Source organism: Bidens hawaiensis, unplaced genomic scaffold (genome assembly GCF_021521415.1).
Source record: "Bidens hawaiensis isolate Kalapana, Puna unplaced genomic scaffold, B.hawaiensis_p1.1 tig00034686_1, whole genome shotgun sequence".
Taxonomy (NCBI): Eukaryota; Viridiplantae; Streptophyta; class Magnoliopsida; order Asterales; family Asteraceae; genus Bidens; species Bidens hawaiensis.
In genome coordinates this window covers 63,557-129,858 of record NW_027496018.1, presented here as the reverse complement: position 1 = coordinate 129,858, position 66,302 = coordinate 63,557, and the positions used below count along the sequence as shown (strand labels likewise).

The window sequence follows — 66,302 nt, the reverse complement described above, 5'->3', positions numbered from 1 at the left end:
AGTCAAATAGAGGAGCAACATAAAAGGGAGAGAAAAGAAAATCAAATAAACAAGTACGCACTCAGATAGGTCAAATATGGACGGTTATAGTCTTGTCTAATCCAATCCCGATTTGATGTATTGGTTTGTTAAACTAAAGTGTGTTTTATACGTGTAAATCATACCATTTTTTAGGAAATTTTTAGTTGGACGAAACATTACACTTAACTACAATGACAATGACTAGACCAAAGGTAATACAACAAAATACAAATGGCATAAGCGAATGCATGTGATTTTAGTTTGATAGGGTCATGTGACCATGCAGTTCTTTTATATATTTTATATGTAATCAGTGGCGGATCTTGAGTATCTAGTATGAATTGGCCGAAATTCACAAGAGTCAAAAAAAAAATTTCCCCCTAATTTTATGTTTCAGGTCGGCAATTCAGTTGGGTCGGGTCAGACAATAAAACCTATATTCAATCATTCAACTCAAATGCCAATTCAATAATTTAAATTTAAATTCAATAATTCAAATTACCCTACTTACACAAAAGAAATCAATATTTTAAACACACAAAAACAAGATAAAAGGAGAAGAATGAGAGGACCTGTAAAAGAATCACAACTCAGCCCGACGATCTTTGAGCTCTTTGAACTCATCAATTACGGATATTGAATCAAAACTTCAGCAAGTTCTTTTTCGATGTAAATCACCAAGTTATTCGCGAGATAATCATCGGACATCTTATTGCGAAGACGATTCTTGAATATTTTCATTGTTGAAAATCCCCTCTGTTGTTGCGGTAGAAACCGGAAGTGTCAAGATTAGCCGAACCACTATGTCAAGCAAATAATATTCATCACGTAATTGAGTTTCCACAAGACTTTTGCATAGATCAACAATAGATATGCACCACTCAGCTTGGGATTATTTGGCATATCAAAATTAAAAGAATTCAATTGAACTCGTAATTGAATTCTTTCTTGCTCCGTGAAATATTCAGGACAGTACTTCTCAACAAGAAGACAAATCTGATCAACATCAATCAGTTTTGGGTTTTTTTTACAAACTAAAGTAGAACTAAGATTTAACAATTCCATCGTTTGATCATTGAATCTAGCATTCAACTCATGCAATTGTTTGTCCATCGTGGCTTTAAAAAGATCTACTCGGTAGTAATGTTCAAAATTAACTTGATTATCCTTTTTACGAGGCCGATAACGAGTAGAAGTATATGGAGCATTCATTTCTGGGATATCTACTTGATGTTTGTTACAAAAAAAAGTAACATTTGTAAGACAAGAATCCCACTTGTTGTTTCTGAAATCATTTAGATCGTCTTTTGTGGCTTTAACCAACTCGATGGCTCACTTTATGATGAAACTTTTTGACGTTTATTCTTCTCATCTAGATTTTCATCAACCTTTCTTTTAAAAAAAGAGTCAATCTTTTTCGACTTTACCATGATTTAACCTAACACATAACCAACCATAACAAATATTTAACAAATTAACCTGACATAGTAACAACAAATATTTAACCTATAAATTGAAAAAAAAAAGTAAATAAAAAAACAAATTATAAAATGCTTTTGGGATTTGGGAACCTACAAGGCTACAGGATCTTTCAAACTCCTTTCTATTAGGCTGAGGGGTGTGGGGGGCGCGAGTGGGGGCGCCAGCCAATAATATTGTGACGTGTGGCAGAGAGAGAAACTTGATAAGATGGGTGTTGGTTGTGGTGCTCGCGCCCCGGGACATGGTGTGGAGGGGCGCGAGAGGGGGCGCGAGCGGTTTTTTTTTTATTTTTTTATAAATGTATTAAAAAAACGTATTATTAAAAAAACTCATAAATTATTTAAAAAAACACACATTAATTAAAAAAACACATTAATATCTAACTGTAAATAAATCGTCGTAACTGTAATCTGAATCTAGGTTTGGGTACCAATTTCCAGCCATGTTTTTAAAAAAATGTTTGGAAGATGGGGTGATTTTGGGTTTTTTTGAGGTTGTGGTAAGTATTTTATGTGATTTTGGGTGTGGTATGTGATATTGGGTTGATATTGGTTTATATAGAGAAAAAAAAAATTTTTTTTAATAAACTTAAAGAGCCAACGGCTCAATTTATAAAGCCCCAACGGTCATGCACGCATTCCGAAGCCCACTTTACGCCCATTCCCAGCCGCTACTGGCCTTGCGCCTGCCTCTTTTTCCGCGCTCGCGCCCCTCTCGCGCCTCGGTGGTGTGGTTCTCGCGCCCCGGGCTCACGCGCCCCCTCTAGCGCTCCACACCCCTCAGCCTTACAATCTACAAATCGTCTGGCTCCTCACTCTCAATCCTCAGCTCATGTCAAAAGCCAAAGTTGCAAATTGCACTCTATCAAGCAAATCGTCTGCTCCTCAGCTCATCGATACTTCAATTATCAAGGTTAGGTTATAGATTTAATTCATTAATTGGGCTTGGCTAATTTCCTGTAACTGGGTTTATTTTCTAACCTTTCTTGACTGGCCTGGACTCAAATAATATGGATGGGCTAGACTCAAATAACATGGCTGTGCCGGACTTAATTTTTAGGGATTTTCTCGGTAAAAATACACTACTAAACGAAAAAGATGGTGGGGCCGCGGCCCGGTTAGGCCCGATGAAAGAACCGCCCCTGTATGTAATAAACAATACCGGAAGGTGAATGATATATAAGTTTTAGAGTGATTACGTCATCCATAAGTATATTGTTTACGTGATAGAAAATAGATATATTGGTTTTTATTAATTCTAACAATCGTCTTTTGGTCACTACCGGTCCCAACTAACGAATTGGTTACTGACGGTCTCAACTTTTAACGTATGTGTTCCTAACTGTCCGCGACTAACAGAATCCTAACGTCGTTAGTTTCAGGTCGCCGGAAAATGGTGTTTGGTCGGAAAACTCAAATTTTTTCACGAAAACTCAACAATTTCGTCCCAAACATCTTCGTAACTTTGTATCGGACCTTTAGGAACCTTTTTCTAGTAAAAGCCCCAACTATTGAGGTTGCCGGAAACCTTAGAACCATCGTCGAAATCGGTTGATGTTGCTTAAGTGGTGGTAGTTGGTTGGCGGTGAGTCAATTGGTGATGGTTGCGGTGTTCAAGTGGTTTTTCCGGCAACAAATTTGACTTTTCCGGCAAAAAAACGTTTTTCCGACTACCTGAAACTAATGGCGTTAGGATTCTGTTAGCCACAGACCGTTAGGAATACATGCGTTAAAAGTTGGGACCGTCAGTAGCCAATTCATTAGTTAGAACCGACAGTAACCAAAAGACAATAGTTGAGATTAATAAAAACCAATATACCTAAAAAATATGATTGAATTATAACCATGTTGCGTACCTCTATTAATACTTAAATAATTATGTTATTTTTTTCACGGTTGGATAGGCCTATAGAAAAGAAAATAAAAGATTTTTACATGGAGACTAGCAGGGATACCTGCCTCCACCACACGGCGGAATATCTGGTGTGGCGTCTATCCAACAAGTGCAAGCCAACCACTATTATTGTGCATAGTAAAACTTATGTAACTAGATACAAATTAAGGTACAAAGGGGTGTCTGTATGATTTCCAACTTAAATAGTAGCGACTCGACTAAAATAATAAAATTTACAAAGGTTCTTAAAAAATAAGAGAAAACTAAAACAAATTAACATTCAATGTAATATGTCCGTTACTACATGTATGAGTCACTATAACTTATTATAACCTAATCTGACTTCTTATATCTCTATTGAAAGCATATTAGAAAAAAAAAAAAAAAACTATACGTGTATTAATAGCCGAACTTATCATATAGTAGATAAATAAAAACAAATAAAATTTATATAATTATGGATTAATAAATAAAAATTTATATCATTAAATACGAATTGAATGTAGTGACAAGTAAAAAACGCATGACAAAATGCAATTTACACATTAGTATGCATAAAATATTTGTACCAAACACATAAAAGCCTTTGTAAATTGTAAGACGTCTCAGGGTATGTTTGGCATAACTAGCTGGTGGCTGTTAGCTGGAAGCTGGTAGCTGGTACTTGTAGCTGGTAGCTGTAGTTTTTTAGATATATTTAGGTGTTTGGCAAAGTAACTGGAGCTTTTTAAATATGTATTTAGGTATTTTGCAGAGTAGTTGGACTTTTAATAAAACTAACTGGGTGCGAGCGCGGTGCGGCGGAGTGCACACGCAACCTGACATCAACCGCATAATTAGTGTCGGTACGTGATTCACTTGATATTAGTGGATGCATAACCCGAATGCAGATGTGCACTTCGTGCAAAGGCAGTAAGCGTGTAATCGGTGGCGAAAATCAAGAAACAAAGTTAAAATATACAGTAATTTCAAATTATTAATTTTTTAAACCATCCTCTTTTGATCTGAAACCCTTTCCGACCCAACACCGTTTTAATCTGAAACATGTTTTGACCTGGCCCCTTTCGACTCAAAACTGTACCGACATGAACGGAAGTAAATTAACCATTTTTTATCGACTCGTTCCGACCCTAATTTGGTCTTACACATGACCTGAGCTCGTCTAACTCGACTTGTTGCCAATCATAACCGGAAAAGAAGTATATCAATATTATACTCAAATTAAAGAGTACAAAATGCTCTTTTTTATGATGTAATGTGTTTAAAAAAATATTACCGTGTGAAAAAATTATGGACTTTTAAAAGAGTCGTGGGGTAGTTAGTTTTGAATAAGGGTAAAATATGTAACTATTATATAAATTAACAAAAGTTTATAAAAGTTCAAGTACCAAAATTGTAAATTCAATTATAAAAGCTTTTAGCTTTTTCTCAAATGCTAGTAGTAGTAGCGTTTTGAAAAAGAGTTTTTTCTCTTAATATAAAAGCTTCAAACCCATTGAACCAAACAATGCTTTTTATTGGGTAAGAGATTTTTCTTAAAAGCTTGAAGCCTCTAAAAACTCATTGCCAAACATACTCTTAATGTTGATGTGAAATATCATCTTGTCCTAAAGATGTGGTTTATACATAATAGCATAGATGTAGATAATTATTAGAGTTGTTTAAAAAAAGGTTGGCTTTTTTAAATCTAATTTAGGTTGTAAGCTTCATGATCAATAAACATGTTAGCTAAATGATGGTATTCGTCTCAACCCACAGATTTGCAGGTTGACTCGTTTAACTTATTTGTTTACTTTTTTTTTTTATCTATTTAAATGTAATTAACTTAAACTATTTGGACACTTTCTTAGTCAAAATTTAGTGGTTTAAAAAGTAACTTGCCATAGTTTACACAGAACTACTTAAAAAGTAAAGAGTATTAAAATTTTGAAGAATTAATATGAAATAAAGAAAAATATAGTTTAACAGGTAATATTCGTACCAACTTGTGAATGAACGTGTCATGTTGGAATTCATGTCTATTGACATGATTTCTAGGTTCGTGTTGGGTTTAATCTGTCAACCTGTAAACATAACTTATTCAACAGATTTAGTTAAAAACTAACATTTCTCACACTCCAGTTATGATGTTGACCGATTAAATAATCTCGATTAGGACTGTTTTATAATAACAAACTAACAAAGTTACTCATGAACGTTTTGCAAATTCGGAATATATTATATTTTAATTTAATACAGTCTGATATTCACGAAGATTTTCTATGACTGAAACTTATATTTTAAGCATAATATTTTTAGAAAAATTAACTATAGTGTAGGATGAGATATGATACGATTGCCACTTATATTCACGATGTTAATGATGTGGGGCCAACCATGTGTCCCCAAACATCCTGTAAGTTTCCCATTTTCAAAGAATGACACGTGGATATCTTTTTCCTTTTTCTTGTATAAATGTTTTCAAATCTTATTATTAAATTATTGTCATAGGTTTTTTTAAAGGGGTGTTTGTGATTCCTTATTTTAATTTTACCTCCTTATAACTATTTATTAAGTTAATAAGTTACACTTTTGTAACTTATGTAACTTTTACTCTTACAATATAAGCAATCTCAAACACCCCCTAAGTTTGATAAATAGGCAAATACATTGTAAAATATTTTAAAACTTGGCCTCAACCAATTTAATCAATTGGTTTTTGGTTAGTCAGTTTGGTTTATTCCGTTAGTTTTTTTTTTTTTTGGTTTTTGATTCGGTTTAAGTTAATAGTCAAAATCAAACTTGGGCTAGAAATATTGCTTAAAAATATATAACATTTAAGCATAAATACATGAAATGAAACAAGAAATGATGGTATGAAACATGAAATAGAGGTAACAAAACTAGAAATATGTAAAAATCTGGATGGTTCAGTCCGGTTCAACTAATTAAGTTAGTCGAGAGTAAAAAAATAATCGATAACAGTTTTTCGGTTAATTTCAGTTTTGTTTTGTCGGTTTTCAATTCGGTTAATGGTTCAGTTATTGCTCAATTTGAAAGAGTCAAGACATAAGTTGGAACTATTTGCAAACTTAGTGAAACAAGACAATTTGCTAATGATGAAGATTTTACTACTATCGAAGATCAAGTTTTTATTGACGAGCAACTTGATAGCTATAAAATGACTTTGCAACCATTAAAGAAATATGCACGCAATATCATAGAATTTCAAGTCAAAGATAGTGAGAAGATCATATTAGTTGTTTATATCCTTAACTAGTGTTTAGCTTAAATATTGAGCTATAAACTCAAAAGTAATCAAAACCTAATAATAAGATTTCTATCCTGTTATCCATCGATATTTGATCAAATTTATTAATTGATTAAACAATTTGCTACTTCGAACAGATCAACTTTATTTTTTATCAATTAATCAAACATGTCTTTAGTTAAGCAACTGATCCAAAGTGCATAAGCCTTGGTATATTTTTTGTTAAATAATATGTTAAGATTTTTATTTTAAGCTTGTATAAAGAAGAACAAGGAGAGTTGGGAGCACGAAGAGAATGAAGGGCTATGACCGGCGACTGATGTTGACTTTAACAACAATAGGTGACCAGTCAAAGGCTTAAGATTATGGAGGGTTGACCAACGGCTTTAAGAAGCCAGGACTAGGAGGGAAGAAGTTGACTAAATGTGTGTAAATACATTACAATATTCATATTCAGTTTTTTTACCATATATTCAAATATATCATATCATATAATTTACATTAAAAATCACTACAGTTTATTTCTTCTTTTCAATTAAATAATACATTTCATTATCATTTTTATTTTCTTCATTCACAACCACTTTCAGAAAAAATTAAAATATTATACGATGTGAACAGTGAAACCCCAAATTTAACTTCTCTCATTTACTTACAACCACTTATAACTATACCACAAAAATCTTAATATACGTACAAAGGTTACTAGAATATTACCATAATTCTTTCAACGAAAATATAACCAGAAAGTAATTATAAACTCAACATAAAAATATAAAACCAAACTTCAAAATTAATGGTTAGTAAGTATCCTGTTTGACTCAGCAGGCTTTGAAGTTAAGTGATTATCCATTGAACTTATTTACTTATCAGTATGAACAAAAGTAAGCGACTGATTCAAAAAATCATTAGTCTAAGATATAAAAATAATATGAATGGATAAATATAGTTTGATTGAAACTGTTTTTCAAATTAATATGAAATGAAACTAAAAATAATACAATTACTAATATGTGTAAGAGAGCACGAAAAAAAAAAACTGAGATTAAAAATGTAAGAAACTCAAGGGTTTTATAATTATAATGAAATTAAATCTTTGACCTCTATGTCTTAAGTTAAACATTTTCAACTTAATATTTGACCTTGTTATAAAACAAAATTAATTTAAATCATACCTTGAGACTAGAAGTTATAGAATCAATTTTGGTTCAATTTCAAATGGTTATAAAATCAATCTCAGTTCGATTCTAGATGATTATAAATCAGTTTTAGTTCAGTTCTAAATGGTTATAAAATCAGTCTCGGACCAATGGGATGGTGGTCTATTAAGACTTTAAACACTTGGGTTTGAAAGAAGAAGGTCTTAGATTCAAATCTCACATAATATAAGAATTAAAAGAGTTTGCTATTCAAAATAAATAGCCTAGGTTCAGTTCCAAATGTTATAAAATCATTTAGTTTACTAACCATTTCGATTAAAGAAATTACAAGTTTAGTTCTTGTTGTTAATTTGGATGGCCGTTAAAATTCGGTTATATGATGTAAAATCATCTTTTTGCCCTTTTAACTAAAAAACAAAATGAGAAATAACAAGTTAAAAAAAAAGCCATTAAATCTTTGTTTTGAAAAATACCCTCAATCTGTGACGGTCGATTATCATCTCTAATCGATCCTTCATTGAATATGATCCTTGAATAGATGGCTCCATGAAAAACAGCCACCATCTTTAAAGATTTAAAGGTCCACCAACATTAAAGATTGCTGGCCTATTGGATCATTACATATCTTTTATTTTTAATAAAATGGATAGGCCCGAATAGTCAGTACTTTAAAAAATTGATTTTAAATAATACCAACTATACCATAATAACAAATAGTAAGTTCTAACTTAGCGCTAGGGTGGTGATGGTGTCAATTAAAAGTGTATTTGTTTACAATGGTCCGCGACTAGTGCGGAACCAAACGGCGATAGCTGCAGGTAAATGGAAAAACGTTTTTGGCCGGAAAAATCACATTTTTTTGCCAGAAAAATCACTATTTTCGACCGAAACCTCTTTGTAATCTCATAGATAGGACCTTTATAAATATTTTTCTAGTAAAAGCCTTAGTTATTAAGGTCACAAGAACCCTAAAACTACCGTCGAAGTCAATTGGTGGTGCTCAAGTAATGGTGACAATTGGTTGGTGGTGGTGGCGTTCAAGTTTAGTTTTTCAACCAAAAATGTGTGTTTTTTCGGCCAAAAACTTTCAGGTGATCTACAATTAACAGCGTTAAGATTCTGCTAGTCGTGGACCGATGTGAACAAATACACATTTAGTTGGGACCGCCACCAGTCAAATGTTTAATTGAGACTGTTATTTATCAATATAGCATAGTTGAGATTATTTAAAAGTTAAAACCAATTTTCTTTATTTTAAATCAAACAATACACTTTGGTTCCTTTATTTTAGCGTAGCATACAATCATCATCTTCACTTTTCATTATGACATCTTTAGGTTGAAATAGGGACGAGCTCGCGATTGTATCGATACCAACTAGTACCGATCTTGAAAATCCCAAATATTTAGTACCAGTACCGAAATATTCGGTTCTGTACTGATATTTCGTACAATATTCGAGAAACAATCCCTAGGCTGAAACTTTAAAACCAATCAAGTTAAAACCCCAAACTCAATTTGATTTGAATTGTAAACATATATGCAATTGTAGCCGTCCTCTATTGTCGTTATACTTAGATTGAATAAAAAAGGGTTGTTATTTAAAAACACCATCCCCATGGTGTGTGAATAAGGCTACAAGGCTCGTATAGAGACTATACGAGTCGTATAGGCATAACTTATTAACATGTGTACGGAGGTGACAGTGTGGCAGCTTTTTGCAGTCTATACGAGTCGTATAGACCCTATACGAGTCGTATAGATGATTATAAATCAGTTTTAGTTCAGTTCTAAATGGTTATAAAATCAGTCTCGGACCAATGGGATGGTGGTCTATTAAGACTTTAAACACTTGGGTTTGAAAGAAGAAGGTCTTAGATTCAAATCTCACATAATATAAGAATTAAAAGAGTTTGCTATTCAAAATAAATAGCCTAGGTTCAGTTCCAAATGTTATAAAATCATTTAGTTTACTAACCATTTCGATTAAAGAAATTACAAGTTTAGTTCTTGTTGTTAATTTGGATGGCCGTTAAAATTCGGTTATATGATGTAAAATCATCTTTTTGCCCTTTTAACTAAAAAACAAAATGAGAAATAACAAGTTAAAAAAAAAGCCATTAAATCTTTGTTTTGAAAAATACCCTCAATCTGTGACGGTCGATTATCATCTCTAATCGATCCTTCATTGAATATGATCCTTGAATAGATGGCTCCATGAAAAACAGCCACCATCTTTAAAGATTTAAAGGTCCACCAACATTAAAGATTGCTGGCCTATTGGATCATTACATATCTTTTATTTTTAATAAAATGGATAGGCCCGAATAGTCAGTACTTTAAAAAATTGATTTTAAATAATACCAACTATACCATAATAACAAATAGTAAGTTCTAACTTAGCGCTAGGGTGGTGATGGTGTCAATTAAAAGTGTATTTGTTTACAACGGTCCGTGACTAGTGCGGAACCAAACGGCGATAGCTGCAGGTAAATGGAAAAACGTTTTTGGCTGGAAAAATCACATTTTTTTGCCAGAAAAATCACTATTTTCGACCGAAACCTCTTTGTAATCTCATAGATAGGACCTTTATAAATATTTTTCTAGTAAAAGCCTTAGTTATTAAGGTCACAAGAACCCTAAAACTACCGTCGAAGTCAATTGGTGGTGCTCAAGTAATGGTGACAATTGGTTGGTGGTGTTGGCGTTCAAGTTGAGTTTTTCAACCAAAAATGTGTGTTTTTTCGGCCAAAAACTTTCAGGTGATCTACAATTAACAGCGTTAAGATTCTGCTAGTCGTGGACCGATGTGAACAAATACACATTTAGTTGGGACCGCCACCAGTCAAATGTTTAATTGAGACTGTTATTTATCAATATAGCATAGTTGAGATTATTTAAAAGTTAAAACCAATTTTCTTTATTTTAAATCAAACAATACACTTTGGTTCCTTTATTTTAGCGTAGCATACAATCATCATCTTCACTTTTCATTATGACATCTTTAGGTTGAAATAGGGACGAGCTCGCGATTGTATCGATACCAACTAGTACCGATCTTGAAAATCCCAAATATTTAGTACCAGTACCGAAATATTCGGTTCTGTACTGATATTTCGTACAATATTCGAGAAATAATCCCTAGGCTGAAACTTTAAAACCAATCAAGTTAAAACCCCAAACTCAATTTGATTTGAATTGTAAACATATATGCAATTGTAGCCGTCCTCTATTGTCGTTATACTTAGATTGAACAAAAAAGGGTTGTTATTTAAAAACACCATCCCCATGGTGTGTGAATAAGGCTACAAGGCTCGTATAGAGCCTATACGAGTCGTATAGGCATAACTTATTAACATGTGTACGGAGGTGACAGTGTGGCAGCTTTTTGCAGTCTATACGAGTCGTATAGACCCTATACGAGTCGTATAGATGATTATAAATCAGTTTTAGTTCAGTTCTAAATGGTTATAAAATCAGTCTCGGACCAATGGGATGGTGGTCTATTAAGACTTTAAACACTTGGGTTTGAAAGAAGAAGGTCTTAGATTCAAATCTCACATAATATAAGAATTAAAAGAGTTTGCTATTCAAAATAAATAGCCTAGGTTCAGTTCCAAATGTTATAAAATCATTTAGTTTACTAACCATTTCGATTAAAGAAATTACAAGTTTAGTTCTTGTTGTTAATTTGGATGGCCGTTAAAATTCGGTTATATGATGTAAAATCATCTTTTTGCCCTTTTAACTAAAAAACAAAATGAGAAATAACAAGTTAAAAAAAAAGCCATTAAATCTTTGTTTTGAAAAATACCCTCAATCTGTGACGGTCGATTATCATCTCTAATCGATCCTTCATTGAATATGATCCTTGAATAGATGGCTCCATGAAAAACAGCCACCATCTTTAAAGATTTAAAGGTCCACCAACATTAAAGATTGCTGGCCTATTGGATCATTACATATCTTTTATTTTTAATAAAATGGATAGGCCCGAATAGTCAGTACTTTAAAAAATTGATTTTAAATAATACCAACTATACCATAATAACAAATAGTAAGTTCTAACTTAGCGCTAGGGTGGTGATGGTGTCAATTAAAAGTGTATTTGTTTACAATGGTCCGCGACTAGTGCGGAACCAAACGGCGATAGCTGCAGGTAAATGGAAAAACGTTTTTGGCCGGAAAAATCACATTTTTTTGCCAGAAAAATCACTATTTTCGACCGAAACCTCTTTGTAATCTCATAGATAGGACCTTTATAAATATTTTTCTAGTAAAAGCCTTAGTTATTAAGGTCACAAGAACCCTAAAACTACCGTCGAAGTCAATTGGTGGTGCTCAAGTAATGGTGACAATTGGTTGGTGGTGGTGGCGTTCAAGTTGAGTTTTTCAACCAAAAATGTGTGTTTTTTCGGCCAAAAACTTTCCGGTGATCTACAATTAACAGCGTTAAGATTCTGCTAGTCGTGGACCGATGTGAACAAATACACATTTAGTTGGGACCGCCACCAGTCAAATGTTTAATTGAGACTGTTATTTATCAATATAGCATAGTTGAGATTATTTAAAAGTTAAAACCAATTTTCTTTATTTTAAATCAAACAATACACTTTGGTTCCTTTATTTTAGCGTAGAATACAATCATCATCTTCACTTTTCATTATGACATCTTTAGGTTGAAATAGGGACGAGCTCGCGATTGTATCGATACCAACTAGTACCGATCTTGAAAATCCCAAATATTTAGTACCAGTACCGAAATATTCGGTTCTGTACTGATATTTCGTACAATATTCGAGAAACAATCCCTAGGCTGAAACTTTAAAACCAATCAAGTTAAAACCCCAAACTCAATTTGATTTGAATTGTAAACATATATGCAATTGTAGCCGTCCTCTATTGTCGTTATACTTAGATTGAATAAAAAAGGGTTGTTATTTAAAAACACCATCCCCATGGTGTGTGAATAAGGCTACAAGGCTCGTATAGAGCCTATACGAGTCGTATAGGCATAACTTATTAACATGTGTACGGAGGTGACAGTGTGGCAGCTTTTTGCAGTCTATACGAGTCGTATAGACCCTATACGAGTCGTATAGATATTCTTGTTCGTATAGACCCTATACGAGCCGTATAGGGTCTATACGACTCATATAGACAGCATGTCAGCTGTACTTTGGCCAGATATTTATAATTATTTTATGGTCTATATGAACCATATAGATGGTATATGACCCGTACAGGCCAGGTATAAGTTTCTCTTGCTCCAACCATGTAAGATTTGTTTGTGCTTTGTAAGATAATACCGAAAGTTGTTTGGCTTATTGTAACATTGGGACATAAGCCTAAAACATGATAGATTTGTGTGATGATTTATGATTTCCTACAGAAAGTTGTTTGACTAATTGTAAGATTTGAGTGTTGCTTTGTAAGATTTATGATTTACTTTTAAATTACGTGTTTCTATTTTGTAAACAACTCGGATGTTATTTTTAATAATTTGTAATTTTAAAAAAATCTCAAAAAAAAACTATACGACTCATATAGACCCTATACGAGCCGTATAGACATATACGGCTCGTATAGAGGCTATACGATACAAATAAATGAAAACTGAAACTTCTGAGCAAAAATTACTTGACACTACACCTATACGACTCGTATAGGTCCTCTATAAGCCGTACATGCCCTATACCACTAGTCTAGGCCCTTCTGGTGTTTGAAAAACCTCCTTAGCCATAAAAAAATTATTCTTTTTATTTAATTTAGTGTCCATAATGATCTATAGATGTTACGATTTAACATGTTTATTATTTAAGACAATAAATAAAACTAAGGAGAAAATTCTCAAAACGTTCATACTTTTTTCAAAATTCCAGAAATGTCAATTACAAACTTGTCGCCTTCGACGCCCTTGTATTTGCGCCTATAGGTTTTAAAACCAAATCAGAATTTAACATGTGTTTAAACCCCGTCTTCCCTGGCAAAGTTTGAAACAAATGCGTCGCTAAAGGCAACTTTTGTGGAGACTGGAAAGCCAACGGCGTCGACTATATTTAAAATGTTCTCGTCGACTGGTTTCACAAATGATGCTAAACTGTCGCTATCTAGTCAAAAACAATATAAATTAGTGTTCTAATTACCTTAAACTAGTCAGGGTAAGTAGGGTGTCAAACCACGAGGAGTATATGGTTAGTGTAAAGTGCAAACAATTCCTAACATTATGAAGTGTTTCAATTAACAAAGTGCTGATCACACTAGCAAATAGTTTGGTTTTAATATTGATTAAACACGTAAACAACTTTCAAACAATTAACAAAGACAAATCACACCCGGGTATCCAAGTACGTAACCTAACAGCAAACTCATGCAACTTAACAGATAACTATCCTGTGTCAACTACAGACTGACTAACCGGTTAAACCTTAGGCATCCACGCTCGCTAACACACGGGACTGGTTATCAAACGGTCCCTGCCAGTGTGACTCAACTAAGGGCAAACGTATGCTTTCTTGCAACTAACAGGTCAAAACAATCCTACAAGTAATTATCATAGCAACTGGCACACTAATCGTTCTGATCGAAATAAACCTAAACTGACGTTGTGCACAATCATACTAGACATCAATACTCATATATTAACATCAAAGATAGTTACAATCAATTCGTTCATAATATATGAGAAAAACTGAAAGATACAATACTCTCATCCCGGGTATGACTCGAATGAACTAGCCGCGCATTGGCATCTCTCGGGCTTCAGTTATGATCTGGTTTGACATGTATGATGCTCGGAGATGATTGGAAGTGATGGTGGCTCTCCTTTCTACTCTGAAAATTTCCTGGTAGGTGAAGAATGGCGTCTAGGGTCATCAAAATGTAATATATGAAAAACCCTAACTTTCACGATTATGGGGACCATCGCGTAGCGCGATGGTCTCCTCCCCTGGTCCATCGCGCTACGCAATGGACCAAAAGTCAACGCAGTCTCATTTACAGGGCATCGCGTAGAGCGATGCCCCATCTTCAACACCCATCGCCCTACGCGATGGGTCTCTTTTCTCAGCAACTCCACATAATTGCCTCGGTAAGCGTGCTGGACATCCCGGGTCTTCATTCCATGCTCGTATAGGTCCAAATTAAGCGCGTTAAGTACCTGTGACCTGAAACACAATAAACATGTATGAAGTACCATAGTTCCTAAACTAAACGAGTAAAACGACCAAGTTAACATACTAATATATGTACAAATAGACCGAACATCATATCCCCACACTTATCTTTTGCTTGCCCTCAGGCAAAACTCTAAAGTAAACATTAACCGCCATCATAGGTCAACCAATTATTACCATTAATTCTAGTAAGGTTTAAGGTCATACCCAGTTTCCCAGACTGACACTTTCTAGATTGACAACCCACAAATAAAATTAATGCTACCATAAAACTATAGAATCGCCCAGACAAGTGTACTTTGTTTCCGGTTAGGGCATACATGTTCACACCCCTCACACTATCAACACTCCTCTCGGCTTAATATCTGGACTAGCAAAAGATGTACCAGTATATGTCTCTGCCCTCAAAATACCTAATATGAGTTACAACTTAATATGCTTGCAGGTCAGTCTTATCTTCACCCATTAACCACCGGTTGCATAAAGACTCGGACTAAGGTTTTGCTGAGGCTTAGGTTTGGGTGCAGATTAGGCATATTTAGTGACGCGGGTGGATGAAACCAGTTAAACAAACCAATATACAGACTCACGAATACAAATGAACTAGATACAAAATCAACTGCTATTTACATACTCAACTGCTAATTACAACTGAAATACTGAACTGATAACTTCTTTTTGTCTTTTTGCTGATTTTTCGATTTTTTTTATGCAATGACTGAATTAACTGATAATTACAACACAGAACTTGACAACTTTACAAATCGATGACTAAGTACAAATCGATATAAATACACTCGACAACGAACTGGATTTCATCACACGGGTAAAAATAAAATAAAGGCCAAGGCTGAATGGTGTGTATTGTTCAGTTTAACAAACGAAAAGGAATATGGTCCAAACAGGCTCCTAGGGGATAATGTCGGGTAAGGAATTTATTTAGTGAGGAAAATATGTACGGAATGGGTTTCTAAAGTCCTAATCTCCATACAAGTGGTGGTATTAAGATCTCGAAAATCATGTGACAAGCAAGTTCTAATTTTGTAAAACATACCGGTTTCCCTCAATAAATGACAAGACATGTTTTATATCTATTATATACTATGTGTATTAAGTATAGGGGCTAATCTCACAATATGTCTGGAAATATGGGCTGCCGATATGAAACATGTATACCCGTCCCCTTGACTCGTTATCCCGGCCTAAACGATTCCATTTTCAACTTCTCATTTTAAAAACATTTGTCGGGAAAAATATCGAGAAGCTGAAAAACCAACCATGACCAAAAACCTCTAACTTGGCATTAATAGCAATAACTGACAGTTAACAACTTAAGTTTCTGAAAACTGTTCGAGGTACTATCGGGCTAAAAATTTTCAATTTTCCCCCATTCCCACACTTGAGGTTGACATTGTCCTCAATGTTAAAATAATAATAAAACAATTAATAATCATTTGAGGAACGGGTTAAACTGACAGTTTGACTCCTAAAAACTTGGGGAACAAATGTGATGAACTAAAGCAAATTATACAATTACAATTCTAAACACTAAAATAAAAAAAAATAATACTAACAAAATAGTTTATGAAACCGAAATCACCTGATAATAATGACAATGCAATGCTAACTCGGCCCACAACTTTCAACACACTCGTGACACACGTCTCCACCACTGACCATACTGTCTAACCAAATCTTCACAAATCTCGAGACATGTATAAGCAACCACTCACAAGTATAAGACTTAGGTCTTTCGAGAGTTAAAATTATTATTATATTATAAAAGTCATTACCGAGCCGAATTAGTCAGTTTCATAAAAATTTTGGCAACTAATTAAAAATGATAAAAGACCTAACTCATTTTCGTAGGAATCACGGTTGCATTTAGCGTATGCAACAAGCCCTTTAAACCCCTCGGTAGCCCGGGTGGACGAGTGAGGTCACATGAGGGTTTATAGTGAACACACCCACAAAGTTCTAAAGCAACACAAACAAATATACAAATATACATATCAAATACAGCAGACAAACATCACAAGATATATACAAATGTTACCCAACCGGTTACACATTCATGTTTTCCCAAATATAATACAATATACAGACCATATGAATAAAAACAAAATAAATGGAAAAACAACCCAAAACGGTAACCGGCGTCTGTTACCAGCTAATCTCCTCCCGCGGGATCAGGCTGATCAACTGCCTGACCCGAGCCAGATGCCTCCGCCTGATCTCCAGCCTGTTGATGTATCTGTAAAAATGCTGGGATCAGTACCTGCAGATGAGTAAATAGAATACGAAAATACTCGTCCTGGCGGGCCATGTGAGCCCGCATCTCCATCTGCTGCTGATGTATGCTCTCGAGTGTGACTAGCGTGGCTGGCGTGGCTGGCGGAGAGGGTGCTGCTGCTTCGGTCTCATAATATGGGGGACATGGATGGGCTGTCGATGTGTGTCGGGATACCCATCTGAAGCGCGACGGCCGCGTCCTTCCCCGGAGGTGGTGGTGCCTGAGGACCCTGTCGGACCGGGACGAGCGTGGGTGGATCATGAAGCTCACAGTACCCGGCCATCCGGGCGTCCTCCAAATCATATGGGGTCGTAGCAGGCCCTCGAGTAAAATAATCAAGCGGGTAACGGTCGAATACCCCGAGGCGCTCTGCAATACGAGTGATATACGACCCCAAAGCCAACTGGCTGACCGGCCCTGCCAACTACGGCTCCGGGAGAACGACGCAAGAAGCAGCGTCGCTATATTGGCCTCCCAGCCCGTGATAATTGACAGCAAAGAAAAAAGATCAATGTTGCTGCACTTATCGTGGTCCGAATGACGGCCCACGATAGAGCAAGCAACAATGCGATGAAGGTAACGGTGGACGGGGTCCCGAATGGACGACTCGACAACGGTGCTCGAGTGGGCCCCGTCCGCTATCATGGCCCAGAACTGGCCCAACTGGGCCTAGGTCAACCAAAACTCTCAGTTAGTCTGTGACCGAAGAGTATAACCCGGGACGCTCGTAAGGAACGCCGGGGTCAGCACCTCATCCACGGTGTAATACCCGGTGGCCACGGCAAACTGTGGTACAGACATCTCGAATGTCTGCCGGCCGAGGGCAAATGACACCGCATGGGGCTCGGAGAAATCGGTGGGCACGTGTCGGAATGTAAAAAAGAACTCACGTGTAAGCTCGACATACTGTATCGAGTCACATGTGAGGACCTGTACCCACCGATCACTCAACATCACTCGGACAGCCACCTCCTGGTCTACTGAACGAAGTAGTCCCCAATCGACTGTCCGATGCCGGAGCAGCTGCATCGCCATGAAGCGGCGATACGAAGTCTGCTCCTTTGACAAAGGAGCGAATCGTAGAATGATATGGGGGATCAGGTGGCCGTCCCCCACGATCGACTCCCGATCCGTGTCGGGAGTGATCGGGATCTCATCCCCATCGTACCTGATGACCCGAGGTGGGCGCACCACAGGCTGTGGGGCTATGGAGAACCTCTCGAACGGGCTACAGGACCACGTGGTCCCGCGCTGGCTGGTCTCTGTCTCTTGCGCCCGGCGGCGCCTGATGAAGGTCCTGGAACATCTGACATGCTGCACGACAGAAATAGAACATCAATATAAGACACGAAAAACGAGAAAGGAAAAAAAATCGGGATAACCTATTTACATCTTTAAAGAAATACATGTATCTCCGCTCGAATGGAAATTGAGTACGGGTGGATAACCTAAAAACGATTAACGCTCAAAATCCCGAACACGACACGACTAGACTCGAACAAAACTGACTCGAACGGATCGACACGACCGACAATTGTCTCAAAAAACGCGCACACAACGAACTCTACTCGGGACTCACGGAATTGGGCGGATCGAGTCTCGAAATCCATTTATATATTATTATAATATTATTAACTTATATTAAATTAAATTATTATGTTATATTAAAATATTATTAAATTTATAGATTCATTAAAATTATATATAAATTAAATTATTAAAATATTAAATTAATTTAATTAGATTTTATTAGTAGTATTATTAGTGGTAGGTAAAATTTTAAAATATTATTATATTAGATTATATATTATTATAATATTAAATTATATTAATATATTAGCAAATATTTTAAAAATTATTACTATTATAATTAAAATATTAAAATGTTTTATGTGATATTATATATTAAATACAATTAAAATTAATTTTTATAGTTTTTATATTAAAATAATATTATAATATTAAAATACATTAAAATAATAATAAATTTTTAAAATTTTTATTTTTTCTTAGTTTAATTTACTTCTATTATTATTACTATTATTATTAGTATTATAGAAAATCGAAACCCGACCCAACACCCGAACATTTAAACATAACCCGGGACGAAATCTCCCACCAAAATCAAAACGCCCAAACCCAGCAACCTAAAATCCAATATTTCGAATCTAAGTTCCGATTTAACCAAGGTCTAACAACTGACAACACCAACCCGAATCGCAAACATATTAATAATCATATGATAATCACAGTTCATGACTCGACATACCCCGAAACTGAAATAACCCGACGCCATGTAAATACTGACACTCAAATTACAACCAACTAACCTCGAAGTCGGAATACAATGAAATAGATGATGAATGATGGAGGTAGGGGACGGCGGTGGTCGACGATGATGGTGGATGGCAGAGACAGACAATGGACAGATGACGGTGGTGAGATGATGATGGTGGTGCGGTGGTGGTTGATGGTGAGCAGTAGGTGGTGAACGGTGGTGGATGGTGAGAGATGAAGATGATGATGATAATCGGTGATGGTTACGGTGGCCGGCGATGATGGTAGGAGAGAGAGAAGAGAGAGATACGGTGATGTTTGAAGAAGGGGAGGTGGGAAGGCGGTGGTTAGGGTAATATATATATATAAATTATTATAATATAATAAATAAAATAAAAAAAATTCGGATTATCCGCGACCCCATCCCGTAGCGCGATGGGTCAAGCAAGCAGGGATCGCGCTACGCAACCCAAACAGTCAAATTAGGGTTGGACACAATCGCGTAGCGCGATGGTGTCTGGTCTGGCGTCATCGCGCTATGCGATGACGTCAGACGTCAGGATTGCCCCAGCCACCATCGCGTAGCGCGATGGTGAACTGTCTAGGGCCAACGCGCTACGCGATGGTCCCCAGTGAACACAAAGTTTTTGCCATTTTTGCGTCGGGCATTTTCTGACCCGGTCACTTTTCGACATCCCGACATTGCCCTGAACACGTTTCCGAAGTTGAAATTTGCAATACGTACCTGGATTGACGTGAAATTGACCAAATGCTTACTGAACCTCCATGATGCACACTTCACTAAAAGCCTCCCCACACTTGGGATTTGCTGCACAAAACTCGAAACAAAAGTCAAACAACGACTCGACAAACATAAAATAAAATGGAAAACGCTTACAAACCCCGGGTTGCCTCCCGGTCAGCGCTGAATTGTGTGTCTACAGCTTGACAATGCCTCAAATGCTGCAAGTATTTTCATAAACCGGTGAGGTCACCATAGAACTCACCGATTTCTTTGCTATCCTTCCTTTCCTTGCTGTCGGGTTCTCTCTATCTTTCATCTTAACGCCTCTCTCATTCCAACCTTTCTTCTCACAGCTACCCTTCAGCTCGTTCCTGCTAGTTACAAAACATCCCTCTCTTGTATGATTTGTGCACGATGGTACACACTTGTCAACAAGAGGGTTAGTAGCATTTTCAAACAATAATAACTGCTTAACACGGTTCCCACACTTAATGCCCAAAAATCCCTCAGCACAATCAATTACCGCATGTGCTGTAGCAAGGAACGGCCTGCCCAATATGACTTCAGATTGTTTAATATTACCCTTAGCATAATAAAGTACAAGGAAGTCAACTGGGTAGCAAAAATCGTCCACTTGAACCATTACATTAGTGACCATGCCCTGAGGGTGTGTATGAATTTGATTCGCCAACACCACGGTGGTGTTTACACTCTCTAACGGGCCAAACTCATACTAATCATATAAACTGTCGGGCATGACACTAGCACATGCTCCAAGATCTAGAAGTGCCCGATCAGTTTTAAAATCTCCAATTTGAATTGATAAAAATGGCACTCCCGGGTCTTGGAGTTTACTTGAAGTGGTATTATTCTCCACCTCCTCATCTCCCGTGTTGGTCAATCTGGCGTTTATACATTTTTCACAAGTGCAGTTTTCACAAAAAGTTAATTCATCTATTTTTAATTTCACTTCATTTTGGAAAACCATTTAATTTTGACCAACACCTTCATTCTCATCACTAACATCATTCACCACCGCCTCAACGAACTGCGGTGGTGACTCAACTTCAACACAGGTAATCTCAAAATGAGGTACAAGACTTACCGCGTTAATGCGCACACTATTACCTTTCTTCGAGCTTGAGCTGGCATGCTACGGGTTTACTGTGGTATCGCTCGGTAGTTGACCCGCGTTCTTTTGAAATCTCGCCACGTCTGCTGCGAGCTGACCAATCTGCTTTGACATCGCTTCTGCTGACTTGTCTCTCAACTCGAACTGTCTCTGCGTTTCCTTTTGATTATCAGTCACGAGCTTCAACAACGCATCTAACTTTGAATGTATTGATTCATCTGAAGTTCCTGAACTACCCTTCTGCTGGTCCTGATTCTGATTACCTGACGAACTGTTACCCCGGTAACCATCTCTGTTATATCCCCGACTGTTATACTGGCTGTTCGAACCACCCTGTCGGTAGCTGTTCTGCTGTCGGTTCTGACTGGACCCTGAAAGTTCGGGTTCGGCGCGTTCCTGTATTTGAAGTTCGGGTGATTCCTTAGGCCCGGGTGATAAGTGTTCGAATTAAATTCTTGGCCCTTGGACTCCCCGTATGCATAACTGACTTCCTCCTCATCGGTATACTCGTGATCATCAACCCCGGGGCAATCTTCAAACTTATGCCCCAACTTACCACAATCTGAACAAACCGGAAATTTCACCCCGACTTTACCAACCTCATTCTTTTTCCCTTTTCGATAACCCGCGAGTTCCCGTTCTAACTCTGCAATTCTGTCTGACTCTCTCGAGGCTGATTTAACTGTTCGGGTAACCCCGAATTTTCGTCTTCGTTCAGCTGCTGCTTCTGACTTGGAATCCTCACACATAAACTCAAGGAAATCCCAATCATCCTCTTCTGGTTGGTTCAACAACATCCCATTACATGACGATTTTAGATACTTTCTGTCCTCGTAAGTCAACCCGTCAACGAAACATTTCACTAACTCCCACAACTCAATCTGGTGGTGCGGACATTTCCTGATCATCTCCTTATAACGAATAAATGCCTCATGAAATAACTCACCCGGTGACTGTGCAAAATGTCGAATCTCCATCCGGGCTTCGTTAGTCTTCGACTGCGAATAATACTCGTTAAGGAAAACCTGCTGTATCTCGGCCCAGTTCTCAATACTATGCATCGGTAGCGAGTTGAACCAGTGTTTTGCTTTGTCTTTTAATGAAAACTGGAACAACCGCAACCGAACCTCATCCTGATCATAAGTACCATCACCAATAGACCCGCAAATAGCTGAAAAATCTGACAAGTGTGAATATGGGTCTTCTGATCCCAGTCCATGAAAATGGGGAACTATGTTGATGTAGGACGAACGGGATTTAAATGTCGGCTGTCCCTGAACACTCACCTGTGGGACAATCGGTGATGCACCATCTGAAATAGCCGGTCTGAACCGACTGTTAACACCCTGAACCGGAGACCTGTAATTCCTTTGTCTGGCCCTTGGTTCCTCAAAACCTCCCCGATTAACTTGAATCGGCTGTCTCTGTTCCTCCCGATATCTACCTAGACCACCTCGATCAAGATTCCTGTTCCTCCACCTGTTACCTCTCACCCTAACCGGTTCCTCAACCTCATCAACCTCTTTAACACGCAAATCCGCATTGTCATTTCTCGGCCCAAATTTCTCCTCATCTCCCTCTTCTTTGTCTTCAATGTGAATACTGACATGGTCAAATCTTGAATAATCAGCTGTTGATGACGAGGGGTATTGTTCGGGGCAAATGGCCCGGGACTGTCATGGTTTCGGTTTCGGTTTCAGTTTCTGGAGTGTCGGGCTGAATTTTGGTTGTATTGGTGGTGGTAGGTCATTATTTGGTGGGTTTTGATTATTCGGTGGGTTTGGTTCGGGTTGGAAAACATTAATTTCGGGTGGTGGGTCTTGGTTTTGGTTTTAGTTTTGGTTCTGGTTCTGACCTTCCATATTTGGCTGTCTGATTTGAGTTCGGTTCTGCCGAGCTAAGCGTTCAATCTCTGGCTCGTAAATCAGTGGGGACCGTTTCCCTGAATGGCGGGTGTGCATAAACCTGCTACCTGCACAAATAACACACCTCGCGTGAAATGGGAAAATAAAAATTAAGAACAAAAACTAAATTAAACTAAATTAACAAAGAAATCAATTAACACAAAACACTAAGCGCGCTAACTCTCCGGCAACGACGCCATTTTGATGATAGACTGTCGCTATCTAGTAAAAAACAATATAAATTAGTGTCCTAATCACCTTAAACTAGTCAGAGTAAGTAGGGTGTCGAACCACGAGGAGTATGTGGTCAGTGTAAAGTGTAAACGATTCCTAACATTATGAAGTGTTTCAATTAACGAAGTGCTGATCACACTAGCAAATAGTTTGGTTTTGATATCGATTAAACACGTAAACAACTTTCAAACAATTAACAAAGACAAATCACACCTGGCAATCCAAGTACGTAACCTAACAGCAAACTCATGCAACTTAACAGATAAACTATCATGTGTCAACTTCAGACTGACTAACTGGTTAAACCTTAGGCATCCACGCTCGCTAACACATGACACTGGTTATCAAACGGCCCCTGCCAGTGTGACTCAACTAAGGGCAAACGTATGCTTTCTTGCAACTAACAGGTCAAAACAATCCTACAAGTAATTATCATAGCAACTGGCACACTAATCGTTCTGATCGAAATAAACCTAAACTGACGTTGTGCACAATCGTACTAGACATCAATACTCATAGATTAACATCAAAGATAGTTACAATCAATTCGTTCTTAATACATGAGAAAAACTGAAAGATACAATACTCTACATCACGGGTAGGACTCGAAGGAACTAGCCGCGCATTGGCATCTCTCGGGCTTCGGTTATGATCTGGTATGACATGTATGATGCTCGGAGATGATTGGAAGTGATGGTGGCTCTCCTTTCTACTCTGAAAATTGCCTGGAAGGTGAAGAATAGCGTTTAGGGTAGTCAAAATGTAATATATGAAAAACCCTAACTTTCACGATTATGGGGACCATCTCGTAGCGCAATGGTCTCCCCCCCCTGGTCCATCGCGCTATGTGATGACCAAAAGTCAACGCGGTCACATTTACAGGGCATCGCGTAGAGCGATACCCCATCTTCAACACCCATCGCGCTACGCGATGGGTCTCTTTTCTCAGTAACTCCACATAATTGCCTTGGTAAGCGTGCTGGACATCCCGGGTCTTCATTCCATGCTCGTATAGGTCCAAATTAAGCGCGTTAAGTACATGTGACCTGAAACACAATAAACATGTATGAAGTACCATAGTTCCTAAACTAAACGAGTAAAACGACCAAGTTAACATACTAATATATGTACAAATAGACCAAACATCAACAGACCCGTCGACAACTACTTGTTTTCAAATTTGCCGACGAAGACGCATTTTGATCCAACTTTGCCTATGGCGTCTTTTTATTTTAGGTGTCTTATATCGGATATAATTTCAATATGTTTTTTTATTTGCTTTGGATTTCATCTAATTTAATTTGAAGACACGTCAATAACATTCAAATCCAAAGTCATTTGAAGTAGATAAATATCAACGAATTCTTCACAACCGGCAACTATTTTCCCTGGTAACATTAATTTTCCGGTGCAAACATTTTGGCCGAATTTTGTCAGCCTTGACAAACTCCCGGAGTAGTAACCCCGTGCCATCAGCTTCAATTAGGGTACATAATTGCACAATATACTCATTTTCAACCTTTGACATTATGTTTCCTTCGTAGTACCCACACCAATTCTATCGCCTCTCTTGAATCTCATTATTGAAAAATATTCACACAAAAATTTATATAAGACATCTAAAATAAAATCTGTCGTCATAGGCAAATTTGGATCGAAATACGTCTTCGTCGACAAATTTGGAAAATAGTAGGTTGTCGACGGTTTTGGGAAACCAGTCGACTAGAACATTCCAAAGACAATCGACAGCTTTGTAGTTGCCCAAAAAGTTGCCTTTATCAACGAGTTTGTTTCAAACTTTTCTAGGGCAGACGGGTTTTGAGCACGTAGCAAATTCTGATTGGGTTTTAAAATCTATCGGCGTGAATACAAAGGTGTCGAAGACGCCGGGTTTATGAAGGATATTTCTGGAATTTTACATAAAAATATGGAGAAACGTTACAAGTTGGTGTTAGCTGAATAGGCAATGATGAGTTTTGGTTCAAAGTCAAATGAATATTTGTTGTTGTGTCCTTTTCTATGGCAGTGATGTTTGAAGTATCTTGACTCGATACATATATGAATGATTTTCAAAAAACAACTACCAAGTAAACATCCCACTAAAAGTCAAGTACTGGAAGTTTGGAGAAATTTTCGTTCTTGATTTCGTACGAGTCATGTCGAGTGTGAGGTGACCGTTAATAATAAACATTTAGAGTGCGTTCGCTTCATATAATTCATGGGATTCAAAGGAATAGAAATTAAAATCACATGACATGACGTGCTCTTTTTGTTGGAATTTGAATCTTTTTCCATTTTGGTGTGTTTGGTTGTCAAATAGTTGGAATTGGAATTCAGTTTTCTTCAAATTCCTTTAAATAAAGGGATTTCAAATCCTTCCAAAATATAAAGGATTTCAAGTAAATTCGTTGGAATCTTTTCTCAATTTTTTTTTAACGAGGACAACGAATAAAACATTTTAGTTTATTTATTTATTTATTTATTTTGTTTTTTATTTATATTTTGAGTTATGAATTTATTATTATTATTTTTGAATATTTTTTTAAGGAGTTTTTGATTATTATTATTATTATTATTATTACATCAATCAACTCGTATCCTCATTCCGGTCAAAAGCCCTAAAATATCAGTTTGAAATTTGAAAAAAACTTAACGTCGTTAAGTTTTTTTTAACGAAGATCTAATGAAAACAAATAGTGTGAAGTTGGGATCGGTGACAGCTACTTTCTAAGTTATGATTATTATTAGCCAACTGCATTAAGTTGCGATTATTAAAATCCAATTTGCCTAATAATAATGATTATTAAAATATAATAATAATAATAATAATAATAATAACAACAACAATGTTAACAATATACACACATACTTGTAGTTTAAGTAAATTGTATAGATCATGGAACAATCAAACAAAATGTTGAAGTGTGATCATGAGCAAGTTCTTTGGCATATTGAAATATTTCGATATTAAATAATGGTACTCTTTCTTGTACGCCTTGTGATCCATTCCCAACCAATATCATGTAATTAAATATTTCTCAATCAAAACTTTGACAGTAATTAACATTAGTTTATGCAAAATGTTGAATTTTTAACAAAACTAGTAAACGGCCCGTGGTAAGTCTTGTTTTAATAAAGTTACTAAAATTTGTGCGCGCATAATGGTAAGTCTGATTTTAATAAATTTTATTAAAAAGAAAACACATGAATCCTAGCAAGTAACTAGGATAGGAACCCAGCCTAGCTGAACAACAAACACACAAAGAGAAAACAAGTGGTTGGGGTCCTCTCGCAATATTGTTTGTTCCAAGTACAATCGATTTTATTATAAATTTGAAATTTAAAAAGCATTCAAATTTAACGAGTTGGTTTAACCCTTTCAACTTTAAATTTATGTCATTATGTGTAATAATACATCAGTTTTATGTTCTAGAAGGAGAAAATACGAATTTTTGGTAACATAAAGCATATATGTGATAACTATCTTTCGAACCCGTGTAATACACAGAAAATTTCAAAGAGAAGAAAAAAGCTTCGTAGGATTATAAACATATGAATATGATTACCTAGAAAAAAAAGAAAAGGCTGACCGAGAATGGCTTCATAAAACGGCTGAGCAAAAAATTTATGTCAAAATAGAGAGAAAAAAAATTGAATTGGTGTTTATGGAGGCCGGAAGCCTAGAACAAGAGGTGTATATATATCAATTAATTGGTTTATGTGCTATCGATTATTATTGGAACCCATTTTTGATTAAACTGTCAAAACCGGTTAATCCAAATAACCGGTTTCGGTTCATATCCGATTTTGAAAGGACATATAGCAACCAGTGCAACCGATTAGATTAATAATCAAATCGGTTAACCTATAATCAGTTAAAAAACCAATTTTTAAAGAAAATAAACTACAAAAATGTAAAATGTCACTTTATTAAAATAAAAAGGGAATTAAACAACATTATTAAAATAAAAATGAAAAAACGGCGATACATTTTATTTGATGATATATAATCATCGTTGTTGTCGTCTTCTTCTTCGCTTGATTTTAGTTACTAGTTACGGAAGGTTCAACGCGGCTAACGATTGCGCTTCACTTTCAGCTTTCATCACCTTGCGATTAATGTTTTGCCAAACACCATACAATTCTTGCAACAAGCCATTTCAATATCGTCTGACATGAACTTCGTGCAAATTTCAGGGTTTCTCTTTGTATCTAGTACCAACACGACATTTTCTTTACTTGCCATTTGAGTCTTAAGCGTTGAGACTTGAGAACTTTGGAGAGCTAGAGAAATTGTGTAATCAAACTTTAATATCCAATACCTATTTATTCAACTTTGGGGGGGGGGGGGGTTGCTTTAGATGGTTAATATCCAATTTCCAACGGTAAGAGACGGCTATATAGGTTGGGCGCTAGAAAATAGTCAAAATAAATTTAATGATGGTTTCGGTTAACCTGTTCTCGCCTTGAAAACTTCTAACTGGTCTCTAACCTATGGTTATTTTCGTAAATCGATTTCTCCTCTACCGGTTTCGTTTGGGCCGGGTTAGGTTAAAAGTCTGGAACTAATAATTAAATTGCTATTGGGCTTTAAAACAGCACCATCGATTGTGGCCCATATGATGCTGCTTGAGTGCTTGGTCTATGAGTTATAGCCCAACTACACACCTTCATTATTTACTATCCAAAACCTTGATTGTTGATTTATATACTTTTTTTTTTAATAGCGTTTGGATCGCCTGCCAATACCTGAGCGAGCCTTCTTGAGACGGATGTCAACCGTCCATACTGATTTTGAAGCTCCAGGCCTAACCCACTCAAGAACACCATCAAGGAGGAAACTCACACCATTGTGAGAAAACCCCCTTGAGTCAGGTTTTGAACATGAGACCTCTAGGATCCCAAGTCTTAACCATCGTCCCCATGCCATTGAGCCAGAAGGCCAATGACGTTGATTTATATTCTAAAGTGATGTAAACTTCACTATTTACTATCCAAAATGAAGATAAAAATTTGGATTCTGGCATCATTTCGAAAATGTACAATTAAGTCTCTTTAAGGATTGGTGACCTAAACCTCCCATTCATACGTGCAAAGGCATCATAAACTAGTACAAACATTCAGTGACAAAAGTATAAAGAATTCTTTACATGTAACAACAATTGATGACAAAGAGAATTCGTAGATCAAAGTTTGAATAAAGAGGGATTATATTATTATTATATATAACAAATGGAAAGTTTGGCGTCGCATGTCCATGATTGTTCCGTGCGGCGCCGTATGATTGGATTCAACAATTTATTTTTGTTTTTATTTTAAATTTGATGATAAACGATTATTCATGTCGACTAGTTCTCGCAACATATGGGACCGATAACGTTTGGGTTTTACCCACGACCAGGTTGTGTTTTACTGACATTTTTGTTTTACTTTCGATACCGTCACAAATGCAATTGAAACCGACCGAATTCGCATAGACTCACCGCGTTTTGTTTTAGTTCCGATACTGCAACGAAAATCGACCTGATGCTGTTTTTTTAGTTACGGTATCGTAACGAACTTGACGGAAACCGACCGAATTTGCGTAGACTCACCGCCTCAACGCCCGAAATCGACACGGGTCGGTTTTACTAGCACTTGAGTTTTACCGACCGACGCCACCCCATTGTTCCATCTCAATTTTTATAACTTTTTTTGCTTTATGACGCATGTAACCGAAACCAACCGAATTTGCGTCGACGTACCACTTCAACTCTTAAGACCGACAACACTTTAGTTTACCACCGTTTGGGTTTTTACCAACCGCCGGACAAAACACTACTTATATTATAAAAATGCAATTTGTGAATGAATCAACCAAACATTATTCAATCACACCAATGTTAATGATATTTTTGTAATTATAATTATAGAGTAAAGTTAGAATGTAAAGAGAGGCAAATGTGATAAAGATTATTCAATCTTCTAAAACTGATAAACCTGAAATCGATCTTTCAGATTTCATACCATGGGTGGAGGTGATTGGGCTTCGTCGGTGAGGTATGGTTTTTAATCTTCTCGATTTCGTTCCCTTTTCATTTTGCCCTCATACATGCAGTCGATAGCCTCTGTCGATTTCAAGAGTTTCGGTGGACCATCGAATGTGTTTTTCCCCTTTGTACGTGTTTTATTTTTATCTAATTTCATGTTACTGTATCAAAGCTATTTGGTATTATGTTCTCTACTCCCAGGAACAACTTTGCAACGTATGCGGTTATCAGTATATATGTGTGTTTATTCAGTAACTTTTTAAACAAAAAGACAGGGCAAATTTTTATTTATGTGTTAAATATGATGATGCTGAGTTTGAATCTTAAAATGTAGTAACCTCATAAAATGTTTAATGATGGAACATTTAATTTTGTTCATAAAAAAATCAGTGGAATTCCACTCAAACGAGCAGTGGTAGCTTATTGTATTTCAATAAATGAATTTGGATGGGAAATACACCAGGCCCAAACATATCCACACTTCAGGCAATTGGCAAAACACCTGCACCAAAACCAAGTCGGGTTTTTTAAGGAATTTGACTGGTATGCGTTGGTTTTGGAAAACATTTTGAAAATGGGAAAAAATGAAGTAGTGAAATGGTTTCTAGGAGTGAGAATAGATGTTGAAGGTTTCTAGGTGATCCGAGTGTCATATTTTGTCGGCTGAGTTGGAAAAAAACTAGGTGTTCCGCCATTTCAAATAATCTTCATTTTAAAGATCATTTCTTTAGGTCATCTTTTTTTTCTTTTGTTTTAGCTGTTGTGGCCTTGGTTCTTCATTTAGAATTACACTAAAATCTTCCGTCGTTTCTCCCTACATAAGAATTTAGAGTCAATGAAGGCCCGTTACAATTGCACCAGGTAGAACCACATGTAGTCTGAATTTGAGATGTATTGGCTGTAGGATTTTCAAATAATGTTCATTCAGTTATATTGGAGCTGTGTAGTGAATAGAATTTATGCACTTGTATGCATTGTGCCTAAACTTTTTTATTATTTTATTATTAACTGATAATTACGTATAGGTTAAACGGGCCAATCCATGAACCATTTTTAATTTTGAAATTATTTTATGTAAACGTTCTATAAACCTCAAGTAATTATAATTGTTTGAAAACTTGCGAAAAACTTTGTTCTATTAGTTTTAAGTGATCAAAACAAGTGAAATTTGTCAAAAATTTTACTATTTCAACCTGGTTTGACTTTATACTGGTCAAACTTGACCATTTGGAAAGTTCAAATGAATGGAAATCTGAAAAATTTCGGCGAGTTTGGTATTATAGTTTTTTTATTTGTTATTCATGTTTTTTAGTGTGATATAGTTTTTTTATTAGTTTATAAAACTTAATATTGACAGGTTCTTTAAAAAAGATCACTGTTAAAAGTTAACATTTAGATGATATTATATTGTTATTATTTATTTCCATGCTTTGTTTATTATATATTGTTCTTTTTTTAAAATGAACTGATAAAAAGAACATAAATATTCAATAATAATATTTTCTTAATAATGTGATAATTGAAGTATGAATATGTGGAGCCGTTTCATTATTTATATTATTTGCGTAAGTGAAATCTCAGTCAATACACTTTGATGAAATTCTATATATATATGTAACTTTGAATGCATGTTTCTAATTCTGCTGCATAAACTTGAGGCTGACAATGTGTGGGTCAAGAGGAGTAGGTAATGTATCGAAACAACTAATTGTGGTGGAGGTTGAATATGAAAATGTTTAAAGCTTATGGCTTCAAATGTGACATGAGGATGTTTCTGGGTTGACAGAAAATCAAGAACGAGAACTACAAAAGGAGGTGGAAGGCACATTGTTTCAGTTATTTCATCTTTAATGTGTTGTAGAACCTTAAATGGTATCATTTGGTTTTCTCTGAGAAATTTGGTTTATTTATATTTTTGCATCATAAGTATTTACATTCTTTGAATATAGTTATTGTTATTCTTTTAATATAGTTATTATTATTATTATTATTATTGTTATTATTACATTGAAGTTGCATCCTTGAAGTACTTTAAAGGTCTCCGACCATCGCCTGGAAATTTTGGAAATTTTTCAATATCTGCTAATTGGTGTGTTGTGTGATATTACTGTTTTAGTTATATAACTAGAAAATAGTATTTATGACAACTACCTTTTCTATATTTTTGCAAGGGTTAAAACAAAGTTCTGCATTGTAAGATTATAATCAGTATTATATAATTAAAATTTAAGTAAATTATACATGTTAAGGAGATTTTTTTAATTTTGTAAATTTAAAATTTCATGTACTTATTTACCTTTAATTGTGTTTTTTTATTTTATTTTCTAATATTATAAACTTTAATTTCAAGTATTGACTCAACCCGTGTAATATAAGATGAGACGGTCGCAAAGTTATTATCCTAGATAGTGATGGTAATTTTTTAATTGCAATATCAAATGTTAAGAAGTATTTAGAAATTTGTAATAAATTTATAAATATTTTTTGATCTTTTATATCATATTAAGTTACTTGGTTACATATTAATAAAACCTCCGTCTGTTGTGTTTAGTTATATGTATATATAAAGTAATCAGAATAATTAACTGAGTAGAAATATCCATAAACAAGAAAAAAGGTTATATTCTTTATTTTTTTTATATTTACATTTGGTTTACAAATATATAAAATACTTTGTTATAGAAAAATTTCTAATATTTGTTTTAAAATGAGCTTAAAATTATATCGAAATTAAGAGATTTTTTTTAAACCCACTAATTTCTTTCTTGTCAATAAATTTACATTTTAGACTAAGAAAAAAAATAAAGAAACTCATATAAATAAAAAAGACAACAAAATTTCCTATAATCATTGGGTAATTTCAGTATAATTTTGAATGAGGAAGAAGATTTGTAACTTAATAACGGAACTAATTTATTAAAGAAAAAAATCATCCTGATGATAAATTTGATTTATTGTTGTTAAATAAGGCGGTAGGCAATTTTGTAGGCTTGCTTAAATTAAATTTGTAAATCAATCAAAATAAATTTATAAATCATGCTTGAAATTTGAGTTCATACCAAAATTATCCACAAATAATATTAATTAACTTCAATCAATGATTTCGTCCTATATCAATGCAAATTCCGGATCAGATACATTACATCCATACATCTATTTAACACAATCCATATTCATTTGTTAATCTTTACAAATTAGTTAATTCAAAATTTTGATGTAAGAAATTTTCTCGAATTTGTAAATTTTATATATTAAACTTCTTATCTATATATTAGATTTATCTTTTACATTTAATTAATATTGTTTTTTTCTTTCAAATAATTCATCTTATTAATTTTAAAATTTGAGAAAACCCGTGTATTACTCGGGTTCTAAAACTAGTTATAAGCCAATGGGGGCCGCGTACGGACTACCAGACGTTACTTAGTTGGTCGTTTAAAAAAAAATTATATTATACAAAATCCAACCAACGTAATTTGTGAGAACGATATAGAATAATAAACCCGGTTTAGTCTATAGTCGGCCTAAGTCGTAACGCATTAGCACACCATCAAAGCTCACGGTTTGACACTCACAATGCTCAGTCTGAAACTCCACCGTCTGAGTCTAACCACCATGTCCGCCATGCTATCTTCATCCCTCAGAAACCCTAGCCTACCAATTCCACCACCAAATTACAACCTCTGCCGTTCCGTCAAATCCACCGCCATCCTTCCAATCTCCACTCACTCATCCAAACTCTCACTTCGCTCCTTCGCCGCCTCCGCCACCATCACCGCCGTCGATAAAATCCCCGTACAAAATCCAATTGTCGAGATGGACGGTAAGTATCGTACAATCACCACTTCCTAATTATTATTATTATTATTATTATTATTATTTTGTTACTTTTTTTTTTAATTTTAGGTGATGAAATGACGAGGATTATATGGCAGATGATTAAAGACAAGGTGTGAGCATATATGAATTTTAATTGTTGACCTAATTGAGTTCAGTGTATAGTGTGATGACTTATTGACTTATGGTTGTTTTGTTTTGTTTTGTTTTTTTTTTATTTCAGCTGATTTTACCGTACATAGATTTGGATATTAAGTATTTTGATTTAGGAATTTTGAACCGTGATGCTACAGACGATCAAGTCACTGTCGAAAGCGCACATGCTGCGTTGAAGTAAGTCTTGTTGGTTTGTTTAATTATTTTTTTCTTCTGGATTGCATTGTGTATTGGCTATTGACTTGATATTGTGTTAAATTTGTGAATGATCGTTGTATCATGTATGCGTGGAAGTTCTTATTAGATTACACATACCTATTCTGCTATTCAACATATTGCTATTATCAGAAGGCTTTGTAGGCATCTGGTTCAGAAACCCGATTCGAGGTTGTATTTACAAAGGAGAAAGCGTTTCGTTGTTAGATAGAATAGATGCGAATGCTTATATGAATTTGCAAGCAAAAGCTATACGTAAGGTAGGCCAGGCCCGTGTAGTTCAATGAGGTTGACTGAACTATATACACAGGAGTTTTGTGTTTAGGTGATGCAAGTTAGAAGGAACTGCATTTCAAGGTTAAACTTGACATTAGATTCATTTTTTATTCACGTGTCATCTTGTGGAGCTTTTCTTTTGTAGATAGTGATGCAAAATATCTCTTAGTTTAAATTTTAAAGTTTATTTTATGTTTTATCTTTTCGTATTTATGTTTATTTTGTTTCCATGTTTCTTTTTTTTTTCATTTAGTATAAATAGGGTGTTAAGGTTTATTTTTTAGTTGATAAAGAACTTTGTTCTTAGAACCTTTGGTTCAATTTTATTGTCTTTGATTATCATGAGTTTCTTGAGTCATTGATCGCTTCGAAAACTGCATCACACACTATGATATAACTAAAAGATGGATGGAGTGATAGTATTGAAAATGGTAATCATATGTAAGGTGAAATAGCACAAGTAAAGAAGGGAGAAGTGATGATTTAGACTTTTAGTGTTGTCTGTCAGTAGACTTTCTTTTTGTTATCCAACATACTCTTACCCAAATTCTTTATGCTTTGCAGGTATAATGTTGCTGTAAAATGCGCTACAATCACACCTGGTTAGTCACTCTCTGTAAACCTACTTCTAGTGTGTTATAACTCCCTTCTTCGGGCAGAAGGGTGATCCCGGGTGTCCGGCTCTTTTGTTTAAATTTTGTGTCTTATTACTTCAAAATGACTGGCCTCTTCACTTTTGCACATCTTTTTAAACAATTAACTTTTTATTTGTTTAACAGAGTCTAGTAATTGTTTTATGACATCTGATGTTAATCTTTTATTATCAAAATCTTAGTAGTCTTTGAAAATCCTTAATTTCAGTTTACTGTCTTGTTGGTCTTGAACTATGCTAGTTAAATATCAGATTTTGTAATTTGTTTCTAATGTTGCAGATGAGACAAGAGTCAAGGAATTTGGATTGAAATCTATGTGGAGGAGTCCCAATGGCACAATCAGGAATATTTTAAATGGTTTGTATATGATCTCCTTGGTCACAGTTGTGAGAAATTTCAACACAATTTATCTCTTGTTAGTTTCTTAAATTGCACTACAAATTTCTTACCTCTGTGCAATCATCTAGGGTAATTTACAAATATTCTTTTTTGTAATACTTCTGAAGAGGGACAAATTGATGCACAGTTGCTCTTTGTAGACTGTGAATATATTGAGAACATTCATCTAGTCTGGATAATTCACGAGATGGTTCTAAATGTTCATGTCTTTACTGAAGATTAGTTTTGTTCATGGACTTTATATGGATATTTCTTGTTATTTCAAATTTTCTAAATTTTTTGTATGACTGCTCAGTTTAGTTTATGATTTTTATATTTATATTTATCTGAGACACTTAACATATCACTTTGATCTTTTCATATATTATGTTTGTATTTACAGCTTTGTTTTAGCTTCTTAATATACAAGTTTTAGTTGCAATTTTTTTTAACTAATTAGTGACTGTTGATGTCAGGGACGGTTTTTCGTGAGCCTATTCTATGCAAGAATGTTCCAAGGATAGTTCCAGGTAGTATCTAATTTCCACTCACAACATATGCTTGGTAACCATGGATGACTTGCAGAACCCTAATTCTTTCTCTGGCATTAATTTGCAGGGTGGAAGAAACCAATCTGTATCGGCAGGCATGCGTTTGGTGACCAGTATCGTGCTACGGATGCAATTATCAAAGGACCAGGAAAACTCAAGATGGTTTTTGGTATCTTTGAAATGATCCCGTTTCTAATTATATTATACTTGAAAACATAAACTAGATTTTTATAAGATGACTGTTACATTATTTGATCAGTTCCAGAGGATGGTGAAACTCCCATGGAGCTTGATGTTTTTGACTTTAAAGGTCCTGGAATTGCACTTGCGATGTATAACGTTGATGAGGTTTGGTTTGTTCGTTTTGCTTGGCATCATATATTTATAATGTAAATTAATTAAAGTCTTACCATGAGAAGTTTATGCTTTTTGGTAGTCCATTCGTGCGTTTGCTGAATCATCAATGGCAATGGCTCTTTCAAAGAAATGGCCTTTATATTTGAGCACCAAAAATACTATTCTAAAGAAATATGACGGCAGGTAACGCTGTAACAGTATCATTATTTTCTTATTAGTAATTTGCTTAATGTTTTATCCTATGTTGATTACAACAGGTTTAAGGACATCTTTCAGGAGGTATATGAGGAGAATTGGAAGGAGAAATTTGAACAGCATTCAATATGGTAATTTTCTGTATTGGTTAGAATTGGGGTTTGTTATTCTCTTAGTGGTGATTGCTAATGATGTATTATTTGAAAACTTTCATATGTCAAAATGTTCATTTTACCCGGTGATCTGTTGCTTACTTGAAGGTATGAGCATCGGTTGATTGATGACATGGTGGCTTATGCACTGAAGAGTGATGGTGGATATGTATGGGCATGCAAGAACTATGATGGAGATGTACAGAGCGACTTACTTGCCCAAGGTGATATTACATCTGATGCATGCTTGTAGTTGTATATGAATTGGTTGTTACTTTTGAAATAGACACAGTACTTACATATGAATCGAATGATTAACCAACCTTTTATATTCTAATGTGCTGTTAACTCACTGTTGGCACACTTTGTGAGTAAATGGCACGCTTTTCTGACTAAATTTTCAATACTTACTTGCAGGATTTGGTTCTCTGGGCCTTATGACTTCAGTTTTGGTCAGTGTATATATATTAATCCTTACCTGAGAAAGTTATGTGGTTTTAGGACTGCATGTTAACTCTGTATGGTTTGCAGCTTTCGTCAGATGGGAAAACATTGGAGGCAGAGGCAGCTCATGGGACTGTAACCCGGCATTTTCGGCAACACCAAAAGGGAAATGAAACCAGCACAAACAGTATTGCATCTATTTTTGCATGGACAAGAGGACTTGAACATCGGTCTGTAATCTGTTTCTTTCATCACCTTTATGTATTCTTTAAAAACGTTCATGTTAATAATGCTCATATTAGTTAAAAGTTTTCTACAGTATAAGTGTTGCTTCTACTGTTATTGCATTCTCCTGATTTGGTTTATACTGCATATATATTGTTGTGCAGAGCCAAGTTGGATAATAATAAGAGATTGGCAGATTTCGTTCAAAAGCTTGAGAGTGCGTGTGTTGAGACAGTTGAGTCGGGCAAAATGACCAAGGATCTTGCCATTCTAATACACGGACCCAAGTGAGTACTGCTAATGCTATTGCAATGAATTTAGCATGCCCTCAAATATAGGCTCATAATACTACTGATACCTGAATGTGATTGCATACCTTTTGACTGAATGTCATTGCTGGCCATTTTAAATGATTTTTTATGATATGCCTTGAATTCGGTTCTATTGTAAGTGTAAATTTTGACCCGTCTACTTATGAATGGGATGATCTGGTTTTCTTTTAATCTCAGAAGGATCAAATAAAACTTTTTTAAGCTAAAGAGATGCAACCTCCTAAATCGTCTTAATAATATTGTATTTGTATTCATACTCGATGCGCTAAATGTTTTTTACTTAAAAAGAGCCTGCAAAAAGTGTTTTTGGGTCCACATACTGAAGTATGATCTATTTCATCCTGTTAATATGCCCATTTAGATTTAGGTACTTCTATATTTCATGCATCAAAGCTAGTTCTGAAAAGTGGTTTAGTATTTATGCACTACATACTTATATAGTAATCTAGCTGAGGACAAATAAAATAAGTAAAACTAGTTAAGTCATTATAAAATTACCAACTTAAGTCATTGACCAACATGACGTCCTACTTTGACTTTCTAGATATTTTTGAACCAGTGGCAGCTTCTGAGATAATTGCATGTGTACAGGGCATCAAGGGAATTCTACTTGAACACTGAAGAGTTCATTGATGCGGTTGCTCAGAATCTAGAGTCAAAGCTTCAACCTCTTGCTGTTCATTAAAGTGGTATCGGCTGACGATATCAGGCCTATGTTTTGATTGATTTCTGCTGACAGTGAACCGTTGAGAAAGGATATCAGACAACAACAAATACATAATACCGCAGGGAGGCTTTTTGAAATTACACGTCGTTGTCTTTCCTGCCATTTTTTTTTGTTTCATAGGATTGGTCACTTGGTTTAAAGGTGAGTTTGGTCAACAGAAGCACTGTAGACAAAGGCTTTAATTGTTTTCATGGTGGATGTTTGATGCTTTACCTTTTTGGTACCATGATTTCAGGTATTTAGTAGTGTTTACAGGTGGTGATGCTTTGATAAAATAGTAATCTTGTTGGATGTACCTTAGTAGAGGTAGCAAAATGGGTGTCAGGGCCTGTCATGTAATGGGCCAAAAAGAGTATTGTGGGGTAACTTAATAGAATAGTACAAGTTTCTCATTGAGTAAAGTGCCGTTTTCGGCCTTGTGGTTTGTCAAATAATGCGAATTTAGTTCAAAGTTTATTTTTTGCAAATGGATCATTCACGTTTTCCAGTTCTTGCCAATTACATTCAAATCATTAACCTCGTTAAATTTAATCGTTAACTCAGAGATAGATATGTCTTTTCACTCTTTCTTTATTATATGAGTAAAGTGTCAAAATTGTCCCTTGAAAATTGTCCCTTGAGGTTTGGTTCAAAAATATTCTTTTTTCGCAATTGGACACTTGATGTTTCTCAACAGTTGTCAATTCCGTCTGAATTGAAAACTTGGTCTAAATTCAACGTTAACTCATTGGTGTTAACATTATTATTGTTATTATTATGTGTTTGTTCGATGACATATATAACATCTCACGATTCCTATGTTTGAATCTAATATAGTATTCGTTAGTTTATTCTTTTTTATTTTTAGTCATATAAAGGGTTAAGCTCAGTGTAATAATAATAATAATAATAATAATAATAATGTAAACAAACATGTAAAAGGATAGTAACATTCTTGATTTAACGTTGAATTTAGATCGTGTTAATAATTTGAAAAAAATTGGCAATAGGTGGGAAATATCGAGGGTCTAATTATGGAAAAAAAATATTTTTAGATGAAATTCACAAATGTGACCAAAACTTGGGGACTAACACTTTACTCTTTCTCATTTGATTGAAGTCACTTAAAAACTATTTTTAAAATCACCTAACTTTGTTCCAGTCTTGTGTAAAGTAATTTTCCACCTTTTCGGTTCCGAATGCTTATGTGGATTACTAAATAGTGACAGGGTGTTTTAGTTAAAAAGTTAATAATAAAAGCACGTATATGGCTAAAGATAATTTTTGGTCTGTCAGTAGTCTCCGTTGAAGCTAGTTTACCTTGAAGGCTAGAGTGAGTTACTAATAAAATCATCATATCAATAATCTCTGTTGAAGCTAGTTTACCTTCCCGAACTATTTCCCTGGGAGGTATAATCGATCCACTCATGATGTTCTCAGTCAAGAATTAATCATCAGATGATTTATCGCTAAAACAGTTGCACCGTGCCATTACCCACTTTTGTGATTGTTGTCCCTCTCCTTCCACTTGCGAATCTAGTTGTCATCTCCCAGCCAGCTATTATATTATTTTGTTTTACTTATGTTATCGTTTATTTAGTAGCTTATTACAAATTTGGATTTTTTTTTATTACCTAGATATAGAGGTGCACAAAGAACTTGAACATGGAACCGGACCCGATAAAAAAAAATGAAACCGGTTTTTTTATACCCAAACCCGTACCCGACCCTACATGTAGGGTACAGATATGGTCTGCATTTCAGTACCAAAACCCATACCTAGAACCGGACCCGATTTGTTCTCGGTAATACCCGAAAACCGGAACCGGGTTTTTCCAATACCTGAAACCTGATTTATCAAATACCCGATCTATACTTGAAAAAGACCCAAAAATGCCCCTAAAAATGCAACCTTTTAAAAAACACAATCTATATCCGAAAAATAAACAGAAAAAACTCCCAAAAATAGGGTTTTCTTCAATACCCGGAAATAGGGTATTCCAATACCCGGCTCTATATCCGGCCCGAACCCGACGCATAGGGTATGATTTTTAGAGACACTACCCGAAGCTGACTTAGGATTGTCAATACTCGGTCATACCCGTATCTGGTTCTATATCCGGAAACCGGAACCGGGTTTTTCAAGTATACTTAGAAAAACCCAATTTGTGAATTGTGACCGGCTACAAGTGAGTTGTGGGCCTTTCCCAGGCCACACCAAAAATCCCTTACGTCATCAGCCGTCTCTTCCAAAACCCCATTTTCCAACCGAGTTCACTCCTCAGGGTTCGTAAACCATTATTACTCCATATTCATTCAATCAATCTACCAATGGCTTCAGCCAAGGTCAAGGATCTCGTTTCAGCCAACCCCGTCCTCGTCTTCAGGTATATATACATACATATTCAATGTATATACGCATTCCTGTTTGATTTGTGCGTAATGTGTGTGTGTGTGTGTGTGTGTATTTAACGGTTTTTTTTAGGTATATAGTGGCGGATTTGTGTTTGAATGCATGTATTCCTGATGTAAATGTTGTACGTTTGATATTGATTTTGAATTTGACAGCAAGTCTTATTGTCCGTACTGTGTGAGCGTTAAGAAGCTGTTAACCGAACTTAATTCGTCCTTCAAACCTATCGAACTCGACTTAGAAAGTAAGCAACTTCCTCTATCTCTCTCTAGATTTTCAATGTATGTGTATGCACACTGAATTTGCACTGTAATTGTTGTTTTAGATTACAAATTTAGGGATTGTAAAACCTTTAAATTCGATGTCATTATAAGCTTTCTGTTTGCGAATTCGATTGACACTTCACAACAGCTGAAATGATGCTATGCTTGCAAAAAATCACAACTCATTTTTCAACTTGTTTATTAACAAAGACCGGTTTACTACTATTTCATTTACTACCTTTGCCCTGGTTTATGAAGGTTCAAATATATATCATTTAATTGGTAACCGAATGAACTCCAAATAACCATTGTTATCAAATACGCTAAGCGTACTCAAGGCGGATAAAAAAAGGCGATGGACTAAGAAAAAAAAAGCGCTCTTTAATAAAAAAATGAAAATATATTATCTGTAAGAAAAATAATATTATTTCTTCAAATAAAATTAAACATAAGCTATTATATAACATTTAATATTATATAATTAGTAGCAAAAGTTTTAAAATGGTTCTGTCTTCTGATTTTAATCATTTTATTTGTTAAACTCCACCTTTAAAATTTATTTTTAAAGTTTAAATGGCTACTGTAAAGCAAATTAAAGTATAAGAAACATGAGCATAAATCATATGTGGATTAGTCAAGAAATAGTAGGAAAATGATTGAAAAAGTTATATTTCTATTAACCTTGTTTTTCAGTCTTGTGTGATTTGTAGAAACCAAATAATTATCTCTGATTATACAGATAGATTGGAGTTATTTAAGTAAATCCAATTTTTGTAAGGAAATCCTTATCAATTAGTTAATGATGAAGCAAATGAAATAAAAATAAGTCAAAACAAAATATCAAATTCCAGATTTGGCTCCTAAAAACGCCTTAACCATGGAAAGTCGGTGATGTAGCAACTCGCCCAAAAAAACGCTCAGGCGGTCAAAGCGACTGCTTTTAATAACTATGAAAATAACATGTGAGCTCAATTCTTCGAGGCCTTGACAAACTTCCACAAATTTTGGGTACAAACCATGTGTTGGTCAATGGTCATGCCAATTGGTTTGAAAACATTCTTAAATTTATTTGACTGGTGTTTCACCTGAAAAATGTCTAAATACCCGCGTGTATCTATGTCTGCAGGTGATGGAAGTGAGATGCAATCAGCATTGCACGAGTGGACTGGTCAACGATCTGTACCAAATGTGTTCATTGGCGGCAAGCACATTGGTGGCTGTGACAGTGAGGGCTTTATCCTTTATACATTCTTTGTTTGACCCGTTACTAGTTTTCCCCAATGAATAAATTAATTTAATGTCCCAAATAATTTTATGTAGGTACTGTTGCCATGCACAAAGCAGGAAAGCTTGTTCCCCTGCTGACTGAAGCTAAAGCAATTGCCACCAAGTCATCCTAAACAACCATTCTCATGGTATCTTTATAAACAGAGTTATAGACTTTCTGAACTTATATGCATGGGTATTGGGTCCCAAATTTATGGGGAATGTTGCATTCAAATGGTCGGTTTTGTTTTCACGACATAATGTTGCCTGAAACAAGTGATGATTATTCAGTCAAACTATGAATGGATACCAAAGATCTTTAGGGTTCTTTTGAACTTCAAAGTTACATATTATTTTCAAAGGGTCTAAATGGGTCGGCTTTAGTCTTGTTTGCCTTGCAAACACCTGATATGCTCGTTTATTCATAGTTGTTGCACGTTGACTGTCTGAATAATCAAATTGCTATAACCATTAACCAAATTAAGCATGACTTATCATTGAAAGTAGATTTGGCAACTTTGACCTTGACCACTCTGTCATGATCCTTTAGGTTATTGGGCCCAAGCTCTTGATTAGTTTTGGTGGACGTAAGCTTTTCATCATCGTCATTAACCATCATCATGATTCATGGTCTTGCTCCTCTTCTTCATAGCAAATATAGCTTGTGTTAGGAGCCACACAATCACAATCAACCTCATTACTACTTGAATCCTCATCAAGTTTATCATTGCCATCTATCCGTCTTTATATAATCTGTTATGGGCCATAACTTATGGTGCTCTATGGTCTATAATCTAGACGGCGCAAGCTGCTAAAAAAAAAACTATATATTTTGGGAAATTAGCTTAAGTGCTTATATAGAAGCAGAGAAAGATCCGGATAGATTAGGAGAAAGTGGAGGGCAAAAAAGTTCATTAGAAACATCAAGACCAGTACCCATTTCCCGTTTGTGTCAAACCCGTTTGGACCCAAACCAAAATGACTAAAGGACCCGTTATGACATGTCATCCCGCCCACCAGTTTTTACATGTGTAATTATGAAGTTTGGCTAGATGATATACATCTTCTTGCTTGGATGAACATTATCAGCCATTGGAGTGCAACTGGAGATTAATGGGTTGAGAGCTTTTCGGCATGGGTTCGAGTCCACAAAAAGTATTAATGAGTACTGGCAGTTGTATAGAACAGAGGGTCGATGAGGTAGACATTTCGTTGCTGGTGTTTGTAGCATTAAAATTTCATTTAACCTAGCAATCATGGTTTTCAACATATTACTGGTTCAATCAAAGTAAAATCTTCATCAACTGAACTAATTCAACATATAGAATGACGAAAATAAAAGCTTATTCTCTATGCAGCTTTGACATTGATACTCTAGTAAACTCACTAATGCACGGTGGCGAGCTCTTTAACCATCTGCAACTGAAACAAAACCAAGGGTGGTTAGCAGTCAGTGGGGTCCCGTAAGTTTTCCAATAACGAGTTCTTGCTTACAAAAAATCTGAGGGTGGCAACTTACATTTGAGACAGTGATCCAATGGTCTAGTGTTGTAAGAGCCTTCCCGGATTGGTGTGTTTCTTGAGCAAGGGCCACAGCTTCAGCCAAGGTGCTAACATGTCCACTCACCATAAGTGCTGCTGCAGCATTTAAGACCTGAATCATATGTTTGACTTGTTTGACTTTTAGTTGCAACATCTGACCAATTTGTTATTAAATGCTGCATAGTTTAAGGCTTACCAGTGCATCTGCTATCGGTCCTCTCTCACCCGAAAGTACATTTCTTAGTACCTGTGCGTTGTATTTTGGGTTCCCCCCTCGCAGATCCTCAATCGTGCATCGAGAAATTCCAAAATCCACTGCATATGGTCAGGTTACATATCCGTTAGGAACGGGGTCGTGTCTCGGCCTTAAGAAATAATACTGAAAGAGAGTTCTTACATGGGTTGAAATGGAATTTCTTGATCTTTCCAGGGGTGATGTCGAAAACTATTCCTGGACCTGTGTTATGTTTGATCGATCGTAAAGATGGCTTAAGGTCGAAGTAGCAAGAAGGGTGGGTTCGGTAAAATGTTACATTTAGTAGGTGTCGAAACCGTGAAAACCCTAAGCGTGCTTAAAAAACAATATTATTACGGAATAATCTAATGTATTCGACCTATCCCGTGCTCATGGTCTGGTGCCAGCAGTGTTGTAGAAATCATCGGGCGTTAGTTGGGCAGTGGGGTACGGACTAGCGATTAATCGGGATTCATAGGGATTAACCAGGATCAATCGGATTAGAATCTAGATGTAAATTTTCAAATATACGTATACATTCCAAATTTTATATATAAAGTTTTCAATTTTGACCGATTGAGATGAAAGTTGAAACACAGCCTAAATCGAATAATAGATAAGTAAATGGGTCAAAACGCCACTTCTAGATTAAACAAAACTTTATATGATCAAGATAGATTGATACCGAGTGGGCTCATCTCATCCAAGCCTTCAGAATGAGCAACTAAAGTTCGTTTCAGGCCATATCGTTGTAGAGCTTGCGCCATTTTAGTAACCTACCACCGAAAGAGAAGTGAAGCAACAAACATCATGTAATGTAGTTCGTACAACGTTGGAGGAACAAACATACCATGTCTTCCTTGTACACCCCAACGACCACAAAGGGAACCCGGGCCGGATTTAGCATTGGACCTAACACGTTGAAGACCGTCTTCACACCTAGCTTCTTTCGAACCGGTGCAACAATGTTCATTGCTGGATGATACTTGGGAGACATCATGAAACCAATTCCCACTTCCTCCGTACATCTTTTCACTCCCTGCTCAACAAAACTGCGTTTAATGTATAATGTTTGATAGGGTGTTCATCGGTTCGGGTCTTGGTTTCCTTCATTTGAATATTTTTTGGTTGGAACTGAAAACCAAAACGAATTTCAAAGTTGTTAAAACAAACTGAAAACCGAATTCTAAATTGGTTCAGTTTAATTTTAAAAAACATAAATTTCAAAATGTTTAATAAATAAGAAATTATATCCAAAGCCCAATGTTTTTTTTTGAACGGCCAACTAAATATGTATATTTTAACAGAGTCCGGAGACCCACAGTTTACAACCACCAAAACACCAACTCACCAAAAACACCAACCAAACATTACACGAAACTATAAATGAATATAGTTTCGTTGTCAGTTTTAACATAATTGAGTTTTCTAGAATTAATTCAGTTCCAGTTTAAAACTGAACCAAATATTTAATATAGTTCGATTTTAAACAGTTCTTAGGTTCAGTTTAAACACTTATATTTGACTCTAAAAAGTCAAAATGCAGATATGTTTCTGGAGGATATGTATATACTAACCTCAGGTTCCAAGTTAATGTTGACTCCCAATTCTTTCAACACGTCGGCACTTCCGCACGCAGAAGAGCTGGACCGGTTTCCTTGCTGATCACCAGATTAGTTAAGTTATTATTCAATGATGAATACATGTTCTAAAAATATAGCAAAAATTTGCTAAGTTTTATGTTATTTGAAGTAATGCATTATGAAACAGTCAAAAAAATATGTTTGAATTTGATTAGTATAAACAAAACTAAATAACTATATTAAAATTTTAATAAAAATAACTATATGTTTTATATAGTTTTATATGTTTAGACATTTTATCCCAAACAATAACTATATTAAAGATGAAACCATTTAATAAAAATTTGACCTTTGCAACTTTAGCACCGCAGGCAGCAGCAAGTATTGCAGCACCGGTTGATATATTAACCGTGTTAGCTGCATCTCCACCGGTCCCCACAATGTCAACCGCATCCTCTATCCCCTCCACTTTTCGGCTGCACTTGATCATCGCCTTCGCTAACCCTACAATCTGTATTTTATGATTAATTCTAAAGTCTAGTAAGTAGTAATCATCATAAAGTGATTAAAGTTACTAGTAGATTATCATATGTTGTGGATCCATCTTTTTGTATTCATCTCACTCTTCAAAAGTTTTTTTTTAAGTTTGGATATGTATGTTACACGTAAAAAAAAATGAGTATTAAATACTACATAACAAAATTATTATTTTTAATCGTGTCGTGCCTATGTAGATCTGTCCATGAAAAAAGTAGTCATTAAAAGTAAATGTTAAAAGATCAAGTAATCATATATAATAAAGGGAAAGCTTCATGTACAAAATAATCTTAACATGAGAACGTAGGAAACACTACCAATCTACCAAAAATGAAAACTTATGAAACAATATCAACTATAATACCGATCTACATAAGCAATGCTTTATAATAACAAATAAAAAAACTTAATAATAATAGCAAAAAAATTAGCATCAAAATAATAACAGCAAATACTTATAACAACATAAGAAAAAAAAACTAATAATAACAACAAAATGTAAACAAATACTTATAACGTCTCATAATCGGAAATCAGCATATACGAACTTAAAATAACAGCAAACAATTATAAAAACAAATCTAATAATAATAACAAATTGGTTCTCACTATTTTCATGTTAAAAATAAAATATATTTGATCCTGAAACATATAATAAAAATATATAATTTTGTATCTTATGTTGATGTCAATATATAACTAGTAACTACTAACGTAACGTGTGACGTGTACATATATATTAAATAAAAGATAAGATATAAAATAAGTGACAATGACATGTGATAACATACTTTTGTAAACACATCTTTACATGACATATATATATGAAGAAACACTAAGTGACCCTGGCAGATTACGGATAATCTTAGGGTCACGTAGATGTTTCTCACGAGGGTTAGGTCCGGCAAAGATGGTTATTCTTCTGATGACTTGCAAAACAGACACCGTGAGCTCGTCACTGAGAAGGGGGGGTACCTCCTTGTGACCACCCTCCGGCGTGAGAATCAGACTAGATTGCTCTGAATATAAATGTACATTAAGAGAAATAGCTAGAGCAGATAAGATATGTGATGGTATAAGATAGTATAAGATAAGATAAGATAATGATACCGTTCCAAGGTGTTGGAGTATTTATAGCCGAAGGTAGGTTTCCAAGCAGGTACAACCAGCTGTATAATATTCCTTTTCTACCAACTGTGGGCTACGCACGTGCCGTGCTGGTGGTTGGTGGGTAGGCAGCGGCTGATAGTGACATGGCCGGCTGTGTACTATTCCTTTTCCACCAACTGCAGGCTATGTACGTGCCACGACAAGGGTTGGTGAGTAGGCAGCGGCTGATAGTGACATTTTGTACTAGAGCGTGCTCCTCGTCGTACTGTTGTCAGTGAGCTGTCACCCTGTGATTGGTTCATGGGCTGCTTTGGTCAGATCTTGTCTATTTTGTCCATACCTTGGCAGGTATAATACAAAAGATCCTCCAGAAGCGTACGGACTGGCTCATTTGGGCGGGAGTATTCCCGCCTTGCTTATTCCTTCTTCAGGTGACATTACTGAATTATTGAGAGTTAGTGCCTTGTGCGTGTAGCCTTGCTATTAGTGCGGGTAGCCTTCCCTGATGGCTTGTATCCGCAGCTGCGGGAACAGGCGGGGTACTTCACCATTGGGAGGCTTTTCCTGCGGGAACAGCCGGCGTACTGCGCGTAAGGTCTTCATCTCTCTGAGCATGGTGGGTCCTGCGGAACCAGTTGGTCTTTGCGCAGACGTCCCTCTTCAAGGTGAGTCTTGCGGGTCCAACTGGGCTCTGCTGGGACCTACCTCTTCAAGTCCCCCCAATTGTTAATAAGTGAGGTGAACTTTTGGACTTAAGCAATGGGTTTTGAAAAGGGTTTTTAGTTTTAAGGTTTTCCGTGGGGATTCTTCCCGCGGTTTCCCTAATGTCACGTGCAGAAATTCCCGACTTTTCTGCTTGATCTTTGGGTATGATGCGGGTAGGTGTGTAACTTCCTCGCAAGTCAGGAGCGTTGAGTTTCACTTGTGTAGATTCTCCACGAGGTTTTGGTAGTTTTAGACATAGTGATCAATTATGTTAAACAACCAATTCCATCTTGGAGCTTCAAACAATCTAGTTCTCAACGTTCCCGCTATGCGGGGATGTTATTTCCCTTTCCACAAGCATGGCCCAGAAGATCCTTCTTGGTTTTAATTCCCTGCAAGTGCTAAGTATGTGAAGGGTTTCGCCTTGACACTGTACCTGCACTCGTCTTATAGTTACTTGACTTCCAAGGTATTCTTGGCCTCAATTCCCTACAGGTGCTAAGTATGTGAAGGGTTTCGCCTTGACACTGTACCCACACTTGTCTTACGGTTTCTTGGTTACCAAGGTATTCTTGGCTTCAATTCCCTGCAGGTGCTAAGTATGTGAAGGGTTTCGCCTTGACACTGTACCCGCACTTGTCTTACGGTTTCTTGGTTACCAAGGTAAGGGGGTATATTCCCTCTTATTTTTGAATATTTGTTTCACGCATATTTTAGTTTAACTTAGCAATTTCTTGAGTAGTTTGGATAAGTTAACATTTCAACGTGGCAGATGATAGGTTAAAGTTTTGCTCTCTTTCGTGATTGTGCGGGTAAGACCGTCACTTTCACTTAGTAGGATGGCTAAACTTTACCTATATCTGACCTGCGTGAAGGTTTTCCTCATCTTTTCCTTAGAAATTTTCTAAGTGTTTTAAATAAGTTAACCTTTCAACGCGCGGTTGTCAATAGGTTGATGTTCAGTTTCCTCTATCATGAATGTGCGGGTAGGACCGTCACTTTCATTTAGTGGGATGACCAAACTTTACCTATAACTGACCTGCGTGAAGGTTTTCCTCATCTTTTCCTTATAAATTTTTGCCGTTTCTTGTGTTTATGCGGGTTTTGCCGCCTTCCACACGCAACGACTGACTTCCCCACTTATTTATGCGGTGAATACCGGCATATCAGTGTTTTGAATAAGTTAACCTTTCGACGCGTGGTTGTCAATAGGTTAATGTTCAGTTTCCTCTATCATGATTGTGCGGGTAGGACCGTCGCTTTCATTTAGTGGGATGACCAAACTTCACCTATAACTGACCCGCGTGAAGGTTTTTCTCATCTTTTCCTTAGAAATTTTTGCCGTCTCTTGTGTTTATGCGGGTTTTGCCGCCTTCCACACGCAACGACTGACTTCCCCACTTATTTATGCGGTGAATACCGGCATATCAGTGTTTTGAATAAGTTAACCTTTCGACGCGTGGTTGTCAATAGGTTAATGTTCAGTTTCCTCTATCATGATTGTGCGGGTAGGACCGTCACTTTCATTTAGTGGGATGACCAAACTTCACCTATAACTGACATGCGTGAAGGTTTTTCTCATCTTTTCCTTAGAAATTTTTGCCGTTTCTTGTGTTTATGCGGGTTTTGCCGCCTTCCACACGCAACGACTGACTTCCCCGTTTATTTATGCGGTGAATACCGGCATATCAGTCTGGAAAGTTCATAAGTATAAATGTAAGACCATCAGCGTCAATGTGATTTGGAGAATCATTTCCATTAGAAGTGGCTCTAGGCCTTTTCTTTACAAGTTTGGAATTGATCTACATGCAGCCTGTGTAATTGAGCTCCCTTCCATGTTCTTGGGATGGGGGTGTCATCGAGCCTTTCGAGCCGATATGCACCTGGTTCGGAATCTCGTTGTTTACGCAGTATGTAGTCTCCAACATTGAAGCTGCAGTTTCATCCGTGTTTTCCCCAACTGGGGTTCTACACGCATTAGCCTGCTTAGCGTCCATTACGCCACGAGGTGAGTGAGTTTCCCATTTCTGACGAATGCTTCGACGACGTCCTTCAAGGCTACGCATTCCTCCATGGTGTGGCCTTTTGTCCTGTGGAAGTCACAGGATTTGCTTTGATCAGCGTTTGGACGCTGTCGGATTATTGGAGCCTCTGGCCATGGGAGCCTCTCGGTGGCAAATATCTCGGTGACGCTTTTGGTGAGTGGCGTCCATCTGGAGTTCCGGTTCGACGACTGCATGTTATCCTTTCCGCCTAACCGAGGGTGCGAGCCGGATGAGGTGCCAAAGTTTACCCTTGACTGCCAAATACCAAGCTTCCTCTTTTTGTTTTGTCGGGCAGTAAGGACGTTGTTTTCTCTTGTTTTTTGAGTGTAGAGGTTTGTACTCTGGGGAAGATCTCTACCCAGTTGCTTTTCCGTTTCCGCGAAGCGTTTAGCTGCTGTCATGATGGCATCCCACGTGGATGGCATGCCATCTTTACCCGTTAAGGTGCGGATGAGCTCTGGGTCTTCCGCGGCCTGGATGAAAGCAGCGCGGACAAGATCTTCGCTAATAGTGCCCAGACTTAGCTTCTTTGAATTGAAGCGCGTGATGAAGTCTAGTAAAGACTCATCTTCCTCTCGGATGCAGTTGAGGATCGTCCATTGCTCTTCGGTATACTTTCTTTGTTGACTGAAGTGTTGGCTGAACTTTTGCTGGAAGTCTGCCCAATCGTAGATGTGGTGGACCGGTAGACGGTCGAACCACGCTCTGGCTGCCCCAACAAGCGTCATTTGGAACATGTAACACCACGTGGGTTCCGTCCAATTGCTGATGGTTGCCCCCGCTATGAATCTGTTCAAATGATCGTCTGGGTCAGATATACCATCATATGTGCCTATGTTGGACATTTGTTTGGCACTTTTCGGGGCAATTGCTTCCGCAACGTCCCTTGCAAATTTGGACGTTCCCGCATTTGCAACAGTTGGTCTGAAGGTTTTAGAGAAGTCACGTGGGTTTCCACCTGCGTTTTTTGGTTTAAAGGTTTCTCCAAAATTTCTTCTGTGGAAATCTGCTTGTTTACGCTTCCCTTTCGCCCTATGGCACGGGTTTGCGTCACTGTCAGATTCTTCCCAATCTTTATCATACTCGCACTCATTACTCATGTTGAGCTGTTGTCGAGTGCTTCCGATTTCGTCAGCCTGTTGGAGTGAACGTAAGCGTTCATCCAACTCAGCTTGGAATTCCTTCTGACGTGCTTCCGCCCACGCTTTAACTTGATCAAGTGTTTGGCGGGGGAGCCTCGTCTGTTGTCTCTCCAACTGGGTATCGGTGAATCCCAGTGTAACGATTCCGGCAAATCCAGGTATACCCTAGCCGGTATATACTATTTACGTGTCATTTAAATATTGATTATATGAGTTATAGTACGTATATACGAGTATATATGATTCATAGTACGAATCATACTCGATTATATAGTGAATCGTATTGGAATTACAATTAACCAATGAACGATTATTGAAACCCGAACGAATCGGGAATTACATTATAGACGAAGTATATAATGTTTAGTGATATTTACGAAGTATTAATGCTTCGGGATAAGTAAATTATAGCACAGAAAAAGGATTTCGATTTATTAGTACGTCGGTACGATAAACGGAACCTTTAACATCAAACCAAGCAAGAGACGATCGATCAAGCCGAAAAAGATGCGTAATTATTAATAATATGATGTTTTAATGTCATGGGTTAAGTTTTTAAAGTTTTTAAATCAGTTTTATGTAAATTTTATTTTAACCCGAAAAACGACCATTTTAGGCTCGTTTTAAGCCGAATTACGAGTTTAAACGAGAAACGAACTGAACCAGATTATCCACAACATTATCCGGATTGTGTAATCCAAATGTGTGGCCATGGTTTGAGATGTGGGCCCCCCCCCCACATCAACAATAGAGCCGGCCCCTTATACACACACAACACACACTTCTTTTTCTTTTTCTAACACCAAAAACTCACAAAACTCTCTCAAACCTTCAAGTGTGCATCCAACTCCACCATTTTTAACCAAGAATTGAAGGTATAAACATGTTTTTAATACTTGAATCTTGTTTCTAACTCCATAATCTTGAGAAAAGGAGGTTTCAAATGTAAAAATGGGTGAAAACCCGAGTTGGAACCGATTCTCGCATGATCAAATGATGTATACAAGTTATACAAAGGATCTTGATCCAAGTGATGAGTTAAAAGTGTTTAGAACGAAATTTTACGGTTGAAATCTTGTCAAATGAGTTTTCCATGTGAAAGACGGGTGAAAGCCCGAGATGAAACCGACTCCATGATCAAGAGATGTATACATGTTATACAAGGGATCTTGGTCCAAGAAATGAGTAAAAAGAGTCGAGAACGGATTTTTACGGTTAAAACATTTGTTTTTACATAAAAACCGACACTATGAAAGAAATGGTTTGATTGTTGGTATAGTTTGCTTGGTATAGTGTTATTGTGCTTGTAAGTGTTGTATCTAGTGGCTAGCAAAGGCTAGAAACCCGGATCTTTGCGATCTAACGCTAGAAAACACAAGATAGTTCGGTTTTCGTGTGAATTAGTGATTTTGGACAGATTGTAGTATGCTTAGAGTCGGGTCACGAAATTTCACAGAGATGATCTACACATGAAAATATGAGATCTGTGAATTTTTGGTAATTTTTGGATAAAAGATGAATATTTGGTGAATTTAATGCTCGGTTTTGGCCAAAAATGGTGAAAAATAGCTAAACTTGATGAAAAATTCTGGAAAATTTAAGATAAGCTTTTTATAACATATAAAAGTCACACACAAAATTTGAGCTCAGTTGGAAAAGTCTAAAGGGGTTGAAATATGAGTTTTGGGTTCTGGAAAAATTCCAGGGAGTCATGAGAATGGCAAGGATCATCCCGGAAAAATTTGGGATTTTTCTAAAGTCTTTTGGTATTTTTGACATATTTAGTGTTTTAATAAGGTTTAAAAATAGATAAATAAAGGTAAATATAAGAAAATAAATCTGGAAAATTTTTATAAAGTTTCTTACTGTCAAAATAAGTGTTGTGAAAAATTTCAAGACCCGAGACTAAAGGGGTAATTATTTGTGCTAAAAAGAACATAAAAACAAATTTCTAAAGCTTAAAACGTGTAAACCGGCAAAACTCGCATAAGCGAGCTGACTGGTATATAAAAACCTAAAAATTGACCATTTTCATAAAACTAAGTAAATTAAGTAAAAATAAATCATCCGAAAATAATTCGGATGATTTGGGTAATTTTAACCGATTTTACTGTTTCCGGCACCTAAATGACGGAAACGGGCCCCGCGGCCAAACGGGGTGTCCAAACCGAGCTCTAATTTCATCACTTTAACTAAATTAACAGTCAAACACCATTTTTGGGTCGGGTGTGACCAAACTCATTTTTGAAACTAAAGACGGATAACCGTGCTAGGCACGCAAATCAAGGAAATCATAAAAATGATAATCTTGACCGTCAGACTCTAAGCAATGTCACAATCTGAGTCCTTAGAAGTGTCACGGGGTTAACATTGACCCCGGATCGAGTACAGTACTGGGTTAACAATGTCCCCAGACGTACCGATTGACATAGATTTAATTTACGGGAATTATATAGTAACGACTAGATATTATATTACAGATCCAGGCACGTAGCTGTTCATTGTATTACCCACCGACTCACAAAAAGGTGAGTTTTCACGAGCCCCTTTTACTGAACTGTTTCTAAATATATTTTCCCGGGGCGGAAAACATGTCTTTATTAAAGTATTTAAGTACATACCGATCGTATGGAAATACTTGTATATTTATATATATATGGTTTGATGCACAGAATATATAAATTGTTTATCATGTGTAATTGTTCTGGGGTAACATAGTTCCCAGGGGTTATTATTGTTCTGGGGTAACATAGTTCCTAGGGGTTATTATTGTTCTGGGGTAACGTAGTTCCCAGGGGTTATTATTGTTCTGGGGTAACATAGTTCCCAGAGATTATTATTGTTCTGGGGTAACATAGTTCCCAGAGATTATTATTGTTCTGGGGTAACATAGTTCCCAGAAGATTAATGGAAATGTTCTGGGGTAACATAGTTCCCAGCATGATTATATTGCTATTAAATGAATATTAAAATGATTTGTCAGTGTTTATTTAAATTAGTGAAACTCACCAACTATTCGTAGTTGACCCGTTTTCTTTACATGTTTTCTAGGTATGCCCAAGTTGGAATGATTGATATGTGCTTAACTATCTGTGCTACCTGTTGGAAGCTTGCTGCTCTATATTTTGTAATGAATATATTAATGTCTTATCGGTAAAATATGTGTGTAACACCTAGACAGTAACGAAACTCGCAACAATGTAATATGTTATAAATTAATTTAGTGGTATTTTCTTTATAAGCAATGCTGTTGATATCAGATGTGTCTGTTGCATCCCGTGTACGTTTCCGCTGCGGTTACGGGGTGTTACAGAACTTGGTATCAGAGCCATTGGTTATAAAGAATTAGGATGTCTGAAGGAGATACCTAAAATATAACCAGTAGCTCAAGTATTATAGGATCTGAATATCAACTAATAATTTATTGTGACGGGATCTGGATGAACTTGGATGGACAAGTGAGTTATTATGGTCCGGAACATAATAACAGACTTGTCTGCACGGGAGAATTCAGGGGAAGTCACGAGGAACCTTAAATAGGTAAAATTGGCAACATATGTGTAAATATATGATAATATTATTATGTGGTAAAGTTGTATAAATAAGTATGTATTAATTTGATTATGAATTACACTATGGAAAGAACTATATGCTTGTTAACTTGTGTGCAGGTAAAAATGTCAAGCCCGCATAGCTTATCTGTAGAGGAGGATCCGGAGGAGGTTAGCCCCGGAAACTCCGGGAGCCTACATGTGTCATCCGACTCCGAGCCTAGCGAGGCGAGTCACAGGAGCTCGAGCCAGTCCTCCCCGGCCCGGATCGTCAGATCCCCTACTCCCCTCGCACCGCAGGCCACCTCTGTCCCTCCGGGATTTGGTCCCCGCCTTACGGCGCGGATCAGCATTCCGCGTGTCCCGCCGACCTCTCCCCCACCCCGACCTGCTACTCGTCGGGGAGAGTCCTCATCCCAGCCCGAGCCGATGGCTCTACCTGTCTGGGGCCTTCCCAGACAGGAGCAGGAGGCGGTGGCCTGGCTACGAGTGCTCACAGAGCAAGTAAATGAGCACTCAGCCGCCCTGACCGTGGGGGTACAGAGACGAGTGTACCTTGGTGACCGCATACTGGATTGCCAGTATGCAATCGACCGGTTGACCAGGGAGTGCTCGTACTCCCTATTGATGGTTCAGCGGTTAGAGGCGCGGCTCCGGGGGGTGATGGCAGTAGTGGTGGCGTTGGCGGCAGTGATGATGTGGTGGGCGTACCACCGTGTTTAGTAGTTATGCATGGATGGGAATAGACAGGGACCACTTTTTGATACTCCGTGTAAGTAGTTAGTGGTGATACTAACACGGAGTGAATCTTGTTTAGTTATGATACAACCACTAGCCCATAAGGGGTCTCTTTTGGGGCATATCTTTATAGATACTTTTGGGTATCATTCAAGCACTGACCCTTTTACGGGTTATGTCGAGATGATACCGACATAGGGCCCTTGTAATAAAACTTAGTTATGTAATGTTGACTGGAAAGTATGTAAACTGATGTTTGTGTAATATGTATCCATGTTTACTAATGAATGAAATATGTTTTGTGTTTTATAATTTGAAATGGTATTGATTATATGTATTTCTTGATGTTGTGTAGAATGGCACCGAAACGATCAACGAAAATATCGGAAGTAGATGTAAGCCGTTTGATTGCTCAACAGTTGGAGGCGGCGATACCAGATATAGTATCGCGCATCGCCGCCAGTATTAATTACTCGACCAATCCAACCCCTCCGAGCAATCAAACGCCCATAAATAATGACGGGGAACAAAATGCTAATCCTCCAAGGAATGATAACACTATTCCGAGTAATGACGCACCGCCTAGGGTGGTCGTTACTGACAGTAATGGCCCTATACCTACGGTAGAGACAAACCGTACGGAACCAATGAGTGCACCCAGGGGATGTTCGATCAAGGATTTCATGTTGTGCAAGCCATTAAAGTTTAGCGGGTCTGAAGGACCGAATGGGTTAGTTAAATGGATAGAGAAAATAGAATCAGTGGTGAATATTAGCAACTGTCCCGAGGATTGTATCGTTAAGTACGCCACATGTACATTCACCGACCATGCCTTGACATGGTGGAACACCATAGTACAGACTCGAGGTCAGGTGGCGACAAACCACATGACCTGGACGGAGCTTAAGGCTCTTGTGTTGGAACATTTCTGCCTAAAGAATGAATTGCAGAAATTGGAAAACGAGTTGTGGAATCTGGAGATGAAGGGGGCGGACCACTTGGGTTATACCAATCGGTTTAATGAACTGTCACGATTAGTACCGTGGTTGGTCACCCCGGAGACGAAGAGGGTGGAACGTTATATTTGGGGACTTACTCCAGTTGTGAGGAGTATAGTCAACGCGGGGGACACCGGTCGTATTAAAGTGCAGTGACACAAGCTGGCATAGTCACGTATGATTTCTTGTGGAGCGGATCACTAAAGGTGACAGGAGAATTCGCTGGGGGAAAACGGGGTACACATGATCATAGAATCCAGGAAAAGCAGCAAAGCAAACGAGCTAGGCCCGCTGCCCAGAGCTATGCCATGACTAGTTCGGGCGGAAGGCAAGAACCGCAGAAGGGAACGTTTCCTAAGTGCGGGAAATGTGGTTACCACCACGGTGGCGTGTGCAAAGAGGTGGTGTGCCACCGGTGCGGCAGGATTGGACACTACGCACCAAATTGTAAGACAAATCTGAACAACCTGAACCGACAACCGCAACCAATTCGTGCGCAACCATTTAGAACCCAACCGGCCCGACAGCAAAACCCGCAAGGGAACCAGATGGTGACCACTAGCCGTGCTTGCTACGAATGCGGCAGCATGGATCACTTCAAAAGGAACTGCCCGAAACTGAACCAGGGAGGAAACGGGAGACAAATCACGGGTCAGGCATCGTCGTCCAATCCGGCGCGAGGCCGAGCATTCGTTATGGGAGCGAACGAGGCGCGCCAGGACCCCAGCGTAGTGACAGGTACCTTCCTCGTCTCTGATCATTACGCTTCTGTATTATTTGATACAGGCGCCGATAGAAGTTTTGTCTCCGTTAGATTCCTTTCGATAGCAAACCTTCCTATTGGTGAAACCATAGAACCTTACACCGTAGAAGTCGCTAACGGTAAAACCATGATAGTTAATCGGATAGTTCGGAATTGCCCTTTTATTCTGAACGAACAATCCTTCCTGATCGACTTGTTACCGGTAGAATTGGGTAGTTTTGACGTGATAGTGGGAATGGATTGGTTGGCACGTAACAGGGTAGAAATAAACTGTGAAAAGAAAACCGTCAAGATCCGGGTGTCGGATGACGAGGAGGTATTAGTGCAGGGAGAAAAATCCGGCACCATGATACCATTTATATCCCACCTCAAGTTGTTGAAATATATACGTCAGGGATGTGTGGCGTATCTAGCGAGCCTGACGGCCGCTGATTCTGAGGAAAAACGGGTGGACGATATTCCCGTGGTACGCGAATTTCCACAAGTTTTTCCAGAGGAACTTCCGGGATTACCGCCAACCCGACAGGTCGAATTCAGGATCGATCTGTTACCTCAGGCTGGCCCTGTTGCTAAGGCGCCCTACCGACTTGCACCATCCGAGATGCAAGAATTATCCAACCAGTTACAGGAATTGTTGGATAAAGGATTTATGCGTCCCAGTTATTCCCCGTGGGGTGCACCTGTTTTATTCGTGAAAAAGAAGGACGGGAGCCTTAGAATGTGCATTGATTACAGGGAATTGAACAAGTTGACAATCAAAAATAGGTATCCTCTCCCCCGAATCGATGATCTGTTCGACCAACTACAAGGTGCGAGCTACTTTTCAAAAATAGATCTTAGATCGGGATACCATCAGGTTAGAATTCAGGAGGAGGATATCCCAAAAACTGCATTCCGGACTCGCTACGGCCATTACGAGTTCTTAGTTATGCCTTTTAGGCTAACAAATGCGCCATCAGTATTCATGGATCTCATGAATCGAGTCTGTAAACCCTATCTCGACAAATTCGTCATTGTATTTATTGACGATATTTTGATATACTCGAAGAGTAAAGAAGAGCACGAGCAACACTTAAAGTTAGTTCTAGGGCTCCTGGATCAGGAGAAGTTATATGCAAAATTCTCCAAGTGTAACTTCTGGTTACAAGAGGTGCAATTCCTCGGTCACGTTATAAACCACCAAGGAATACACGTTGATCCGAGTAAGGTTGAAGCAATTAAGAGTTGGCAAGCGCCTAAATCTCCAAAGGAAATCCGCCAATTCTTAGGCTTAGCTGGATACTATCGTCGATTTATAGAGAACTTTTCCAGCATCGCCCAACCTTTAACCCTCCTGACTCAAAAGGATCGGAAGTATGAATGGGGTGAAGAGCAGGAAACGGCGTTTCAAACGCTAAAACAAAGATTGTGCCAAGCGCCAATCTTAAGTCTCCCCGACGGAGACGATGGATTTGTTGTATATTGTGACGCATCCCGTAAAGGGTTATGATGCGTGTTGATGCAAAATAAAAAGGTCATAGCCTATGCGTCTCGACAGTTAAAAGTTCATGAGAAAAACTACACTACTCATGACTTGGAACTGGGAGCAGTCATCTTTGCACTTAAAATCTGGAGACACTATCTCTACGGTACAAAGTGCACCATCTTCACTGATCATAAAAGTTTGCAACACATATTCGATCAGAAAGAACTGAATATGAGGCAACGAAGATGGGTCGAGTTGCTGAGCGACTATGACTGTGATATCCGTTATCACCCCGGCAAGGCTAACGTCGTAGCCGATGCCTTGAGTAGGAAGGATCGGGTTAAGCCATTGCGAGTGCGAGCGCTGGGGATGATTGTTCAGTCGAACCTTTCAGATTTGGTTCGAGTTGCTCAACGCGAGGCGTTGAAAGAGGAACAATTGGATAAAGAAGGACTTTACGGGAATGAGAAGAATTTCGAACAGCGTGTGGACGAAATTCTCTATTTCAAAAATCGGATTTGGATCCCGACCCTCCATGACCTTCGTGATTTGATCATGGATGAAGCGCATAAATCGAAATATTCCATACATCCGGGATCAGATAAAATGTACAAGGATGTGAAAGAATTTTACTGGTGGCCAGGTATGAAAAAGAATATAGCCACATACGTCGGCAAATGTACGACATGTGCGAGAGTTAAGGCGGAACACCAGAAACCCTCGGGGATGTTACAACAACCGGAGATTCCCGAATGGAAATGGGAGCAAATCACAATGGATTTCGTGACACACCTCCCTAAGACATCCCGGGGAAATGATGCAATTTGGGTAATCGTGGATAGATTAACCAAATCGGCACATTTTATTCCGATTAGAAACAATTATAACACCGAGAGACTTGCGCAAATTTATATAAATGAAATAGTGTCTCGTCATGGCATCCCCATCTCGATCAACTTCGATAGGGATAGCCATTTCACCTCCAAACTTTGGCAAGCTGTCCAAGAAGCATTGGGAACACGTATTGACCTAAGCACGGCTTACCACCCTCAGACCGATGGTCAGTCTGAGAGGACCATTCAAACTTTGGAGGATTTGCTTCGTGCCTGCGTACTGGACTTTAAGGGAAATTGGGATCAACATCTCCCACTCGTTGAATTTTCCTATAATAACAGCTACCATAGCAGTATAAAGGCAGCACCTTATGAAGCATTGTATGGACGGAAGTGCCGATCACCACTTTGCTGGTCTGAAGTGGGTGACTCGCAGGTCATTAGATCGGATCTGGTCCAGGAGACGACCAGCAAGATTCTTGAAATTAAGAACAACCTAAAAGCCGCGCGGGACCGGCAGAAGAGTTATGCCGATACCCGTCGAAAACCGTTGTCATTTGAGAAGGGTGAAAAGGTATATTTGAAAGTATCACCCTGGAAAGGAGTGGTCAGATTTGGAAAGGCGGGGAAGTTGGCCCCTAGATATATTGGACCATTCATTATTACTGCGAAAATCGGTCCTGTAGCATACCGATTAGAACTGCCTGATGAACTGAGTGCAGTTCACAACGTGTTTCATGTGTCAAATCTGAAAAGATGTCTGGCGGATGAGACATCGGTGTTACCCTTAGAGGGTGTTCAAATAAATGATAAGCTCAACTTCGTAGAGGAGCCCATTGAAATAGTGGACGGTAAGATCAAGCAACTTAGACACAATAAGATCTCGTTGGTCAAAGTTAGATGGAATTCGCAACGAGGCCCAGAATTTACTTGGGAACGAAAGGATGAATTTCGGAAGAAATACCCCCACCTATTTCCTCAAAAGGAAGTAGTTGACATGTAAAATTTCGAGGACGAAATTTTTATAACGGGGGGAGAATGTAACGATTCCGGCAAATCCAGGTATACCCTAGCCGGTATATACTATTTACGTGTCATTTAAATATTGATTATATGAGTTATAGTACGTATATACGAGTATATATGATTCATAGTACGAATCATACTCGATTATATAGTGAATCGTATTGGAATTACAATTAACCAATGAACGATTATTGAAACCCGAACGAATCGGGAATTACATTATAGACGAAGTATATAATGTTTGTGATATTTACGAAGTATTAATGCTTCGGGATAAGTAAATTATAGCACAGAAAAAGGATTTCGATTTATTAGTACGTCGGTACGATAAACGGAACCTTTAACATCAAACCAAGCAAGAGACGATCGATCAAGCCGAAAAAGATGCGTAATTATTAATAATATGATGTTTTAATGTCATGGGTTAAGTTTTTAAAGTTTTTAAATCAGTTTTATGTAAATTTTATTTTAACCCGAAAAACGACCATTTTAGGCTCGTTTTAAGCCGAATTACGAGTTTAAACGAGAAACGAACTGAACCAGATTATCCACAACATTATCCGGATTGTGTAATCCAAATGTGTGGCCATGGTTTGAGATGTGGGCCCCCCCCCCCACATCAACAATAGAGCCGGCCCCTTATACACACACAACACACACTTCTTTTTCTTTTTCTAACACCAAAAACTCACAAAACTCTCTCAAACCTTCAAGTGTGCATCCAACTCCACCATTTTTAACCAAGAATTGAAGGTATAAACATGTTTTTAATACTTGAATCTTGTTTCTAACTCCATGATCTTGAGAAAAGGAGGTTTCAAATGTAAAAATGGGTGAAAACCCGAGTTGGAACCGATTCTCGCATGATCAAGTGATGTATACAAGTTATACAAAGGATCTTGATCCAAGTGATGAGTTAAAAGTGTTTAGAACGAAATTTTACGGTTGAAATCTTGTCAAATGAGTTTTCCATGTGAAAGACGGGTGAAAGCCCGAGATGAAACCGACTCCATGATCAAGAGATGTATACATGTTATACAAGGGATCTTGGTCCAAGAAATGAGTAAAAAGAGTCGAGAACGGATTTTTACGGTTAAAACCTTTGTTTTTACATAAAAACCGACACTATGAAAGAAATGGTTTGATTGTTGGTATAGTTTGCTTGGTATAGTGTTATTGTGCTTGTAAGTGTTGTATCTAGTGGCTAGCAAAGGCTAGAAACCCGGATCTTTGCGATCTAACGCTAGAAAACACAAGATAGTTCGGTTTTCGTGTGAATTAGTGATTTTGGACAGATTGTAGTATGCTTAGAGTCGGGTCACGAAATTTCACAGAGACGATCTACACATGAAAATATGAGATCTGTGAATTTTTGGTAATTTTTGGATAAAAGATGAATATTTGGTGAATTTAATGCTCGGTTTTGGCCAAAAATGGTGAAAAATAGCTAAACTTGATGAAAAATTCTGGAAAATTTAAGATAAGCTTTTTATAACATATAAAAGTCACACACAAAATTTGAGCTCAGTTGGAAAAGTCTAAAGGGGCTTTTCGGTAAAACGAGTTCTAGGGCTTTCTAGCTCGGTTTTTGTGAAAATGGCTTGAAATATGAGTTTTGGGTTCTGGAAAAATTCCAGGGAGTCATGAGAATGGCAAGGATCATCCCGGAAAAATTTGGGATTTTTCTAAAGTCTTTTGGTATTTTTGACATATTTAGTGTTTTAATAAGGTTTAAAAATAGATAAATAAAGGTAAATATAAGAAAATAAATCTGGAAAATTTTTATAAAGTTTCTTACTGTCAAAATAAGTGTTGTGCAAAATTTCAAGACCCGAGACTAAACGGGTAATTATTTGTGCTAAAAAGAACATAAAAACAAATTTCTAAAGCTTAAAACGTGTAAACCGGCAAAACTCGCATAAGCGAGCTGACTGGTATATAAAAACCTAAAAATTGACCATTTTCATAAAACTAAGTAAATTAAGTAAAAATAAATCATCCGAAAATAATTCGGATGATTTGGGTAATTTTAACCGATTTTACTGTTTCCGGCACCTAAATGACGGAAACGGCCCCGCGGCCAAACGGGGTGTCCAAACCGAGCTCTAATTTCATCACTTTAACTAAATTAACAGTCAAACACCATTTTTGGGTCGGGTGTGACCAAACTCATTTTTGAAACTAAAGACGGATAACCGTGCTAGGCACGCAAATCAAGGAAATCATAAAAATGATAATCTTGACCGTCAGACTCTAAGCAATGTCACAATCTGAGTCCTTAGAAGTGTCACGGGGTTAACATTGACCCCGGATCGAGTACAGTACCGGGTTAACAATGTCCCCAGACGTACCGATTGACATAGATTTAATTTACGGGAATTATATAGTAACGACTAGATATTATATTACAGATCCAGGCACGTAGCTGTTCATTGTATTACCCACCGACTCACAAAAAGGTGAGTTTTCACGAGCCCCTTTTACTGAACTGTTTCTAAATATATTTTCCCGGGGCGGAAAACATGTCTTTATTAAAGTATTTAAGTACATACCGATCGTATGGAAATACTTGTATATTTATATATATATGGTTTGATGCACAGAATATATAAATTGTTTATCATGTGTAATTGTTCTGGGGTAACATAGTTCCCAGGGGTTATTATTGTTCTGGGGTAACGTAGTTCCCAGGGGTTATTATTGTTCTGGGGTAACATAGTTCCCAGAGATTATTATTGTTCTGGGGTAACATAGTTCCCAGAGGTTATTATTGTTCTGGGGTAACATAGTTCCCAGAAGATTAATGGAAATGTTCTGGGGTAACATAGTTCCCAGCATGATTATATTGCTATTAAATGAATATTAAAATGATTTGTCAGTGTTTATTTAAATTAGTGAAACTCACCAACTATTCGTAGTTGACCCGTTTTCTTTACATGTTTTCTAGGTATGCCCAAGTTGGAATGATTGATATGTAACTATCTGTGCTACCTGTTGGAAGCTTGCTGCTCTATATTTTGTAATGAATATATTAATGTCTTATCGGTAAAATATGTGTGTAACACCTAGACAGTAACGAAACTCGCAACAATGTAATATGTTATAAATTAATGTAGTGGTATTTTCTTTATAAGCAATGCTGTTGATATCAGATGTGTCTGTTGCATCCCGTGTACGTTTCCGCTGCGGTTACGGGGTGTTACACCCAGGGGAGGATCATTTACTGCACTTGCCCCGGCTTGGGTAACCGGGGTAGTGTTCGTAAATATTGTGTACTCGCCGGTGTTCCCCCCAGTAGCTGGGGTTGTGGTTACCGGAGTTTCTTTGTCACTCGTTGGCCTTGGCACCGGAGTAACCTTAACCATCTTTCCAGAGGTTTTGAAAAAACTGAGAAAATTAGTTCTAGCTTTTATGCACGGATGGCGCCAATGAAGAAACACTAAGTGACCCTGGCAGATTACGGATAATCTTAGGGTCACGTAGATGTTTCTCACGAGGGTTAGGTCCGGCAAAGATGGTTATTCTTCTGATGACCTGCAAAACAGACACCGTGAGCTCGTCACTGAGAAGGGGGGGTACCTCCTTGTGACCACCCTCCGGCGTAAGAATCAGACTAGATTGTTCTGAATATAAATGTATATTAAGAGAAATAGCTAGAGCAGATAAGATATGTGATGGTATAAGATAGTATAAGATAAGATAAGATAATGATACCGTTCCAAGGTGTTAGAGTATTTATAGCCGAAGGTAGGTTTATAAGCAGGTACAGCCAGCTGTATAATATTCCTTTTCTACCAACTGTGGGCTACGCACGTGCCGTGCTGGTGGTTGGTGGGTAGGCAGCGGCTGATAGTGACATGGCCGGCTGTGTACTATTCCTTTTCCACCAACTGCAGGCTATGTACGTGCCACGACAAGGGTTGGTGAGTAGGCAGCGGCTGATAGTGACATTTTGTACTAGAGCGTGCTCCTCGTCGTACTGTTGTCAGTGAGCTGTCACCCTGTGATTGGTTCATGGGCTGCTTTGGTCAGATCTTGTCTATTTTGTCCATACCTTGGCAGGTATAGTACAAAAGATCCTCCAGAAGCGTACGGACTGGCTCATTTGGGCGGGAGTATTCCCGCCTTGCTCATTCCTTCTTCAGGTGACATTACTGAATTATTGAGAGTTAGTGCCTTGTGCGTGTAGCCTTGCTATTAGTGCGGGTAGCCTTCCCTGATGGCTTGTATCCGCAACTGCGGGAACAGGCGGGGTACTTCACCATTGGGAGGCTTTTCCTGCTGGAACAGCTGGCGTACTGCACGTAAGGTCTTCATCTCTCTGAGCATAGTGGGTCCTGCGGAACCAGTTGGTCTTTGCGCAGACGTCCCTCTTCAAGGTAAGTCTTGCGGGTCTAACTGGGCTCTGCTGGGACCTACCTCTTCAATATGTTTTATACCGTTTAATTAATTTCACATGTAAAGTATGTGTGGTGAGACTATACATTATTTACAACTTCAGTTAAATTTGCAAATTAATACATTTTATAAAATTTCATGACGCCATAGCCCATAAAATAAAAAGAATTGATATGGTTGTGAAAATAACAGCTACAATCTAATTTTAGCAGATACTGACAGATATTGGATATCAAAATTGACAGCCTAATATTAAAATTAAATGACTAAAAAACACATGACAGCCTAGACTCAAAATTAGATGACTAAAGCACACGTGAAGTAATTAAATTCATATAATTCATATCATGATGATAAAAGCACTTTTTTTAGCTCAAAATTTTATTCTTGTTCTATTTTTATTTGCTATTATAAGTATTCATTTTTATATATCACTTGGTCATATAAGTTGGCCAATTATAACTTCTTTTTTGAATATTTGAACGATTTTAAAAAGACTTAGAATAAATACTAATATAAAATGATTCAATAAGTTAGTGCATATCTGATATCTTGATTAAAAGTTGGCAAATTGCTTATGACATTATGTTACATGTCTCATAATAACTTCAAACGAGTCGAAAATTACATTTGTTATATCTTGAACCTTTTTTATTACACGTATGCTTTTATCTCATTGCCACATACATAACTGATAAATTCTTTTATTAGCATTGTATCAGTTAAATTTAACAATTAACGTAAACAATATATGTCCCTCAAGGGACATGGTGTGACGGTAAGGTATGCCGTCTATTCTAAATATTGAGGGTTCAAATTCTGCAATGTGTAAAGATATAGGTGAACTATAATTTATGAGTAGGCTAGTTTGCTGTTGAAAATAAACATTAAACAATATATATATATATATATAAAAGCAGACAATAATTCAATATATTAATATTTGTATGAAATATATGTTTGCTTGAACTACTAACCTCCTCAAAAGTTTCTCCTTTGGCTCTAAGAAGAACAAGGAAAGCACTGATCAAAGCTTGATTACGCTCTCGTAACAACAATTCGAGTGCGCTTTCGGCCTCCTGTTCGCTCAAATCAACGCAATCCAGCAAGTTCTCCATAACCTGCAGATATAAACACAACATCTAATCACAAACCGTTTCAAACGCACTTTTATCCAACAACTTTAAATAGGGTCATATATTTGACCTCTTTTGGAAAACAAAGCTGCGGATCCGAATGTGAGCAATGAAGCCGAGTTTTCGTTGCTAAAACGTTCGGATTCGTCCATGAACCGAATTTGGTTCGGATCTGAAGTGATGAAATGGTGTGGCGGTGAAAAATATAATTACAAAGAAAGGATGTTGCTGCCATTGGTGATTGTTGTGCACCTATTTTGATCAGGCTGTGAGATAGGATTGTTTATGATTTATGTACGAACATAATTGAAGTTATTGCATCATCATATAGCATTTATGATACCTCAACTGCCTAACATTAATTGTAGGTAACATTCTTTAAATCACTCAAGCTTTTTTCTTTTACTCATAACAAACTAAACATCCATTTTTCATAACACTTTTACAACATTTTGATAACATTTACCATTGTTTTAGAACA

General features: G+C 37.2%; 3 protein-coding genes across 3 annotated transcripts; 2 read left to right on the top strand and 1 right to left on the bottom strand.

The window, feature by feature from the left end:
• Window positions 1–33,170: 33,170 nt before the first annotated feature.
• LOC143586523 (isocitrate dehydrogenase [NADP]-like) lies at window positions 33,171–38,414 on the top strand. The gene is made up of 15 exons (XM_077068057.1): window positions 33,171–33,417; window positions 33,501–33,544; window positions 33,655–33,764; window positions 34,644–34,681; window positions 35,012–35,089; window positions 35,587–35,640; window positions 35,729–35,830; window positions 35,921–36,009; window positions 36,098–36,201; window positions 36,276–36,344; window positions 36,474–36,589; window positions 36,783–36,817; window positions 36,897–37,039; window positions 37,199–37,321; window positions 37,958–38,414. The coding sequence occupies exons 1-15, from the start codon at window positions 33,171–33,173 to the stop codon at window positions 38,049–38,051; spliced, it is 1,446 nt and encodes a 481-aa protein (XP_076924172.1). The 3' UTR covers window positions 38,052–38,414.
• Window positions 38,415–40,361: 1,947 nt separating this feature from the next.
• LOC143586522 (glutaredoxin-like) lies at window positions 40,362–42,227 on the top strand. Its single transcript, XM_077068056.1, has 4 exons — window positions 40,362–40,459; window positions 40,641–40,729; window positions 41,875–41,973; window positions 42,069–42,227. Exons 1-4 carry the CDS (start codon window positions 40,404–40,406, stop codon window positions 42,146–42,148), a joined length of 324 nt encoding a protein of 107 aa, XP_076924171.1. The 5' UTR covers window positions 40,362–40,403; the 3' UTR covers window positions 42,149–42,227.
• Window positions 42,228–43,400: 1,173 nt separating this feature from the next.
• LOC143586518 (anthranilate phosphoribosyltransferase, chloroplastic-like) lies at window positions 43,401–66,056 on the bottom strand. The gene is made up of 10 exons (XM_077068053.1): window positions 65,892–66,056; window positions 65,663–65,806; window positions 45,724–45,885; window positions 45,369–45,452; window positions 44,642–44,830; window positions 44,477–44,567; window positions 43,954–44,013; window positions 43,753–43,871; window positions 43,534–43,668; window positions 43,401–43,430 (listed from the first exon to the last, which is right to left on the bottom strand). Exons 1-10 carry the CDS (start codon window positions 66,054–66,056, stop codon window positions 43,401–43,403), a joined length of 1,179 nt encoding a protein of 392 aa, XP_076924168.1.
• Between the last annotated feature and the right edge of the window lie 246 nt (window positions 66,057–66,302).

Coding starts and splice junctions, on each gene's coding strand:
- LOC143586523 (XM_077068057.1), top strand. CDS start 33,171: ATGCTCAGTCTGAAACTCCACCGTCTGAGTCTAACCACCATGTCCGCC. Junction 35,641..35,728: donor TGTTCCAAGGATAGTTCCAG/GTAGTATCTAAT, acceptor ATTAATTTGCAG/GGTGGAAGAAACCAATCTGT. Junction 36,345..36,473: donor TTTGAACAGCATTCAATATG/GTAATTTTCTGT, acceptor GCTTACTTGAAG/GTATGAGCATCGGTTGATTG.
- LOC143586522 (XM_077068056.1), top strand. CDS start 40,404: ATGGCTTCAGCCAAGGTCAAGGATCTCGTTTCAGCCAACCCCGTCCTC. Junction 40,460..40,640: donor AACCCCGTCCTCGTCTTCAG/GTATATATACAT, acceptor TGAATTTGACAG/CAAGTCTTATTGTCCGTACT. Junction 40,730..41,874: donor TATCGAACTCGACTTAGAAA/GTAAGCAACTTC, acceptor CTATGTCTGCAG/GTGATGGAAGTGAGATGCAA.
- LOC143586518 (XM_077068053.1), bottom strand. CDS start 66,056: ATGGCAGCAACATCCTTTCTTTGTAATTATATTTTTCACCGCCACACC. Junction 43,872..43,953: donor GAAATTCCATTTCAACCCAT/GTAAGAACTCTC, acceptor GACCATATGCAG/TGGATTTTGGAATTTCTCGA. Junction 43,431..43,533: donor ATTGGATCACTGTCTCAAAT/GTAAGTTGCCAC, acceptor TTTCAGTTGCAG/ATGGTTAAAGAGCTCGCCAC.